The 70,140-nt window shown below is 38.7% G+C and overlaps 6 protein-coding genes and 1 long non-coding RNA gene across 20 annotated transcripts in view; 4 read left to right on the top strand and 3 right to left on the bottom strand.

Annotated features, from left to right (window-relative positions):
• The window catches only part of LOC112186452, a 5,680-nt gene extending 3,960 nt beyond the window's left edge, over window positions 1-1,720 (top strand). For both annotated transcript variants that reach the window (XM_024324880.2, XM_024324884.2), the window contains exon 3: window positions 1-1,720. This exon is cut by the window's left edge and continues 394 nt beyond it. In XM_024324880.2, the coding sequence (XP_024180648.1) occupies window positions 1-1,691 (1,691 nt within the window). In that variant the 3' untranslated portion in view covers window positions 1,692-1,720.
• An 18,015-nt stretch (window positions 1,721-19,735) lies between these two features.
• LOC112184889 lies at window positions 19,736-24,743 on the top strand. Of its 6 annotated transcripts, none has more exons than XM_040515167.1 (11): window positions 19,736-20,016; window positions 20,513-20,607; window positions 20,981-21,097; window positions 21,192-21,308; window positions 21,450-21,992; window positions 22,076-22,404; window positions 22,489-22,588; window positions 22,994-23,053; window positions 23,215-23,298; window positions 23,423-23,539; window positions 24,244-24,743. In XM_040515167.1, exons 2-11 carry the CDS (start codon window positions 20,548-20,550, stop codon window positions 24,544-24,546), a joined length of 1,830 nt encoding a protein of 609 aa, XP_040371101.1. In that variant the 5' UTR covers window positions 19,736-20,016; window positions 20,513-20,547; the 3' UTR covers window positions 24,547-24,743. The 6 variants fall into 6 exon arrangements, with proteins under 6 accessions (XP_040371101.1, XP_040371099.1, XP_040371100.1 ...); XM_040515165.1 differs by having other exon boundaries at window positions 19,739-20,016; window positions 20,978-21,097; XM_040515166.1 differs by lacking the exon at window positions 19,736-20,016 and adding an exon at window positions 20,023-20,424.
• Window positions 24,744-31,315: 6,572 nt separating this feature from the next.
• LOC112185508 lies at window positions 31,316-43,769 on the bottom strand. 2 transcript variants are annotated; one of them, XM_024323764.2, is made up of 25 exons: window positions 43,642-43,769; window positions 43,380-43,519; window positions 42,794-42,903; window positions 41,546-41,711; window positions 41,344-41,444; window positions 41,130-41,202; window positions 40,906-41,041; window positions 39,938-40,098; window positions 39,477-39,601; window positions 39,293-39,392; window positions 38,050-38,146; window positions 37,530-37,581; window positions 37,142-37,243; window positions 36,913-37,059; window positions 36,630-36,792; window positions 36,259-36,489; window positions 36,010-36,164; window positions 35,733-35,861; window positions 35,502-35,619; window positions 35,224-35,419; window positions 34,936-35,047; window positions 34,703-34,857; window positions 32,639-34,064; window positions 32,350-32,544; window positions 31,316-32,130 (listed from the first exon to the last, which is right to left on the bottom strand). In XM_024323764.2, exons 2-25 carry the CDS (start codon window positions 43,510-43,512, stop codon window positions 31,654-31,656), a joined length of 4,860 nt encoding a protein of 1,619 aa, XP_024179532.1. In that variant the 5' UTR covers window positions 43,513-43,519; window positions 43,642-43,769; the 3' UTR covers window positions 31,316-31,653. The 2 variants fall into 2 exon arrangements, with proteins under 2 accessions (XP_024179532.1, XP_040369840.1); XM_040513906.1 differs by having other exon boundaries at window positions 43,380-43,562; window positions 43,642-43,689.
• A 6,774-nt stretch (window positions 43,770-50,543) lies between these two features.
• On the top strand, window positions 50,544-52,417 carry LOC112187558 (3-ketodihydrosphingosine reductase). The gene is made up of 3 exons (XM_024326405.2): window positions 50,544-51,216; window positions 51,344-51,437; window positions 51,528-52,417. Exons 1-3 carry the CDS (start codon window positions 50,818-50,820, stop codon window positions 51,806-51,808), a joined length of 774 nt encoding a protein of 257 aa, XP_024182173.1. The 5' UTR covers window positions 50,544-50,817; the 3' UTR covers window positions 51,809-52,417.
• A 2,273-nt stretch (window positions 52,418-54,690) lies between these two features.
• On the bottom strand, window positions 54,691-57,861 carry LOC112190179 (zinc finger CCCH domain-containing protein 62). 6 transcript variants are annotated; one of them, XR_002932292.2, is made up of 10 exons: window positions 57,627-57,860; window positions 57,382-57,502; window positions 57,230-57,291; window positions 57,088-57,139; window positions 56,873-56,978; window positions 56,616-56,714; window positions 56,404-56,518; window positions 55,755-56,253; window positions 55,560-55,669; window positions 54,691-55,076 (listed from the first exon to the last, which is right to left on the bottom strand). XR_002932292.2 is itself a non-coding variant. In XM_024329602.2 (9 exons), exons 1-9 carry the CDS (start codon window positions 57,808-57,810, stop codon window positions 55,654-55,656), a joined length of 1,254 nt encoding a protein of 417 aa, XP_024185370.1. In that variant the 5' UTR covers window positions 57,811-57,860; the 3' UTR covers window positions 54,691-55,653. The 6 variants fall into 6 exon arrangements, 4 of the variants coding, with proteins under 4 accessions (XP_024185370.1, XP_024185371.1, XP_024185367.1 ...); XR_002932291.2 differs by having other exon boundaries at window positions 54,691-55,070; XM_024329602.2 differs by having other exon boundaries at window positions 54,691-55,669.
• A 3,471-nt stretch (window positions 57,862-61,332) lies between these two features.
• LOC121051529 lies at window positions 61,333-62,730 on the bottom strand. 2 transcript variants are annotated; one of them, XR_005805991.1, is made up of 2 exons: window positions 62,559-62,730; window positions 61,333-61,715 (listed from the first exon to the last, which is right to left on the bottom strand). It is a non-coding gene; the product is annotated as an uncharacterized LOC121051529 (long non-coding RNA). The 2 variants fall into 2 exon arrangements; XR_005805992.1 differs by having other exon boundaries at window positions 61,333-61,711.
• A 6,297-nt stretch (window positions 62,731-69,027) lies between these two features.
• LOC112183793 (beta-glucuronosyltransferase GlcAT14C-like) lies at window positions 69,028-69,395 on the top strand. The gene is made up of 2 exons (XM_024322128.1): window positions 69,028-69,148; window positions 69,202-69,395. Exons 1-2 carry the CDS (start codon window positions 69,028-69,030, stop codon window positions 69,393-69,395), a joined length of 315 nt encoding a protein of 104 aa, XP_024177896.1.
• Window positions 69,396-70,140: the final 745 nt, after the last annotated feature.

The raw sequence follows: 70,140 nt of genomic DNA, 5'->3' as shown, positions 1-70,140 counted from the left end.
GTGAGTGGAGGAGTTCAGCCTTGATAAGAAACAATCTATCTGGTGTGGAGTGGTTACCTCTGAGGGGCATTGGAGGGTCACTTTCTTTGCTGCTGCTTGAAGAATCTCAGCCTATTCAGAGTGTAGAGTTCAACCTCAGCTTGCCAATTCCTCTCAACATTTCTTCCCCAGACATGTTACTTCATGTGGAAGATACCACTCGTTCTTGTTTACAGCCATTGTCAAAAGAACTCTATGCTAAGAATACTGGGGACTTGCCACTGGAAGTTACAAGAATCAAAGTGTCCGGAAAAGAGTGCAGGATGGATGGGTTTATGGTGCAGCCTTGCAAAGGTTTTTCTCTCCAACCTGGAGAATCAGCAAAGCTTCTAATATCATACCAGACTGATTTTTCTGCACCATTGGTACAAAGAGATCTTGAGCTGGCCTTGGCAACTGGTATTCTTGTGATACCCATGAAGGCAAACCTCCCGTTGTATATGCTCAATACATGCAGGAAATCAGTGTTCTGGACGCGCATTAAAAAATACTCTGCGGCGGTTTTTTGTATCGGCTCCTTGATGTTTCTTGTACTGTGGTATATATTCTCCCAGGTGTTCGTCCTTTCCTCCCATGATTGTTTGTGCGCGAGCAGAAAAAGTTCCTTGGATACTTCTACAAGTGCGGCAGGAAAATGTGACGTGCATAGCTATAGAAACAGTAAATTTTCTGTGTCCAGTGAAACAAATAGCTTGTTAAGATCATTTCGGGAAGATAGAACCTTGATGCAGGCATCTGTAGGTGGATATCCTCATAAGCAGGCAGAGACCTTAGACCAGGAAAAGTCTGATCATCATGCTAAACAAAGACTACAAGTTCCTAAACAAACACATGATTTGTCAGATACACCAAAGAATAAAGGGATGGCCATCTCACTGACATCTGAATCTGCATTACTTGAGAATTCTGATGAACTAGAAGCTTCTGAACTGGGTAACCTTACTGTTAAAACTGGAAAGGAAAAGGGAAGAAGGCGTAGGAAGAGAAAGAGCACTGGTTCCAAATTAGCAGGACTTCTTGAACTTTCAAGTAGTCAGAGTGGAAATTCTACTCCTTCATCACCATTGTCTCCAGTCACATCTGTAATACCAAAGCAGACGTGGCAGCTATCTCCTGATGCGGGCCAAGTGGTTGAGGCTAGGAATCCTTTTACTCATGCAGCTCACCAACGCTGTCAGAAGAGTCATGTTTTTAAATCTGCTTCGAAGGCAAACTTATCAGAGCCTGGGGTTTCTTTGAAGTATTGCAATAGCCACCCAACTTTTCCTTCTCAAGAGCAGCCTTCAGCCCCAAGAGAAACTCTGGCAAGACCTGTTTTGTTGCCTTCTGCCACCTTTCCTTGTGCCGGCAGGCCTACACCTATTATGGGAAGCTCAGCTATTTCTCCACATGCTAGAGCCCCTGGGTCCAAACTCAATGACCGGAAAAATGTCAGAGCAGAAGAAAAAACTCGGCTTGGGGATGAATATACATATGATATCTGGGGTGATCACTTTCCTAGGCTTAATTTGTTGGGTAAGTCAAAGGATACCAATTCTCTGAGCTCCAGCAATACAGAGAGTGACCCTGATAGCTTCTTTGTAAAGGGCCCACAAACCCTCATGACAAACTCTCCACCAAGATCTGTAAGTTATTTCCATCAAGAGGGTTAATGATAAAAAGTTTTAAATATTCTATCTTCTTTCTCTGCTGCCAGATATCTATTTAGGTAGAATGTCCACAGTTTTCTCGGTGCAATTCCATGAAGGCTTAGCCTCATTATCATCTCTGATGATAGCAAACTAAATAAAGTGACGTAGGCTTTAAACCTTGAATAGCTTACATGGCCTTAAATAATAACGCAAAGTTACCTTTATCCTTACAAATATGGGGGTGGGAGGAGTAAAAGGGAAATAGATGTTGTACACTATAGATATTAAAAGGTAACTAACAATTTTAAGATTTGTGCAGTGTGGATAGAGTACTTGCAAAATTCTTAATTTCTGGAAAGAAAATTTGAATCTGGTTGTCTGTTCTCCAACAAAGTTTAGTTTGACTACATATTGTTCTAGTGATTTGGGTGGTGCACAGTAAAGGCTCTTGTTTTTCTGTAAATGGAGGCATTGCAAAGTATAGATTTGGAACTTGAAAATTATTTAGTTAACCAATTTAAGCCTTAATGCATGCATGCATAGAGAAAGGAAAAACAAATTCAGAATTTTTGACCTGTCCAAACTTCTGTTTGTGGCACTCCTATTTTAAGAGCCGAGGTTGAATTTATCTGTTCTTTAAACTTTCTTAAGCCTATGCAAATGTAGAGATTCCATGTAACTAGTAAATGACAGCTATAAGGTCCCTAAGGAGTCCTAGTAGGTATGTGATGCTTATGAACTGAGTATTTGTTAAAGTTCGTCAAATGACTACTCTATCAGTCTGGATTTTATCTGAACTTGGTTGTGGTATTTGAAAAGGTAATGGATTGAGGAAATGTGAAGATGTGACTTTCTGGAATCAGTTGGTATTTGCCATAAGACTTTATCATGTTTCTCTTTTATTACATGGTTCATCCGTGATGAATATTCGAACAAAAATATAAAAGAAATGGACCTGAACCTAGTGCTGAATACTTCAAAGGTGGCCTGTGAAACTTTGCAAATAAATTGTATGGGCACTTGGGCAGAGCAGCATTTTAAGGTGCTTGTTTGAGCTGGAAGGGAAGAGAGTGGGAGAGGTTTAGGGAGGGTGGGCCGGTGGGGGGCTTGAATTTTGAATATGGGCACATTCAACCTTGTGGAAAACTATGCTATCAAAATACATTCTGATTCTTAGAAATGGTTGTCCGCATGTAGTATGATATCAGTCATAGGCTTCTTTCAGTCCTGTTCTGGAATTTCACCATTTTTATGCTTGCATTATTCTGAGATGTACTTTCATATGCTTCATTTCATTGTAATCGTGTACTTCATATTACATAAGCCTTGCAATTGAAGTGGATGTGGCTTAAATTTCCCACTCATCACTCTTTCGGTACGAACAGTATAGCTGAGATGACACTACAGAAATTGCTGTCATGTGTCAGGCCTTGGAGCCGTTTGCAAATTAAAAGCCTAGCCCAGAGTAGATTTTTCTTCCTATTGTCATCCAATTGCATGCAAATTTGTACAGGAATGACGGTAGAAATGAAACTAGACCATGCTATTCATTTTGCATATTGAATAACAAGATATACAGCAGTACATCTTCGGCCAGCAATTCCTCGTTGTCCTGTCCTCCTCATACCAGTCTTGTGAAATAGGCTAACAGCTTATGCCCCTGCCCCAGTTCTCATGTGTTCTATGTGGGGGACACTCTTGTTACGGTGATTGCAACTTTACCTTGCCATCACTGTAGCACAACACCGCATGCAATTACTTCTGTAACTTTCAGAGTAATGGCTGCTTCATGAGGACCGCAGCGAGACAATGAGAAATAGGGGCGACGGTAATGGTGGAGAATGATAGCTTGTGCGCGCTTCCTCAGAAAAATGGAAAATGCCAGCAATCGAGGAAGATAAAAGCCATTAAGGTGATGGAATCATGGATAAGAAGGACTGAGAGTCTCAGGGACCATTTCTGGTCGTAGTGCTGGCACAACCCATATGGAGTGGTAAGAGCTGGCATATCAACAGATTACATGCAGCTGAACAGTGACATTATCCGGTTGCCATCACAACCATAAGATTTGTTGTCAAAACACTGGGACGACCGGTAGACGAGAGCTGTAAACTAAAACGTCTTTTCATGAGGGCAAAACCAACCGCGCTCGTTCGGTTGATACGTGTGTCTTGACTGTCTTCTAGATGTTAAACTTCTCTACGTTTAAGCTAACCGATAAAAAGAAAGGGAACAGATTCTTTACCATCGGTTTCAGTCTATTAGTAGGTTCTGGCCCGGATCAAGAAGGTAGCTAGTGTATGAAGGTGGTCCATTGCTTGGCTAGGGTTTACTGGACCACGTACATGTCCAGCATGGACGACTATGACTCAGCCTCTCCTTTGTGTTTCCACCTCTGAAAGCTCGTAACGAAAACGGGATTGAGATGGCTACGTTTTGTACCTAATTACATTAAATAATTGTACGTATAATATCATACGCATGCAGTTTATAACACAATTATTAGTCTCAAAGTTTCAATATCAAAGTGCGAACATACTTGTAATATGAGTATCTCAAGTCGATGTTTCAGCTGGTTGAAAATGTTCTTGTAGGTAAAATTGAGCGGAGCCTTGATGACTGATATCAAACATTATGGAACGACTGGTTCAAAAACCAATCTTACAAATTCGACTAAATTATATGTCGTTAAGGACTTAAGCCAACAGTGACATGCGGATATATCACATTAAATTTCTCAGATGCACATGCCATATGATCTGACCCAGCCATTGATAAAAGAGGACCACTCCTATTTTAGGAAAAGCTTGATGTCATTTCTTTTACTTCTTTTTGGTTTCACAAGATTATTCAATAGCTTTCTTAGTCTCTAGATTTCTCTGGATCTTTGTTTGATCTGTCTTATATGATCTTAAACAGCGGTTAGCTTGATTAATATGAACCTTGTTGATTTATACCTTCAACTATGTTTTCAATCTAAAAACTCATAAAACAATGAATTCTACGTTTGTATCAGTCTACTTTCATACATTCATGCTTTAACTTGAGAAACATGTATTAACCTCATTTATAACAGTTTAAACTTTTTACGCACAATTGTCATCTTGAATTGCTTAAACTTTCTATTCCCTAATTTTGTGTCTATATCAGTCTACTTTAACCACATGCATATTGGTCGAGGCGTCAGACGAAGAAAAGTGTCAGCTCCTAACACAATTATTAGCCTATTCTCTATATCACTACGTTTAAGCCTTTTCGACGAAATTGCTATATATCCAACTCTCTTTTCCAAACTCTATCTACGGTCAAGTAATCTAGTAGTGATTCTCATTTCTCACCATCGAGTGGAGGACAATGGATTAGAAAAAGTCGCTCACTTTCTTTCTCTATGCATGTGCTGCTGCTTTTGCCCTTTTCCGACGGCCAGCATCTATCAAATCTTCATCCGTATCAGCAATATTGTTCCACTTTCCTTTTCGCTTGCACCCTCACCCCACTCTCACAGTTTCAGTCGCTACAAACTGAGCCCTAACTTTTATGGTGTGCCAAGAGCCAACAACCTATGCCCTAATTTGGGGACCAAAGGGCCACCTTCTCTGGGGACCATCTCGTGAATTTTCTCAGCGTACGCGATTTTACGGTTCCTAAGCAATTCTGCAACTATACTCTTTACTCCTGTAGCTTTATAGATGCCCCAGTTCTTAGGTCCTTTTTAATGGCGACTTATTTTCAAGCTTAATATGATAGGCATCGATCGCACCATGACAATCAACATTCTATTATCATTTCTACTGTGCTTCACATGTTGTGCCACCCTAAATGACAATGCCATTGGCTCTTAGCTAGATGTTTAATTTAGCAATAATAGATAGATGTTTAAAGGTTGGGTAACATTCTATTATCATTTCTTTCTACTGTGCTTCACATGTTGTACCACCCTGAATAACAATGCCATTGGCTCTTAGTTAGGTGTTTAATTTAGCAATAATAGTTGTTTAAGAGGTTGGATAAACTAAAAGCAAATACCTGCAATCTATCCTCTTTGCATATAATGGCTTAATTATGTGACAAGGTAGTCATTGGTCCACAACAAAATCAGATCAATACAAATAGCAATCAAATTAATCTAGGTTGTTCATGGTTTACAATTTTACATATCTTGGAGATAAGGTTGGTAAGGACAGAGGATTGAGAAAGGTACAATTATTAGTAGTGGCATGATGCATAACTTAGCATTCACCATGTCCCCTTACCACCACACAATTTCACAAAGTGTCACTTCAGTTTATGATTTGATATAGGACGAGAATGGATCCGGTTCAACCAGAAAACCATAAGGTCTCGTTTGGTTTATGGAAAGAAAAGTAATTCATTTGTCTTTTCCATGAGAAGGGAAATGAAATTTCCCAATAACTTTCCATTTTGATGTTTGGTAACGTAAGGAAAGTTATCAGGAAAGTTGTTAAAAAAGTTTGTGAATAATGTAATAAAATAATATGTAGTGAGTAATAAATGCAAGGAAAGAACAATGGAAAGTGATTCCTTTGAGATTTGGAATGAATCACTTTCCTCCCTATTTTCCCTTCCTTCAGGAAACGATTTCATTTCCTTTTGCATCCCAAACGCAGGAAAGAAACAAATTTCCTTTCCTTATGCTTCATTTCCGCAAACCAAACGTAACCTAAAAGTAAAGAAGAGGCATAGAATCAAGAAGAGTGATTGGAAAATAGGTAACTCACGTGTAATGAGGTTACTAGCCGCTGGAATATTCAAGAAGATTTGGTTTTGGACTTTTCGGGTTACTCGTGCAAAAAGACAGGTTTTGATTCACAATCAAATTTGATCAACTTTTGGCCAGAATGTCCTTTAGAGACGTATTATATCTTTCCAGAATGGGAACGACAAGATCTTCAAGATTCACTTTAGTGAGCCCTATCAGATTTAGGCCAAAATATATCATCTTAATTATCCAATTGGGGATTTAATATTTTTAGGCTAGTTTTATATCGTTTTAGGATTCTTTTATTTTAGATTCTAGTTTCCTTTTAAATTTGGATTCTTTAGGATTTCTTGTTAGATTATGATTTTAAGTCTTGGATGCCTATATAAGCACCATCATGCTTTGTATTAGAATCAATTTATCATATCAAATTTAATAAAATGAGAGATTTTTTCTCAAATTCTCTAGTGGACTCCAGATTTATCTTTTTAGGGTTTATTGCTAGTAATTGTTAGATTATGATTTTAGGTCTTGGATGCCTATATAAACATCATCATGCTTTGTATTAGAATCATTTTATCATATCAAATTTAATAAAATGAGAGATTTTTCTCAAATTCTCTGGTGGACTCCAGATTTATCTTTTTAGAGTTTATTGCTAGTAAACCTAGGTTACTTTCGACTGCGTTAGGTGGTATCAGAGCAGGTCTTTCCTGTCTCTCTTATTTACCTCTATTATCCATGGGTGACGAACGTACTACCCCAGTTACAAGAGCGGATTTGGATGCCCTTATCGCTTAAATGATTGCTCAGATGACCGCTGCCGTGAACGCTCAAATGGCAGCCGTGAATGCTCAAATGTCAGAATTTTCTGAGTTGTTGGGAGGAAGGAACAACAACACCAACTGTAACGGAGGCGGGGAAGGACAACGTGTTAGGGCTCCACATGGTGGTGGAGGTGATGTTGATCATGATTCCCAAGATCTCAGAACCAAGATTGATATTACTTACTTTTCTGGTCACATGAGTGTGGATGATTTTCTAGATTGGCAGGTTGAAGTGGATAGATTCTTTGAGATCATGGATGTTCCAAAACACAAGCAGGCTAAGATAGTTTAGCGGAAGCTGAAGAAAGATGCTGCTTATTGGTGGGATCAGTTCCAGAGCTCTCGTCAGAGGAAAGGGAAAAAGCGTGTTCGGACATGGTGCAAGATGAAAGGTCTTCTTAGCGAAAAATTTATGCCTAGAAATTTTTCGATCATGAATTACCCACTTAAGGTTTTTGAGCAGAAGTTAAAGTCCAAAGAGTTTTCTTTGCCCATTGAGATTAATAGTTTATATGAAGAAAAGCCAGAAAATTTTCTAATGGAAGAAGCTCCACAAGAAATCATCCATGATGATCAAGAAGATGTTAAAGATGAAATTGCTCCCGAATACATGGTTATTTGTAATGATAAAGTCTTGGATCGTGAAATAAACCATTCAGAACCAGATGTCATTCAAGAATGCAACTTTAAGAGCCAAGAAGAATCTACTAAGGTTGCCTATGACAGCCAAAGTGCATATGACAGACTCATCTATGGTGTTGGCTTCATGATTGTGCCATCAGAATTTGTAAAAGATCAGGCCATTGACTCACAGGTTCACGTATCTAATTTTTTATCGGGTTTCTTGTCTACCAATTCTTGTCTTTTATTCAAGAGAAACTCGAGGGCGAGTTCTTTCATAGTGGAGGAGAATGATATAGGACGAGAATGAGCCCGGTTCAACCAGAAAACCATAAAAGTAAAGAAGCGGCATAGAATCAAGAAGAGTGATTGGAAAATAGGTAACTCACGTGTAATGAGGTTACTAGCTGCTGGAATATTCAAGAAGATTTGGTTTTGGACTTTTCGGGTTACTCGTGCAAAAAGACAGGTTTTGATTCACAATCATATTTGATCAACTTTTGGCCAGAATGTCCGTTTGAGACGCATGATACTTTTCCAGAATGGGAACGACGAGATCTTCAAGTGAGTCATATCAGATTTAGGCCAAAATATTTCATCTTAATTATCCGATTGGGGATTTAATATTTTTAGGCCAGATTTATATCGTTTTAGGATTTTTTTATTTTAGATTCTAGTTTCCTTTTAAATTTGGATTCTTTAGGATTTCTTGTTAGATTATGATTTTAGGTCTTGGATGCCTCTATAAGCACCATGATGCTTTGTATTAGAATCAGTTTATCATATCAAATTTATTAAAATCTAGAGATAACTGGTAGACTCCAGAACTATGTCTTTTAGGGTTTATCGCTTGTAAACTCAAGTTACTTCTGACTGCCTTATGATTCTAAAAACTTTAACTTTCAACACCGAAGCTTCCATCACCTATAGTACTTCATGTGAATATTGTGAGTATCACATTTATCTTCACAATATTTCTGTATCATTCTGATTTTATCGTACATCTCAAAATAAACAATATATAACAAATTAAAGAAAATAGAAAATTATCCCGAGTTGAACAAAGGGCCACAACAATGTTACCGTATAACAACATTGCAAATTGCATAAACAATTGATCTCCATATATTTTGTTTGGCTTCGCCACAATAAAAGGGTGCCTTAAGAATACAAACCTCGTTTATTTCTAGTCTTTTTGTCGCACACCTTAGCTCATATGCTTGATCCATATTCAAAAGTTAGAAAATGTGTTAACATGAAAAGTAAAACATATTTAATGTTGAGATCGATGCTTTGATTAAGAAAATGATTTGTTAAGCTATAGCTATAGCTACATATGAGAATATGAGACATTACTCAAGAGAGAACTTTATTTTTCGCCCGACATAAAAGGTATGTAGAATGATGTTGGATGAGTTGGTAGAAGAAGTATGTAGCAAATTGCTAGCTCATGAGAGTGAGAGATAGGCATGCTTTGCTTCAACCATGTAAGCACATATATAAAATGCAAATGACGTTGCACGCTCACGTGCTTCTACTAATACAAAATGCAGTGCATCATTGAGCTCAGACCGTGCATTTACCTAATATTGTTGTTTTGATCATGTCCTATTAAGGCCTTAGATTATTATATCCCATGTTCTTATAATAATCGAGTGTAACAGTGCATCGGGAATGTCTAGTTCTCAAGGTCTTACTTTCTACTTTCTAAGGGTGGACTCCGTTCTATCGGTTTGGTTTTTCGTTACTAATTGAAACCACACCGCAAATTTAGTTGAGATTAACCTATATATCAGTTCGGTTTAATTTTAACATTGTTGATTTAATCTTTATTTATAATAAAAGTTCATATTTTTTCAATTGTAATCATACATATAGTAATTATCCAAACATCATCCAAAAATTTAATGTTAATCGAAAATATACATAAAAAAACCAACAAGACAATATATATGAATATACTATAAGTTATTCTATAATTTGAAGCTAGAAGAAATATAAAAATAAATAAGCAAGAGCGCCGCTTTGAGAAAACCAGAGCCTCTAGGGTTCCTGAGCAAAGCGTGGTGGCGGCGTGGTAGTCTTCACCGGCCAATCTTTGTCGCAGACCGCGAGTGTGTGGGGCGTGACAGATTGCTTAGGATCTTGGCGCCGGTTTGTTCGGGGAAGATTAGCAGGGGAGGAGAGCGACTAGGTGCTTCGCCGCGTCGAGCTACTAGGTGCTTCGCCGAGTCGAGCTGCTTCCTGCTTGACTGGGATTTGTGAGGCGGTTGATTGCTTTCGATCTCGGTTTGGTGCTGGGCTGTTTTAGCGAAGGTGATCGATCCCGGGGTGTGCTGGGAGACGTCGCTTCGTTTTGTGGCTTGAGGTCGCCATGGTCAGGCTTTGTCACGGTCGGCCACCGGAGGGATGGACGGCGGTAGCGGCGGCTTGGTTACTGGGAGCTACAGCTGCTGTCCTAGTTACTCGGGTTTGGGCTTACACTGTTGGGCCTGGGCTCAAACTTGGGTTGCTGGGCTATAAACCTAGGCTCACATTATGGGCTTAAGGTTTTTTAAATGCCAGTCGTAATTCAGATCATGTTTCTTCGGAATTGGTAACTATCTTGAGTTAGGACTGGAGGAAGCGGCTTATGGATAAGGAATTGACTTCTATTTGTTTGTTGGGAAGTGGCTTTCTGTTGGTATCGCAATTGCGCGCCTAGCTAATGGGGATGCTAGTCAATGATTTTGCCCTAGAAGACATGGAGTTGTTCTTTGTTTATAAGTTCGCTTCCAAAGCGGGTTAAAAATTGACTTGTAATGAGTGTACATTGCTTAGATAGGAGTGTGGTTGCTACCCCGACGTCTTTCTGTCTTTGAGTGTATGTTTAGACTTTGGCTTTTTGGCTGGTCATCTAATGCAATGAACTTTTGTTTAAAAAAAATAAAAAAAAAATAAAAAAAAATAAGCAAATGAAATTAACTTCAATTAAATTTATGTTACAACTCAAAAAAAATTAAAAATAGCAATAGAAAATTAATCACATATAGGAATTAAAGTATAATTACAATAAAAAATATAATTTCCTATAATATACATTTTACCTAATAATTTTATCGGTTCGGTTCGGTTTTTTGTAAGCACAAATCAAAAACCGCACAAGTATTGGTTCGGTTCAGTTTCAGTTAATATTTATCGGTTCGGTACGTTTGTCACCCCGATAGTACTTTCTTTTTTATGGCTATTTTGTTGGGTACGTTTTCATTTTCTACTTTTTATAATTTTCGTTTTGCTACGGAAAGAAAATAATAGTGTCATTTTTGCAGTTAGCTAATAATCTATTGATCGTACGTATTTCTATTTTCTTGTCTTCAATCACATTTATGTTGATTTTGAGTATGCTCAAGTGTTAGTTATTTGTCGCCATTGTTGGCCTTATCGGGTTCAATTCAAGTCTTGTTTGTCATTGTAATGGCTCAATTCTATTGGAATTACCCTTGCAATTCTCAAAAAGTCTATTGATCGAGATATCTTGGACAAAAAACCTAAGAAGAAAAATGGGCATGTGATTGGACATGCATGTGTAGATGAATGGTATTTTTTGTTCTTCTTGATGCATCTCTATACTAGCCCCACATTGTGATTGGTACGTCATTTTCTTCTATGATCAAAACCGCAACCATACATTTTGCTGGTTAGCTAGCTAAGGTGTATCCAATTTGCATCCTCAGTCCTCACAATAAATTATTGAAGAAAATATCGACTACTTATTATAGTCTGTGTTCTTGTGCCAGCATTGAATAGTTTATTACTTCAATTGGAAGCAAACGGAACTTAAATTTCAGAGAAAATATTTTTTAAGTTCGCATGCATTATTAGTTGTAAATCGTCCAAAGTTTTCTACAATTAGTCTTTGCCGGGTAAATCACGCATTTCTGTTTGATGTTATCAATTAATAAATTCATATAATTTGAGTAGTTTGTGGAGTACGTTAATGTTTATCTTTGATCCCTTGTCTTCATGTTCCTGATGCCTCTAACAAGCACTACTTGGATTTAAGTTATTCAACCACATATATAATTCGATGCCACTAATAGAATTATACATTCCATTAAGTTACAGCAAGAAAATTACGGTTTTTAGGACAAATCAATATGATAGCCAATACACTAGGGTAGAAACATATTATTCCACGACATCTATATATATATATATATATTTTTTTTTTTTAAAAGTGAAAAAAAACAAATGAAATACGATGACAAAAGTTAAAGTTAAAGATTTTAGATTCATGATTTATGTTTCAAATAGTTTAATTATTAGACTCTCAAAAATATCTTCCCGTCCACTAAATTTTCCCCGAGCTACCTCAACGGCTCAACTTGATCTTTTTTCTTTTCTTTTTATAGAGAACGATCTAATGACAATACTTGAAAGAGAATTCTTTATCAAACCTCCGCAAAGACATTCATGGCTGGAGGCTAACAAAGAGAAAGTTGTCAACATATGTGTACTAATTAATTAGTTAATTAGTGATGACAAATAAAGTACTTAACGTCTGCCTTCTGCAAGTGTAAGTACCAAGCCACCAACAATTGGGGACCATATATCAATTTCTTACAATTATAAAGTATTTATGATTAGAAGCTGCAGACCATTAATACAGTTATAGATTGATGCATGTCCATGTTAATATATATCATCTCCCAGGCACAGAAAGATACACTGCTCTCATATAATAATATTAAATGAGCTTTAACTATATGCCTTTGTAGGCAAGCAATAGCTAGCCCAACATATAACTTTAATGATGGAGAAAAGCCAGTTGTTAACTTGATATGGAAATAGTGAAACGAGAGTATGCCTTTCACTAAACTTGCTTTCATTAGAATCACATGAACAATTTCATGAAAATCAAAATTTTCTCGACTGTAATTGGTGAATTGAAGCTGATTCTTTCCTACCATTGCTGAAGTGTTATTCTAACCTCAGCATTATTGGAATCAATTCTCTGTTGAACCCTACCCAATAGTAAGGAAGCATCTTTCATGTCTTTCTGTTTTTGCTGGCTAGCATCTTTTGTTTTACAGATATTTGCTACCATATTCTAGTAATTCTACCTTCAAAATTGGAAATTTCCAGTGTCGATCTCTTAAAAATCAAAATTATTCAATGATTGAGGGCTGGCGGCATTTCAATTTATGTTTTTCGAGTGTATTCTTAAAATGAAAATATAACGTTTTTAATAAAATATATTCATTTTAAAACACATTCATAAGTTAACATAATGCTGAAGACATATTGACATAAAATATGTTTAAATCAATGTTATATTGACTCTTGTTCAAGGAAAACCTAATTTGTGTTTAGCCCAAACTCTAGGTTACTTGACCTAGTGGTAATAGGATTTAATTAGAAGGATCTAGAATCCTAATCAATGTAGAATTACTTTCCTTGTATGATTGAGATTCTATGCATTGTAATCCTCTATATAAAGAGGCCCCTATTATCAATGAGAATACACAGCAAATTCCTCTCAAATTCAGTTTCTCTAAAACACGTTATCAGCACGAGCCCTAACCCTGAAATCCTAAATTCGTAGCCTTCAAATCCCAGAAACCACCGCCGCCCTCCTTGAAGATCTCAACTCCAGGAGTCCAGAACCGGCGGCCCCGCCCCAAGAACCGGCCGGAAAATATCCGAACCGGCCACCGGAAATATCTTTATCCTTCTTGCCCGGTTCGAAGCTTTCCTCCTTGCCTACTGCTACCAAACTTCACCGGAACCTGCAACCAGATTCCAGATCACCGGAGCCGAAAAATATCCACCGGAACCGGCCTAGAACTGTCCGAACCGGCCACTAGAAAGGACTACTACCGAACCAGCAGAAAGAAAAAAAAAAAAGAAGGGGAAGGCAGCAGATAAGCCCAGCCCTGCGTCCGGCCCAATACCTCACAGCCCAAGCCCGCCAGCAGGCCCCAACCCAAGCTGCCAAGCCGCCAAACCAAGCCGCCAAGCCACCTAGCCGCCAAGCCGCCAAGCCTTCTGCCACGTCAGCACTGAACCTGCCACGTCAGCACCCAGTCAACGACCGGTCAACCCTCCGGTCAACGACCGGTCAACGCCGGTCAACACTTTCCGGCGACTTTTCCGGCCGACTTCCGGTCAGCTACAGTAACTCCGTCCGCTACAGTAACTTTCCGGCGACGATTTTTCCGACCATCTTTTAAGGTAAACTTTTCTAAAGGTTCCCGTTTTTGAAGTTTTTTTATTTATTTCTTCTTCTTTTCTCGGGGACTTCCAACATCCCTTCTTCTACCCCCCTTTCTCTACATAGGGGAGACCAAAAGCCGAACTGTGGGGGTTCGCGCTCACTCCAAGCTTGGAGCTTGTAGAGTCCTCCAAACTTAGAGTTTGTTGAGAAGAAAACGATTGACCACATATATCGTTGTTTCGATCTAATCCAAAATCCCTCTTGGAATCGGATTTTCTTAGAAGCGACTACGCTCAGAAAATCTCTAATTTCTTGGAAGCGACTACGCTCAGAAATTTAATAGTTTTTCGTGGTAGCCCTTTCGCTCCGAAACTAACCCTAATCTTGTGTTGTTTTTCAGGATGAGTAACCTGAACAAGTTGAACTTCGTTCCACTAGAAACAACTGGCGCAGGATACCATAGGTGGGTCCGAGATGTGCGCCAACATCTTAAGGCTGATGGACTTCTGGGAGCCATCCAAGAGCCTGGTCAGAACGTGCTCTCCATTGAGCAAGTTACTGCTTTCGAAGCAAAACAAGCTAAAGCCATAATTCTCATGACAAGGCACATGAATGACGCACTCCAAAATGAATACCTCAATGAGGAAGACCCAAGAAAGCTATGGGTAGAACTTGAGCAGCGATTTGGCAACGTTCGTGACTCCCTGCTTCCTGATTTAGAAGTGCGATGGCATAGCCTCCGCTTTTGTGATTTCAAGTCTGTGCTTGATTATAACTCGGAAGCTCTTCGTATCAAGTCTCTGATGGAGTTTTGTGGCCAAGCCATAACTGATACGATGTTGATCGAGAAGACTCTCTCTACCTTCCCCGTCTCTGCACTGATGATTTCAAAGAATTATCGGATTGATGTAAATGCAGGACGTATCACAAGGTTTCATGAGCTCATTGGCGCCATGAACGTAGTTGAAAAGCACGACAATATCCTTGTGAAGAACTATAATGCTAGACCCGTGGAAACTAAGCCTATTCCGGAGTCTAACTATAGTCGCGCCCCTAATGGAGGACGTAAGGAGCGAAACCCTAAGGATAGGGACAATTCTGGACATTCTGGTCCATATGTTCGCCCTAAAGAGGAAGGAAATCGCCAAGAGAGGCGTGCACGGAACCGTGGAGGTCAACGTGTGAAGAGAGAGAGAGGCGGAGCCTCCGACCATGGTGGTAACGCCACCAAGAGGATAGGTCGTCCAAATCGCGCCCCAATGGCGCCTCGATCAAGGGAGCCTGACCATAATGATGTTTGTTTTCGATGTGGATCAACTGAACATTGGGCCAAATCATGTACCGCACCCCAGAATGTTGCAAACGCATACAAGACGTATCGTGAAGCAAGGGAAGCGAATTACATGGCACAAGAAGATCAAGATGGCGATCTAGATCTAAGGGTGGAAGACTACAAGGATCAAGACCCAGAAACTGGCGATTTTGATTAAGTCTTTTTATTTTCCAAGAGATGTAGGCGATTGCCATATTACTTTTTATTGGATTAGATTTTCTTTGATCATAGAAACAATGATGTATTTCGTTGGCTTATGAATAAAATTTCGAGTTCTTTTCATTACGACTCAATTTTGATTCTGAGCATATGACTTTGTGACTACGACGGCTAAACCATCAGTATTAATTCAAGGACATGGAATAGCCCAAGTTCCACTTGCCAAATGGCACCTTGATTACTGTTGTCACAGAAACTCTCTACGCTCTTAGGGCAAATCGTACCCTATGAATAGCCAACGAATTCCATGCGAAAATGCATGTAGAGAACGGAAATGAGTTCCTTTGCATTACCTCTAATGATTGCGAACAAAGACGCATCTTAGAGAAGTTTATGTGTCTCTCTAGTGGATTCTATGTCACTATTCGAGCTATTAAATCCAATAAAGTTTTGAGAGAAGATCTCTTGGATTTAGACACATATTGGCTTTGTCACGACAGGATAGATCATCCTAGTCATGATATGATGATCCGTCTACAAAAGACTTCACATGGACATCATTTCTTTAGAGCAAAATGAAGCAAGATGACGCCATAAAAGGCGCCAACCATGGGCATAACGCCATGGTTGTTCCTCCTTGTGGCCATGACGCCATACATGCTAATTTCCATGGCTCCCACGCCATGATGGGAGATGTAGTCACATATTTTGCTTCTAATAGCGCTACAGACGCTTAGGCCTAACCAAACTCCTCATTGGTTGCTTCTAAGGCCTCTCGCTCGTTTTACAAAGCCCGTTCCTTAGGGAAATTAGGACTGAGACCGTCCTATGCAAAGGATATGACAATACTCATTCTGTTCTTACAAAGAATCCGTAGGGATTTTGTGGATTGATTCAACCAACTTGCGGACGTTTAAATATCTCATGATGTTGGTTGACACGCAAACACACTGGTCACGTGTTGTGCCATTGTCCACTTGTAATGCTGCTTATGCTACACTCCTAGCACATATCATACAACAACGGGCTCACTCCCCGAATCATCCTATTTAGTCAATTGGATTTGACTATGCTAGAGAGTTTACATCGAAAGACTTTCGATGGATATTGCAATGGGCTTGATGTTGGACATCACATTCCCATGAACACACCCAAATGGTCTCACGGAAATGACTACGATGGTAGTCTGAACATTGGTAATGCGCACCAATCTTCTTACATTCGCTTGGGGTGATGCAATATCGCATGCAGCTATGCTAATTCATCTACGACTTAATGCCACTCAATGTACCTCTGCGTTACAGCTAGTGACTGGGTACACGTCTTTTGTACTTACGCACATTTGAGTGAGCCATTTTTGTGCCAATTGCGCCGCCACAGCGCTCTATGATGGGTCTTTACAGACGAATGGACAACTACGTTGGATTTGAGACTTCCAACAATCGTCCGCCACTTAAATGCCCTTACTAGGCGATCTCCTTACCGCTAGATTTGCGGATGTCACTTTGATGAGACAGTCTTCCCGTCGTTAGGGGGAGATAAGAACACGAATGTTCAACAGGAACGACAGGAATTGTCGTAGTCTGTCCCCACTATGTCTCATCTTGATCCCTATTAAAGTGACAAGATCACACAAATATGCTGCAAACATGCCTGCAAGGAAGGACGTCCCTACGAGAGGACGTAGCGCCACCCCACACGGAGGTAGGCAAGGCGCCAACGCCAAAGAGAGTGGCACTCTGGCGTTACAGGCCATGGCCCCAGCTAGGATGCGTGGGAGGCACGTGGGTTCGAAGGATACTTTGGCACATTCCAATCCTTTGATCATCAAGACTCAAAATCTGTCTCATGAGTATCTTCCGGGTTATGGTTATCGTTGGGGGACGCCTCAACGTTAGAACCTATTCCTGAGAATATAGAGCTCTATGAAACTTACACTAGTGTACATGAGACGTGGGATATAAACTCCATCAGAATTGATGATGTAGTTGCGTATTTTGTTGCGCATGAGTTTTTGAGTTAGATGATGTCGAACCACGCTCCGTTGATGAATGAATACCAACGTAGAGAGTTTTTGGCCTAAATGGAAAGATGCGATCCAGGTTAAGATGGATTCTCTAACGAAGAGGAAGGTTTTCGAGCTAGAGATGCCAACACCTCCTAATATAAAAACCTGTTGACTAATGGGTCTTCGTTAGAAAGCGTGATGAGAAAAAGAGATGGTAATCTCGCCTTATGGCGCAAGGCTTCTCACAAAACGCCCTGGAATCGACTACGATGAGACATATTCTCTCGTAATGGATGTCACTGCACTCCACTACCTTGTCAGTTTGGTAGTTTCCGAATAACTGAACATGCAGCTTACAAATATGGTCACTACGTATCTCTATAGGGATCTAGATACGGAATATACATGAAGGTTCATGGTGAACTTCATTTACCCAAGTCAAGTGACTCTAGACCATGGAGCGCGTTTACAAATAGGTTGAAACGCTCACTAAAGTGACTACTTGATTAGGAAGGGATATGCCCACGCGTTTCTATAACAAGTTTCGGATTCCATCGCGGTTCATGTTGGACATGATCTTCATTAGAAGCCCTTAAAGAGTTAAGGGAAACCGCTGAACACTTGAAATCTGAGTTTGAGATGAAGGATTTTGGGAGAACACGATTATGTCTCGGTTTGGAACTTGAGCATCGTGTCGATAGATGCTTAGGCATTTTTGACAAGATCAAGCCTTCAAGCACCCCCATGATCGTCTGTAGTCTTGATCCTGAAAAGGATCCTCTTCGTCGAAAGGATGATGACGAAGATGTGCTAGAGGCAAAAGTGCCTTACTTAGTACAATAGGCGCATTATTGTACTTATCTCAATGCACAAGACCGGACATCTCATATGTTATGAACTTGTTAGCTAGATATAGCTCTGCGCCAAAGCGACGCCATTGGATTGGTGTAATAGATATCTTTCGATACTTGAGATGTATGAATGATATGGGCTTGTTCTATCCCTACAAAGAGATGATGGATTCGGACCCATCACACACCAGAAACGCCGCCAACGCTGGCCTGCGTTCTCTATCCCCATCCCAAAACGACATGTGTTTTGGAAGGTTTTGCTGATGTTGGGTATCTCTCTGACCCACACAATGGTCATTCCCAAACTGGTTAAGTGTTCACCATGGGAAAAGACCGTGATATCTTGGAGGTCTACAGAACAGACCGTAGTCGCTATATCTTCGAACAATGCAGAGATCATTGCTCTTCACGAAGTGGTTCGTGAATGCATATGGATTGGATCCATAATTACGCATGTTTGAACAATTGTGGTTTGAAGTCTACCACAGATGAGCCTACGAGCATTTAGGATAATGCTACTTGTTTTGAACAAATGAGGCAAGGCTACATCAATAGCGATAACACCAAGCATAATCAGCAACAACAGACACTCCTCGAGATCAAAGTGAACTAGGTTCGATCTGAGGACAGTGAGGCAGACTTGTTTACTAAGTCATTGCCCAATACCACGTTCGAGAAACATGTGGCAAGAATTGGCTTGCGGAAATTATCTGAACTCCCATGATCGTAGTCATCAGGGGAGGTGCAGACATCAGGGGAGATGTCTACATGTTCGTCTCGAATCGTGAAGGGTGTGTTGTGCTCTTTTTCCCCTTCGACCGAGGTTATTTTTGTCCCACTGGGTTTTTGTTACTCGGCAAGGTTTTTAACGAGGCAACGAGAGAAGCACCGCGTTTGGGCAACACAAGGGGGAGTGTTCAAGGAAAACCTAATTTGTGTTTAGCCCAAACTCTAGGTTACTTGACCTAGTGGTAATAGGATTTAATTAGAAGGATCTAGAATCCTAATCAATGTAGAATTACTTTCCTTGTATGATTGAGATTCTATGCATTGTAATCCTCTATATAAAGAGGCCCCTATTATCAATGAGAATACACAGCAAATTCCTCTCAAATTCAGTTTCTCTAAAACAACTCTAATATTATGATAAATTTATGGTTTTACAACTAATATTTAGCTCCAAGTGTCAATAATTATTAATGATATTCTCAAAGGAAATACCATTCTTAAAGATCCTAGTAGGAGACAATATCCCTGAGGCATTAAAAGACAACAAGTATACCATGGGAAACTCATTCAATTATTTCTAATCAATTAATCTAATAAAACTGTGCAGCTGGTTTAAGAGTTGAGAACACAAGGGAATCCAAAGTGAATTCCCAAAAAAGAAGATAAAATAAAAAAGCATAAAGAAGATTGGTTGGGGTCATGAATTATGATAAGTAGTAGTAGGAATCAAAAGAGGAGTGTGCAAGTGAGTGAGTGCATTTTGATTCATGATTATGAGAGCAGGTTGTCACACAAGCACAAAGGCCTAAAGTCCCAACTTGCTCCACCACCAGTGACAGGTCACTATCCTCTTTCACTCTCCTCAAAGAAGAAGAAGATGAAGCACTAAAATTTTGAAGCAGGTGAGTGTTAGAGAGTGAGAGAGTGTTTGGGTGTTTCTGCTTGTCTCCAATATCTCTCTCTTCAACTTTCAACTTCATTTACAGAAACAAACGCCATAATAGTTCTGAAAATTGATTAAAAATCTTGGGTTGGCCCTGACTGCAATATAATATTGCTAATACAGATTGTGAGTTGTTTTTTGTCCATCTGTTACGCTTTTCTTGGAAGACTCACTCCAGCCTCGAAATCTCGTCGTTTTCTGCTTCTTCTCAACTTCTGTGGGCGTTTCCTAATTTCTTTTCTCTCACTCTGTTTCACATATAAAGTATAAACAAAACAAAACACTCACTTCAGCCATTTCTGTTTCTGGGTCTCTCTCTTCCTCATTTCAACTTTTCCCGCTCATTCAACATTATGAATATCAAAATGTATGCCCTTTTACTATTTGGCTTTCATGTTTTGCTTTCTTTATAGAACCATCGAATTTAGCCAGTGACCCTGTTCATCTTTTTTCAGGGTGTATTGAATTTCTCTCATTTTCTTGAAAAAAGATGAATACCAGAGTCCGCGCCAATCTTCAGACCATGAAAGCTGCTTCAAATAATGATAAAGTAAGCTTCTTTCCTTTTTCTTTTTATTCTTAGTTCTTGTTTTTGCTAAAGCCGATGACTGGTCCAATTCATGCAACACATTTCGAGATGAGTCTTCTAAAGCTTTCTGAATCCGAAATGGGTTTTCAAGTTTACTTGAAAAAGGAAAGGTTTAATCCCATAACAGTTGCGTGTCAATTTAATTCCAAAAGTAATGAGTCATTATTCCTTTCCAACTCTGCTTAATCTTTGAGCTGCAAAAAGTGGAGCACTTTTGATCCAAATCCAAATTGGGTTCTTTTGCTTTCCTCAAGAAACGAATAGTTTCTTTCTTTTCTTTTTTTTGTGTCTTTATTTAACATTGTTTTGATGTTATGTTGAATTTACAAAGAAGGAGAAGATGGAGACTCAGAGGAAGAACAGAGTGATGGGTTCTGAGAGAACTGGAATCAATCGACGTAAATCAAATAGAGAAAGAAAAGTGGCCTTACTGCAAGATGTACACATTTCAGTTAGTTTGGTTTGGTTTTTTCTGTGAAAGATGCTGTTTTTGGGTACTTTGCAATCTATTGGTTTGACTTATTGGTGTACTTTGAAATTTACAGGTTGATAAGCTGAAGAAGAAGCTCAGGCATGAAGAAAATGTTCATAGAGCTTTGGAGAGAGCTTTCACAAGACCATTAGGAGCTTTGCCTCGTCTTCCTCCTTATCTTCCTCCATATGTTAGTACAATTTTTGCACTTTCTGTTCAATCTGAGAAAAACCCAGATGAAAACTAGTCCAAAATTGATAATTGTTGATGAATTCAGTTTATTTTGGTTCTGTTATGTAGTGATGTGAAGTGTTTGATTGTTTTGTTTCAGACATTAGAACTTCTGGCTGAAGTAGCTGTTTTAGAAGAGGAGGTTGTTAGGCTTGAAGAACAAGTTGTGAATTTTAGACAAGGTCTATACCAGCAAGCTGTGTATCTATCTTCAAAGAGGAATGTGGAAAATTTGAGTGAGTCTCCAATTGAGCAGACCACCCCAATTAGAAGTTCTAAGCATCAGAGATCAAAATCTATGTCACATAATGAGTTCACATCAGCAATATCAGCCACCAGGCTTAGTCAACCTTCTCTTGGTAGAAGTGCTTCTAGTCGAAAGCTACTGTCCACTGATATCGTCTCCGGGAATTGCTCAAGTAGGCAAGTCATTAATGGAAAACAAATCACCAGGAAGCCCATTTCATCCTGCACACCTATTTTAGAAGATGTGATAGGGAAAGAGAATCAGTTGTGTACTAATGTGGTGAGGGATAAGCAATCACCTGACAAGAAAGTTGCCAAAACTGCATCCACACCAGTGAAGAAAACTCCCACTAAACATGAATCCATGCCGAAGTGTTTGGATCCTTCGAAGTTAGAGGTACATTATACTAATTGTTTCTTATAGAGTCAAATTTTAACATATTGGGGTTATTCATTTGTGCTATGTCTTTGATTGTACAGCTAGAGTGCAGATTAGTAGACCAGGAAAAGGCACACGAGAGTTCATCCGCTTCTTCAGATGATAGGACAATGGAGACAGATAACACTCCGAATAAAGTATCTGAGGAGATTGTGAAGTGCTTGTCTAGCATTTTTGTGAGGATGAGCACTTTAAAGGATAAAGTAGAGGAATTGGAGAATGGAGAGACGGGGTTTCGAGATCCTTATGAGATTGGTTTAGAATCGAGAAAAATAGATGTTAGTCCCTATCAACATCTGTGTTCAATTGGTATTGGTTCAATTGATCTCAACAGAACAGCAAGTGCATTGATGCTGATACACAGACTAAAGTGAGTTATTATTAGCCTGTTTAATTTATTCATGTATTACCACTGATTGAGATTGTCTTTAACTTTTCTTTCAACAATATCCAGGTTTCTACTTGGAAAGCTTGCTTCTGTGAACCTAGAGGGTCTTACCCATCAAGAGAAGCTTGCATTTTGGATCAACACTTACAATTCCTGCATGATGAAGGTAAGATCTCTCTCTGTCTCTTTCTATGCTAAGGACCTCCTTAGATTTTAAAATCTAAGGATTTCTTTGAATAGACTCACTTTTCGATCGCATATCTACATCTTAACCGTTCAGTTTTTAGGTATATATGAGTAGATCATCTCTGTAAATTTTCAGCCAAAATTGATAATCATTAAGGCATTCAAAACTGCGATTTACAATTATGAACATGAACGGTTCAGGTTGAACAGATTCGGTTATATATATATATATATATATATATATATAGAAACACTGTCCCAACTACAATTTTGGACCCTTATTGTCCAAGACTTTGGGACATTCTTTTTAAACTCTGCTGTTCCTTTACCTGGTGTAGCTAAACAACTATTAATATACTGAAAACAGTTCTTAAAAATGCTGTAGGCTTTTCTAGAGCATGGGATACCTGAGACTCCTGAAATGGTTGTAGCACTAATGCAAAAGGTAAGGTTAATTCACATTTGATGTGTAATGATATATAATCATTGAACTTTAACTTTATATTAGCCATATATCAAATTCTATTCTTCAGTGTATTGCTTCTGTTAGTACTGTAAACTGTCAGTTAACTTTTGTAAACTGACTTTGGCTATGTTTGTATTAAGGCAACAATAGCTGTTGGGGGACATTCTCTGAATCCAATTACAATTGAGCATTTCATTTTGAGATTGCCTTATCACTTAAAATTTGTAAGTATATTAACACCAAACTCCATTATTCTGTTCTTTGAATTGACTGATTTTTCTTGAGTCTAGTGTTTTCTGATGCTTACATGCCAATTAAGTTTCACAATTGTTTCTCCTATTAAAACAGACATGTCCAAAAGCTGCGAAAAATGATGAGATGAAAGCTCGCAGCATATTTGGATTAGAGTGGTCTGAACCCTTGGTTACATTTGCACTTTCTTGTGGAAGCTGGTCCTCTCCTGCTGTAAGTTTGTTTCAAATATTATTAGATATTCCAAAGTAGGCTAACTCTTGAAAATTATTGTCTATCTGTGTCATTATTCGATTAAATGATGAATATATATATATAGAGGCCCGATCATAGGCGGACGTCCGCAACTGATGCAAAAGTGCGGATGCCGCTCACGGAGGCTAGGAGACGAGGGACACCCCGGACGTGATCGCCATTAAGTTGAGGGCCAACGTGATCGAAGTAGAAGGTCTGCGAAGTTCAACAGAAACTCCGAACAAACCAATTTAGACTTCGAACTCGTCACTGAGGAGTCCACCGGCAAATCAATTTCAACTTCGATCACGTCGGGGGTGTCACTGGTCTCCGAGGACAGAACCAGACCCACCATCGGCGCCGCCCCGAGCCTCAGTGAGCGGCGTCCGCACTTTTGCATCAGTTGCGGACGTCCGCTTCTGATCCTCTCTCTCTCTCTATATATATATACACACACACACACACACACACACATGACATGCACATCACTAATTGAAGAACATTTGAGAAATCATAAAAATGCTGCTAGACTTGAACTTTTGCTATTGATTGTCATACTTAATCATGATGCATCTGATAAATTTGCTAATTAACTTCCTTGAGATTTGATCTATAAGACTATTAGTTTACTTTGTTTTATAAACATGCTGGTACTGATATGTTCAAAATCTTGTGAAACAAAGGTGAGGGTGTACTCTGCAACTCATGTCGAAGATGAGTTAGAAGCAGCGAAAAGGGACTATTTACAGGCAGCGGTTGGAATTTCAAGTGCAAACAAGTTGATAATCCCCAAGCTATTGGATTGGTATCTACTTGACTTTGCAAAGGATTTGGAATCATTGGTTGATTGGATTTGCATGCAGCTACCAAATGAATTGAGAAATGAGGCAGTTAAAAGCCTTGAAAGAAGGGGAAGAGAGCCTTTTTCACAGTTGGTGCAAATAATGCCATACAATTTCAGCTTCAGGCTGCTCTTACAGCGATGAGACATTTTATCTCTTTTTTTTGTTTCCTTTGATTCTTTAGTTTGCATAGTAAACATTGGATATGGTGGGTTTGTATATCGATATAGTAAACAATGTGCAGGTACATATATGCAAGAACTTGTGGGAAGATTGGTTTTCTCCCACATTGGTTTTGACTCTTGTTCACTAAAACTGGGGGGAAGAATTTGAAGATGGTAGATCTTAGTCACTAAATCTGTCTTTCTTTTTGTTAATTTTTTCAAGCTCGGTGAACCATAATTGTTGAGTGGTTTAAGAATGTGGGTGCCATTCTTTGTGGGCACCAATTTTTACTTGATTAGAAAAATGTATCAACAAACAAGAAGTCATTTGTAAATTTAAAAGGAAAAAAAAAAAGTGAACTACTGATGCAGACGAAACGGTGTTAGCAATACTCAAAAGTAATATTATATTTTGGACATAATTCAATTATGATTCTCAATTGTACATAAAAGCTTTTTAATTGGAACACATTTATCTATATGCTATGCAAATTCTAGCATTCAACTCCTAAACGCATCAAACAAACTCTCAGTATTCTTGCTGAACTAGCGGTACCAGCTTCATAGACAAACCTACTATTGTCGACCTAGCCGCGCTAGGGTTACTCTCTAGGTTTCTAGAGAGCGAGTTCTAATTTACCATGGATATGGAAATTCTTAGTTGGAATTGCAGAGGAATCTGTAATGGTACGACTACAAGGGCGCTGAAGGATCTCATCGCTCAGAATCGCCCCCAAATTATCTTTCTTTGTGAGACAAAGATAAGTAATATTCAAGACTTTCAATCTCTGAGTCGTGCCCTAGGGTTTTCTCATTCAAAGGAATTTCTGAGTGAGGGCCAATCTGGGGGTCTCAGATTATTTTGGACTGATGAGGTTGATCTTCATGTTCATACATCGTCAGCACATCATATTGATGCCAATATCCAGGAGAACCAAGTTGGCGTTTAACTGGTTTTTATGGCTATTCATGAACTAATAATCGGGATCATTCATGGCAACTATTGAGAGAGTTGAGTGATCTTGATTCGCTGCCATGGGTCATTATATGGGATTTCAACGAGATTCTCACCAGTGGAGAAAAGATCAATGGGCCGTCTAGAGCTGAGCGCCAAATGAGGGAATTCCGGGATGCATTAAGGTATGGGGATCTTCTGGACCTAGGGTTTCAAGGTACGAAGTCCACATGGCCGGTGGAACTCAGATACTCAGTTGTGCCTGGACAGAGCGGTATGCACACCAACATGGTTTGACATCTATGGTTATGCGAAGGTAACTCACCTCCCTCCGAGTGATTCTGACCATATACTAATTTTGCTACACGCTAGCACCATTCCTATTGCCAAACGTCCTAAATATCATAGGTTCAAGTTTGAAGCTTATTGGTAACAACATACTGATTGTGATCCCTTGGTTCATGAGGTGTGGCAAACTGATGTATTTGGTGCTCCTATGTACAAGGTTGCTAAGAAAATCTCTCTTACGAGAGTTGCTCTAGATAAATGGAAGAAACGCACATTTAGAGTGCGAAAACAACAGATGCTAGGTATCCGGGCAAGGCTGGAAGAATTGTTGGACTTCGGTAATGCTGACTTGATACAGAATGAGAAGAAAAGATTGATGGATTGTTTGCAATCCCTTCTATCTTAGGAGGAAACATTTTGGAAGCAGAGATCCAAAGTCACATGGTTGAAGGAGGGAGACAGGAATACTGGCTTTTTCCATCGTAAAGCCTCAAACCGAAAGAGGAAAAATGCAATCCAGGGTTTATATGATGTGGAGGGTGTTTGGTGTGAAGATGATTTGGGTATGGAACAAGTTGTCTCTTTCAATCCATGTTCATAGCTTCTGAGCTTGACTTAGAAGCCATGGAGACTACAGGAAATTCAACCATGTGTTACACGGGAGATGAATGAGCACCTATGTGAACAGTATTCATCGGAGGAAGTCAGTTGTGCTCTATTCCAAATGTATCCCACCAAGTCCCCAAGACCTGACGGAATGTCACCTTTATTTTTTCAACACTATTGGTATTGGGATACGATAGGAGCTGATATCACAGAGGCGGTACACAGTTTTTTGCATACTGGTCACATGCTTAAGCAGATCAATTTTACTCATATCTGCCTAATTCCCAAAGTGTCTAATCCAGAACATATGTCAGATTTGATACCAAGATATGCAATGTGATTTACAAGATATGCTCCAAAGTCATTGCTAATAGGTTGAAGGTAATTCTGCCTTCAATTATATCCCCATTCCAAAGTGCATTTGTTCCGGGTCGACTGATTACTGATAATATCCTTGTGGCAAATGAAGTTGCACATTTTGTTCATAACAAAAGAGATGGTAACGAGGGTGTTATGGCTTTGAAGCTTGATTTAAGCAAGGCGTACAACAGAATGGAGTGGACCTTTCTAAGGAAGGTTTTAGACAGATTTGGCTTTGCTCAGGTGTGGTGTGACATGGTGATGCAATGTATTACGACAGTGAGGTATTCTTTTTTAGTAAGAGGGAAACCTCGAGGTTTTCTGGTCCCAAGTAGGGGGTTGAGACAAGGGGATCCTTTATCCCCATATCTGTTCCTGTTGGGTGTTGAAGGCTTTTCTACATTGCTACAAAGGAAACAAGAAGCAGGACTTTTATCAAGCGTTGAGGTATGTTAGGATGCTCCTTTAGTAAATCATTTGTTATTTGTGGAGGATAGTATGTTGTATGCTCAAGCTTCTTTAGAAGAGTGCTATCAGATCCAGGACGTGATTGAAACTTATGGCAGAGCCTTAGGGCAGTTGGTAAATTTTAATAAAAGCTCAGTTGTGTTTAGTAAGAATGTATCCTATTATATGCCAGAGGAAATTTCGAGTTTCTTTGGTGTGGAAGTGGTAGCCTCCCACGAAATATATTAGGGACTTCCTACCTATGTCGGCCGTAAGAAAACAGAAACTTTCCAGTATATCAAGGATAATTTAGCGAAGAAGCTAAAGACTTGGCAAGGCAAACTTTTAAGTGGAGTTGGGAAAGATATCTTGATCAGAGTTGTTGCCCAAGCACTTCCAACTTATGCTATGAGTGTGTTCCAACTCACAAAAAAATTTTGTGAGGATTTGGAGCAGATGTGTGCTAGATTTTGGTGGGGAAGTATGTTGGATAAACCCAAAATTCATTGGAAGTCATGGGATTTCTTATGTAATTCAAAGGAGGATGGTGGTTTAGGGTTCTGGAGTCTATCAGAGTTTAATAATGCTATGCTTGCAAAGCAAGCTTGGAGAGTAGTGAACAAGCCAGATTCCCTAATTGCTCGTTTATATAAAGTTAGGTATTTTCCAGACGGTACCTTCCGGTCAGCTATGCCGCATAGCTCTCCATCCTTTTCTTGGCAGAGTATCTTTTCCACGAGGGATTTAATTAGTCAAGGCTCGTATTGGCAGATTGGTGATGGGAATTCTGTGTCCGTGTGGAGTGATCCTTGGATTCCTGGGGTTCCTGCTTTTAAACCTAGTTCAGGTAATGTGATGGTGGATGATAACTTGAAGGTTAATCATTTTATCTCAGCTCCTGGAGTTTGAAATGAAACCGAGGTGCGGAACTATTTTGATAATAGTGAAGCTGATGCAATTCTGGCTATACCTCTAAGTACTCGTCATTTGTCTAATATGCTGGCTTGGAGACTAGAAGGTAATGGTATGTTCATAGCAAAAACTGCTTACCGGTTTGCTTATAGCAGTTCTCCTTCCAGTGTTCCAATTACAAGTACTTTGGGACCGGTGTTCTAGAAAAACCTTTGGAAGGCTTTGATTCCAAGTTCTGCTAAGTTACATATTTGGAAGATCTATCGTAATATAGTACCATCTCTGGAACGTTTGACCTCCAAGAGAGTGGAACTGGACTCTTTGATGTGTGTTCTTTGTGCTGAAGAGTTGGAGACCACTGTGCACCGCTGTCTGGATTGCTCTTTTACTCGACAAGTATTGCCAAAGTTCAATCAGGTATGCTATTCACAAGCTGCTCTTTCACTTGATATTGGCAGCTGGTTGAGGTTCTGCATGGAAAATTTAGTCACTTCAAGGTTGGAAGAATTGTTTTACTTGCTTTGGGGTGTGTGGAAAGAAAGAAACAATCTAATTTGGGAAAGCAAGAGAAGTCAGGCAGGGGATGTGATAATCAATTCTATGGCTAGATTATCTGAGTATCGGTTTCACAATGCTAAGGTTGGTAGTAGTCATAGTGCTAGGGCTCAGAAATGGGAGTGTCTTAAAATCAATTTTGATGGCTCTTTTAAAATCAATTTTGATGGCTCTTTTAATCTAAGCTCTAGGAAGGGTGGAATTGGATTTGTTGTTCGTGATTCTGAAGGGAGGATGTTGGCAGGAGGTGGTCGTTCGGTTGCCAATCTGATTTCTCCAGAACATGCTGAAATCCTAGCATATTGTAAGTTGGCTCTTAACTACATCGAGGAAAATTCTTGTTTTCCTGCCATTGTTGAAATTGATGCACTGATGGTTCAACGTCAACTTACTGCTGATGTAGAACCAAATTTATCTGCTCTTGGCATATTGTATGATGATTTGGTTGAGTTTATTGAAGGCCAGGCTCTGAAGTTTGTCCATGTCAAGAGATGTGCTAACATTGTTGCGCATTTGATAGCAAATCATGCTGCACATTCTAGTCAGGAATTTTTGTTTTTTTCTGCTCTTTTTTTATCTGCTACTGTTGCAGTTGAATTGAGTATTGTGTAATTTCTCCTATTATAATAAAGTTTATGACCTCTTTATTATAAAAAAAATAAATCTATATGCTATGTAATATTTTTTTAAGTTCATTTAATAATCTTTTGGATTAAATTCAGTTTACTCCCCTGAACTTTAGGCCTAAAATCAGATTGGTCCCTCTTTTTGAAAATCGATTACGATGGTCCCTATACTCTCAAATGACATCACCCGAGTCCAAAATTTGAATTTGGCTCGAAACATGACGTCAGCTGCCGAGTTTGAGCCGACATGGGGGCCCACAATGAGGGCAAAATGGACATTTCAAGTTTTTCTATTTTTTTCTCTCTTTTTTAAATTTTTTTCTCTCTCTCCTCGATCTGCTCTATCTCTCCCCGATCTATACTCTCTCAATCTCTGTATCTCTCTCCCTCCCTCCCTCCCTCCCTCCAATGTCGAGTTCCACCCACAGTGCCTCACAAACCCACCTACAGACTTATGCTCCAGCATCAAAATCTGAGGAGCCCATCCCCTTATCACAACCCCTCTGACTCTCCCTCATTCTCTTCTCAAAATCCACAAGCCAATATTTCTCATCTTCATGATCCTCATTCTCAGATGCAAACACTTTCCCAATAATCGAGACAAAAGCCTGCTTAGAATTCTCAAGCCCATGAGCGATTTCAATCAGTTGTTTATAAGACAATCGAGCCAAGCTTCCAAAACATGGCGCAACTAATTCCAGTCCTATTACCAATAACAGATTCATCATCTCATCCAAATTTTCTCCCATCTTCAATTAACCACCAAGGCTACGACAATCTGATGAAATCAATAACCAGGGAGAATTCAATTTCAACCAAATCGAACCGAACTCAGTTGCTTTGCTTCCAATTATCACCATAAGAGTAAAACTTTGATTCAAAGGTTGGGAATATACCTTCGAGAACTGACTGCAACCAACTCAGTTTCCTAGAATTCCTTGTCGAGACTGGGTTGATGATGAACTGGTGATGCGAAGCCCACAACCAACATGCTTTTGACTGGGTTGATGTGTCTCAGAAAACCAGAACCTCGCCGGAGAATTTGAGCCGTCTAATTCGAGAGAGCAGAGATTGAAAAATCTGAACAGTGAACAATGGTACCGGCGCTGACGACGATGACCTCGATCTCTGAACCCCAACGCAAGTAATGGAACTCACCGATTCAAGTATCGACGAACTCTGGGACTCCGGAACTGAGCCGACGATGCGCTTGGACTCGGCATTGATCTCAATGAGAGGATCTTTGGCCCGGTTCGCCGGGTGGAGATTCTGATTTTGATTGACAAGGAGTCGGAGGGTTCAAACATAGGTGGAGGGAGGAGTGGGTGGAACTCGACATTGGAGGGAGGGAGGGAGAGAGATACAGAGAGATAGAGAGTGAGAGAGCAGATCGGGGAGAGAGAGAGAGAGAGAAAAAAAAAATTTAAAAAGAGAGAAAAAAATTAAAAAAACTTGAAATGTCCATTTTGCCCTCATTGTGGGCCTCCATGTCGGCTCCAACTCAGCAGTTGACGTCATGTTTCGAGCCAAATTCAAATTTTGGACTCGGGTGATGTCATTTGAGAGTATAGGGACCATCGTAATCGATTTTCAGAAAGAATGACCAATCTGATTTTAGGCCTAAAGTTTAGGGAAGTAAACTAAATTTAATCCTAATCTTTTATATTGGTATGTTGGACAAAATAATTCAAACTTAAACCCCCTAATTATTAAATGTATATTTGATCTCAAACATCCTGAATGAGCCCCCGAATTCTCACATGTCATGGGAAGAGTGTGATATTTGACTGCGCCAGACGGCTCTCCTTCCCCCTTGGTGTAATGAACATGAAAGAGTCTGCTTACCCCAAAAAAAACATGAAAGAGCCTGCACCCGATATGGGTATTTTAGTCATTTTAACCGTGTTCGGTGATGTATAATATTTAAAAATGAGCTTTACATTTTTTTTTTTTTTTTGAGAATTAAAAAATGAGCTTACTGCAAGTAGTTACACCAAAAAGAACAAAGAATAAATTTGTCATTTACTCATATCCAGGTCGGTACAAATTAGTATTACAAAACTGGGAATATCAATGATTTTGCTATGACAATATAAGGGTGGATTATGAGAAATTGACAATAAAATGGGAATAACTACATGGAACATAAAATAATCACAAAGGCATGACATCGAACTCAAATACACATCAGACCAAAATAAAAAAAAAACCTCAAATACACAGGTATATGATACATTATCTAATGGGCAGTGGTATTATCTCAGTCTGTCCACAGGTCCTCTACAATGTCTGGAACCCAAGCCAGACGGTAAAGAACCCTATTGATGAGATTTAAACCTCAACCGAACGGCGAAGGAACAGGCCCCGGCCCTGTAAGTGCATCTGATCTTTTGATGCTTCCCATACCGCATATAATGCAACCAGGCGTTGCGAGAGCCGAAAATTTAGCCCCACAAAGGTCACAAACATCGTATCCAATGGTTGACAGACGGCTAAGTGTGGCCGCACAGAACTGGGAAGGGTCTTCAAGAGGATCAATGGACTTGTTGGACAGACCCCTTTGAACACACATGTCAACCAAGCTCCTTAGCTCATCCTGCTTACTTGGAGGTGCTTTGGACAGCAGGAGTTCAAGCATCTGTTTTGAATAAGCATAATTTTGCACTTCCATATTCCTCTTAATGGCAGTTCGAATACAATTTATCCTGTGCTTTGCCAGAAGAGGCAAAGAACCCAGGTGGCGTGCTAGTCTTGCCATCTCATCTTTTGCACTAATTGCACTAGGGCCATGGACTCTCTGAAGCCGGCCAATTTCCTGCAATGAAATCCAAAATTAAGAGATGAATTATCTAGTGCTGATTCAAAAAAAAGTTCTTAGTGCCTTTGCCAACCAGTAGCACTTGATCAAATACCTAATCCAAACCCACATATGGTGTCTTTGTACAAGAAAAGGTCTGTAAAGTGATCCCCAGAGTTCAGCCTCATAGAACTCATTCCATCTGTTTTATTGAGAGCTTGAAGATAATTATTATACCTGGAGAAGAGTGACTGCTATCTTATATTGAGCACAGATGGTCGCTTGTGCTTTGATATCAGCTCCGCGAGAGTGGTCCTTCGCTAGTGCAAGAAAAGCTTCATCGAAGCAGGATAATGCGTCCGAAAGTTGATTCTGCTCAAGGTGGGATACGCCAGTCTTAAAGCATATAGGAGCGGCTGCTCCACGGGGAACCTGTTGCGAGGAAAGCCATGAAATAAAAGAGAATTAGCAAGGTGGGGAATTGAAGGGTTATGCATGCATGTGTAAATGCACATTTGTTTATTACCTGTCCAGGACGCACAGCAGACGGTGGTGAAGGAGGCTGCCCAGTAGGTTTTCCATTATCGGCAGAATTCGGAATGCCAAGGGCACTTAGATCAAGAGGCTGAGTGGATATTGGAGGTTGAGCTAACTGAACCTGAGTCTGTTGAACAGTAGCCTGGCTTGGGGCTTGTGGTGGAACCCCACCATCAGGAAGTCCAAAGGACCCCAGTGGAACACCCTGTTGAGTAGCTTGAGGGGGAACACCACCATCAGGAAGATCTATATGGGCTTTGGGTGCATTGACCTGGTTAAGTGTTTCCGTATTTCTTTCAGCCCCCTGAGAGGCTTGATCCATCTTTGAAAGATAGGTTCCAGGAGGGGGCAGTGAGGCTGCAACCTGGAAGGACGGTATGGTATTTTGGAAAAAGTCCTCTGGAATTGGTCCAGCTGTCATTCCCACACCTGGTACAGGAGCTTGCTGTGATACAGTTGCAGGTTGTGTTGGTGCATCCATACCAAACAGATCACCAGGGGCAGAACCTACACGAGCATTTGGAAAACCACTACTGGCTGGAGGCGGTTGGGATAACATCTGGCTTAAGTCCTGGGATCCAGTCAATGACTTGGTTCTGCTGGGGCGAGCCAACCCCTCACCAAGTTTGAATTGCTTCGTGGCTTCTTTGATCTTATCAACATCTACTGTGGTAGACGCAATTGGCTTGTCTCTTATCCGAATCTGTAACCTTTTAGTTTTTGAAGTTCCCTCCTCATCACTGCTGCTACCATCAGCTGCACCATACATAGATTTCTTAAATTCTTCTTCAGCTTTAGCCTGTTCATCTGCCGCGGTGGAACTGGCTACTTGTTTGGTGAGTGTTTCAAGACCCATCAATGAACCACCACCAGGCACTCCCTTGGACATATTAGATGTAGATGTCACTGAAGAGTCTTGAAGACCATTTGGCTTATTATCACCACCTGCGGGTTTGAAAGCTTTGACCAAGCTATCTTCCCTTACTTCTACAATGTTGCCTCGTCCTCTGATGGAACCCAAGTAAACACCAATATGATCAGCAATAATGGATGGAATGGCACCGTCATCAGTCCTCATGTATGGCATCACCTCGGCAGCCAGTTCCCATTGAGGTATTGCCTTCATATTAGTTGGGGTTTTGATTTCCCAGTTCCCACCACCCCATTCAGGACCCTTCGGAACCATACTCTCAGCAGCAAAGTTAGCAAAAATGCCTTGAGTCCATCCAGTAGAGCGCACTCTTAAGATCCTCTCACAGTATCTCCTCAGTTCTGAATCAGTGCCATCTTCTTCCAATTTTTGAGCAAGACGCCGCATGGCACTGGGGTTAAGGTGGCATATAAACAGATCGAGCATACTTTCATAATCTGCTATGACTTCAAAGGTCTCTTTTGCACTATCAAACTGACCAAACCTGCAATTTTATCTAAAGTTAAAGTTGGAAAAAAAAGAGAGTAGCTTTAATAAAATCTAGTAACATGATGTGCAGTAGTTCTTCAGCCATGAGTTGGAACCCTGGATATTAAAGAGTCTTTTATATTACTGTTATAAAATTCTTTAAGAGTATGCAGACCATTGTTTCCAACAATTTCATCCATCTTATAATTGCATAATTGATGAAAAGGCATGCCAACTTCCAAATACTTTACATTTATTCCATCCAACATATTCTACTTGATGTTCTGATGAGATGCCAGTCAACTAACAGACGTAAAATTGTGTTATTTTATTTTGCTACCTCTGTGTGTGTGTGTGTGTGTGTTTCTTTTTTCTTTTTCTTTTTTTCTCAGCGAGACCTTGTTAAACGTTTTGTAGAACCATCAAGAAAAGCCAATAGATATATGCAAGAAACCAGTAGAATCCTTACAGCACATATGCAAATATCTGATAATCCAAAAGCATGTGTCACCAACCATTTGTTAGGTCAGAGTACAATACACAAAATTTAAAAGGCAGAGAAAATCATAAAAGAAAAAATACACCATATTTTTTAAGCATAAAAAGCATTTGCACAATACAAAATTTAAAATGGACATTGTCATAGTTGCATACTTGATACATGCATAGCCCAACTGCCGGAACTGGTGGAACAGATGAGAGGTTGGAGGACACCTTGGATAATCTCTAGAGCGCAGAAATTCATCTTTTAAAACAGATAAAGCAGTAGAAAAGCGGAGAGCTTTGATAGCATAGACACCACGCAATACCTATGTTATTCCACAAGTTTAGTAAAGAAAACACACTGACAACAAAATTTGATAAGCAAAACATTGTTTTCTACTCACCTGTGTGAACTGTGGTCCTGCTTGAGATAATGAGACAGAAAGATCTCCACAAACAGGAGAGCCTCTGGCCAGAATATCAAGAGACCTTGGAGTGATACGCAGGCTGTCAAACCTTCATTCAGAAAGTAACACCACATTCAAGTGCCCATGTTCATTAAGGTGCAAGAGAAGAAACATGACGTGACAACACATTATGTTACAGAGCTACAGGATATTAGGATGTTAAAGTTTTTAAAGCAATTTCCAAAAGATGGCAGCATGTGTATAAATTATGAAGATGAGAAAAACCTTGATGTTATTTGATACAATATCTCTGGCAGGTCAAGCTTCTGCTCAAATCTTTCTTGCATTGTGGCAAATCCAATAAGAAGAGGTTCAAGGAGCCCAACAAGACAACTCTTAATCTCAACTCCCTTCTTTTGTCTGGGATTTATTTCTGTTGGGGTAGCAAGCAACAACCGGTCATTCAGCGCACCAACCAAAACTGCACAGAAACACATCATAATGAGTCAGAATTCAGAGGATAACAATGCACCCACATTGCCAGCGGCAAAAAAAATGCATACCTGCATAAGGCATACTGAGAGAGAGTATAGTCCTCACTTTCCCATCCCAACCAAGCACACTAACTGCAGTGGTAGTAGAAAAGAGAAGTGCAGGCCCAACCCATAAAAGTGATCTAAAGTGATTAGAAGTCAAGGGAACTCAAACAGAATATGTAATCCCAAAAAATTCACCAAATCAAATATTACATATGGAAAGTATAAACTTAACACCAAGATGTTGAATAAGGATATTGAAGGAAGTCCTTTATCAAATTTTGCAGAACTTCCTGCCAGTATATCTAGATCTGCTGAAACTATAAGAACTCTTTGTGTAGTTAATATTCCTGCAACATAGCCCCTAAGAGTTTCTTGCCAGTGAACCTGTCACATTTTAACAGCAGTATTTGTTAATAGAGAACCAAAGTAGGCTTCTGAATTGTAGCAGGCTAGAAAGAGTTTTCGTACCAGATGTCCTGATTACTTTCCATTGTTCAACAATAGTAATAAGATTGAAGAGTTATATAAGCACCTGAAGTACAATTTCATCAAGTTTCAATTTGATTGACTTTCTCCCCTCATTTGTTGTTGCTATATAATGACCACCAGCATTAGAAAGGCGGTATCCTTGAACCAGCTTTGCCAAGCCAATCTGATCCCCATGAGAAGCAAACATCAGAGTTGACTCTGCAATCATAAAATAGTATGAGTTAGCATATAACTGTTGATAAGATATTTTTTTCCGTCCTTTTTTCAAATTTTACATAATATCCTTAAGTACCTATTGGAGTGGAAAAGATTCGATCCACTTCACTTTCAAACATAAATTGCATTGGACCTCGGGGGGCAGCAGTATCAGTATTCATAGATTGGTTTTCATCAGCAAGTAGATTTTTTTCATTAGCTTCTGGAGTAGCCTTTCCAGGCAGTATATGTAAAGCCAGTCCAGTCTTATCATCATCAAGAATTGCAAACTGATTCTCATCGGGACCAATAAATGCTGCATCTCGACCTACAAACTCAAAGATGCAATTTGTGATTGATTACCAGATCTCCTACATGCATGTACAGATATTTTAAGGAAATAAGGATGCTATTTTAAGGAAATAAGGATGCTATTTAAGGAAATAAGGATGCAATTCAGTAACAAACCTTTTACTGTGCTGCATTTACTGTTTGCTGCCTGAGAATCAGTATTTTCAAAATAAAGCACAACTTCATTTGTAGCACCACTAAATTCATAGACAACAAGAAATATGCGCCGTCTTTTACTGTAGAACAGGTACTTTGGATGGTATTCCACATTTGCAGGAACCTATAACAGAGTGGGAAAAAGAATAGTTTAATATCACCAAAGGGGAATCCCTCCTAAAAGATGAAGGGTAAAGAAGACATCAAAGTATTTCCCATAATAATATATCCTGTTCTACATTACCGATGTATGAAGTCTCTTGTAGATACTATCGGCTCCAGAAGACAGATTATATGCCATAAGGTTTGACCCATCTATACAAAAGGCTCTGACAGGATAATGAAGAACCCGATTCTCTTTACTGAAGAAATTTAGCTCCAGGTGAAATGGCTGCAAGTGAACTAAACTTGTCATACCCATTTTAAGCAAAAGTAACAGAGGATGAAATCAATCTATATCAGAAACATATTACCTGACATACAGGAGCATCCTTCAGATGATGCTTAGAATCTACAATAGTAATTAGAGGCAGCCGAGATATTGGGGCACTTTTGGCATGACCTTCCATGAAATGCTACAACGACAATGCAAATTGATGAGTCAACAAGGAATTTTATCTAACAGGCAACCTAAGAGATAACTTGCTTAATCAGATCATACATGAAGTTCTCATAAAGCATTTAACATGAAAGAAGAGATGAGACAAAATAAGCTACATTTTGGTTTCTAATAAGTTGCAAGCCAGCACATTACAGCCTGGTCAATTTAAAATTTATCCATGATCCCTCCTCAAAACATAAAGGTATATATCCGATATAAAAATTTCTGCTATAGATATTTATAATAAGAAAGTGACATACACTGTGGAGAAAAGCCTTCCGAGCAATGTCTGATATTGTAAGATGACTGTGCCTGCCAGATATGAAAGTTAATATAATCTGGAAAAAAAAATCAAAAATAGTGTAAAGCAGGAAAAAAAATCTAAGAATTCAACTTGAAAAAGCCTCTAATCCTAATGGATAATTCAAGATGTCAAGTCTGAGAAGGGAACCAAGCAAAGCAGTAAAATCATGTACCAACAAGTAAAAATCCAAAATCCTAGAGGTCAGAAATCCAGCCTGTGCCATTATCAAAACTCAAAGAAGAAAAAGGTTAAAGAAAAACTAATTCCATCAATAATGTCCAACAGTACAACAACAAAACCTACTCTGTATCTCAACCTTAACATTTGCTATGTTTTTTAATGACTAAATAACCTGATATCTGACTAGAAGTCTCTATGCATCCATAATTGACAAAGGCCCCTGAATACAACCAAATTAACTAATCACAAGAAATGGTCGTGATAACAAATCTGCTTCACAAAAATGTTAATCTCACCCTTTCATATGATGTTCTTGTAGTTGAGCTTGAAGTTGATGTTCAGCTAATATTCCAGACGACCCCAAAGATGAAAGCTTTTCTTTCAAAACAGACGCTGCACAATAACTCTGTCATTAGCATCTCTGCCAATAGCAGGCAGCAGTAGAAACAACATATATGAAGGCTATTCAAATATTAAAAGTTCCTAAAAAAAAAAACCCATCTTTCAAAAATTGTTGGGTCTACGGTGAACTGCAACAGTTGGGTTACATATACTGTAATAGGACATGTATTATGCTTATTCAATGGTGAATAAATCTTGCACCCTAAGAGATCTACAGAGTGACCACAGATATATTCTGCCCTCAACAGTTATAGGAAATAAATGTTGCCAAAGAACTCCAAGAAGTATATAAACAAATATGAAAACCTAAGGCTTCTTCCTTCTTCCCTTCACTCCTAGCTGGAATAGTCAATACCACTAGAGAAGAGAAAGACAAGAAAGAAGGACTGCACCAAGAAAAGTAATGTGCAACTAATGAATAATGAGAACATTGGTCTTTGATGTGCATATCTGCTTCTGACCAACCACTAACCAGCAGACCTTCCATTGTCATAATTTAGATGGACCCAGATCCTCTGCTCCTCTCATTTTTACTTGACTCATTTTTTTATGACAAGTCTTGGAGTTTTTACTTTGAGTTTTATCCTTAAACCCTAGACCCTTAAAGAAGAACCTTCCAATATGGTGGAATACTGTAAGGAATAAAAGTCAAGCAATTTAGATTTCCATAACTAAAGTTAGTAGTAGAACAATACAAGAAACCGTGAAACAGTCGGATCATCATAACAATCCATGGTAATGGAAGACCACCTAATATACATATGATCAAAATATTATGAGCCTCAAAACATAACATGCATTATCTATCTACTACCTGTAACCTTGACAAATCTCTTTGTTCTTGGCAAGTACTGAAGACATTCTAATAAATTTTGAAAAAGTTTGCATATAAACCTCTTGATATAAGTTGTCACCACACCAATTTACTAGATGATTCATAAAACCATAGCCATTAAAAAGTAGCATTTTCCTCAATTCTGTGGACCTAAACCAGGAAGATATGACATAAATGACACGAAGAACAAATGTCCACTTGAGGAACATAATGAACTCTTTGCATTTGTTGACAATTAAAATTACAAGTCTAAAAAAACAGGTCAAAATAAACACACAAATAATGTTAACTCTTTAATTCACCTGAGGATCCTCTTGCCCCTTGCAAAACTGCAAACAGTTGTTTCCTTCCTTCCCTAGTGTATGCGGCCCTATTTTTCACATTGTCTCCACCTGTCATATTCTATAAGAGAGAAATAATTGTCAAAATATGCACTTTTTGACATTTGCAGCAAATGAGAGTGTTATGTACGTGGGCGCACTTAACTATGAACAGAAGCGCTGCCAAATTCAGTTTGGAGTGAACTTCTAATGTTTTGATACGCGGTAAAGGGTAAGCTGCTTCTCCACCCTGTTGAGAAAGTATGCGAGGGATGTCAAGTGATTCAATTGCTGCAGAATAAGATGAAGAAGATAGAAGTCAGTGTAGCCCGTAAGATGAACATATCTATATGCATGCAAAAGTCTGATTGTTTAACTAAGATGGCCCTATTGGTGCCTAAGCATGCATGTCATATTCAAATTTCAATGCATATAAATGGTACTAGTTATGTTGAGGTGGTTCACAGAAACAGTCAACAGCAACAGCAGAAGCATTGGTAAAGATGAATTTGGGGGGTTTAGAGGAGAGATACATTAAAGATAAAATATAATTACAAATTCACTATCAAAAGAATGAGTATAATCATATCCTTTTCATGATATAGGGCAAGAATAATAGCCACTAACCAGCTGGTTCAAAGAAATTCGCTTGCATTGGAGGTCTATTTGGATTAATTATAACACGTGTCTTCCACACTTGAAGAGTTCCATCCCTGGTTACAGTTACAAGTAACCGCAACATTGGTAGCCAAGAAACTGAAGAAATTGGTTGGGAACCCACTTGTGTACTGCATTCCAACAAAAGGTCAAGCGTTAAATATCAATTAACACTGGAGAGATTGACAGAAGCAAAATTTCAAACAGGATTATATACAGTATTACATACTGTATTCATATATGGATAGGAAAAACCATCCACTTAAAGAAATTTTGACCATTTAAGGCACTCACAGAGTCACAGGTCCCATCTTATCAGACAGTAACGAAAAAGATTACTGAAAGCATTAACAATTTATTAACTCAATAAGAATGCTAATAAATCATAAATCACACTCTTGACCATAAGAGGCTACTTGGACAGCGGGGAAACCTAATTAAAAAAAAAAAAAAAAAATCTTAATCCCTCATCATTTGTCTAACACACTATGTCAGTGACAACTGACAACACATCCTCTTAGCTTAATAGAGGAGCTTGCAGATGTGTGTGGCCAATTAATGTTAAATGGCATTCAGAAGCTTACAGGTATATTATGCAATTCTTTTAACTGCAGATTGGCTCTGACATGATTGTCAGGTAGGCAGTCTTTATAAAATTTGCCAAAACTTCACCCCAATTCTTAAAGAAAAAGAAATAAATTAGTGAAACCTAAAACTTAACAACAGAGTATGTTAATCAATGGATTCCAAAACAAGGAATTAAGGCAGTACTTCGCTAGGTTCCACAAGGCAGTCTAATCCCAGTCAGTTGATGTGAATTAACCATTTGTTCCCCTAATTTTCGGTTTTTGTGTTTCTTTTCCCCTTTTTGGGCCTTTATGGAACTTGATTTGAACCGCAAATGAATCATTCTACTCCTACTATTATGTATGACTTACATTCCAATCATACTAGGTCTCTCAGTAGAAACATCCCATGCAAGAAGTGTACCCCGTCTATCACCAACAAAAATCCACTCCAATGTTGGGTGAAAACCAAACGCTCCAGCACCGATAAGCTTTATGGTGTTGTCGACTGCAGAAAAAGAACAAAATGTTGAAGCAGATAAACCACTTGATGCTAATTTGTAACATTATTAACAAGAAATAATCACTCAGTTTACTCTGTAAGGTGTAATGAACTGCATAGGTGTGAATGTTGTATGCTCGAATCAAACCATCTGCATAAGCAACGTACTGAAAAGGAAAAAAAGAGAAGTATTTTTTAAATATCCCTTAACAATAGTATCCAGTATAATAGATGTATTATCCAACCGCCACACAATGCAACACATTACAAGCACAATAGGAAGAAATTCAACCAAACAACTATATTACCAGGACGGGATGGCGAGGGTGGCATGCAAGATTCACAATAGGTTTTTTCAAATCTGTCTTTATTTTTGTTGGTGCCCTTCCTCCTTCAACAGTCCCAACAACTTCATGCATATTGAAGCAGTAGGAAAAATTAGATATAGCCGTCATGTGACTTCATATGTGTATTTTGGAGATGAAAGTGGAAAACAAAATATAAGAATACCTGTAACACTCATCCTTTTATGGAACCCGAAAAACACTACAGGTTGGAGAGGTGTCAAAGCAAGATGGACTTCTGTATCAGGAGTAATTTGATCCAACTTCTTCTCAGGTGAATGCAACACGCAAGTTTGTTCAGCATCAAAATCACAGGATCGAATAGTACCATCCTACAGAATGGGGTATAAACAAATCCACGTTTAAGCAAACAAAACACGAAACGTTCATTTACATACGAAACAGGCTGCTCTGGAAGAATGCTGAACAAATAAAGTATGCAGCTTGAGAATCCATATATCGACTCTTAACACCAAAGAAGGCAACAAAAGAATATGAAGATGAAGCACCAAAAAGCTCCACAAATGAACATTAACCTAATAAAGAAACTACAAAATGTATTCCATTATATATACACTGAGAATTGCCCAATTTCTTCAAGAACCAACCATGAAAATTAAATAAATAATATAATAGTTGCTAATAAAGCTTGCATCTTGGAACTAATTCTCATAAAGATGTTTGTAAAAAGTAACTAAGTTGCATGACTCAATCGTGGGTCACCTATCTTTCATTGACCTCCCAATCAATTAGCAATATCTAGTATTGTGGACAACAAGTATAAACAATTAAAAGTTAAAAAAATACAAAAGTCACAGAATGGCTAAAGTGTATAACTTGAGTAAACCCAATGTTGAATTTCAAAGTTAAATTCCACCGTACTCCACTAGAACACTTAACAGAAACATTGGTGTAAATAATAAAAGCCTCTATTTGCAGTTACAATGTTTGTAAAACTTTGGATATGAACCAATATAACATGAATTAGAATGTTGTTGCTACAGATAAACATCTGCAGTTATTAAATTTATTAATTTCCAGAAGTTCCCAATAACTTAAGCTGGTAGGGCATGGGGCAACAAACATGTGATAAACTAGAATGTCCTAAGAGTGAAAATCGCATATTAACATTTAAAAGATGTGCAAGACGCAATCTTTCAAAAAGATATGAAAAAAAAAAATACTCTTATCTCTAAAACATGCTAACCAGAGAAGGGCATATAGGGCACCCACCACATGGATCACTATCAGAGAATGCTTTCTTGTGGAACTCTATGACACGAGGATGACAGGTATACCAATATCAATAGATGAAATCATGCTTCTAGTTAGTGCATATTAACATTAAAGATGCAACAAGCAACACGCCAAATCTTAAAAAAAAGCTAAACAAACAGGCATCCAGAGCACCAACCTCATGGATCGCTATGACAGAATGGCCACTCGTGGGACTATATGCCATGCGGATAACAGGTATACCGATATCAATAGATGCAATCTTGCTTCCCGTCAACGCATCCATTTCTGTGTGCACAAAAAAAAAAAAAAAAAAAAAATCAATTAAAAACAAACAAAGTGAACCTGAAGAAAATCTACATATACACTAATACATAAGGATAGACGATTCCACAACTATATATCAAACACATAAGAACTATCAACCGATTAAACATTCATGCCTTATTCAAATTGCATAGAAACACCAAGTACATTCATTCATGTGACTATTCTCTAACAACCACAGGAACCTGGAGGCTTTCTTCTTTCACTCACCACACCAACCGAAAATCTCACATCTTTATACTAGCTAATCACACAAAGCACTTCAATATTCCATTAAAACTAGCTCAGGAGTAAACTCTAAACTCAAATTCAAACACAATGCGACTTAGCTAGAATGATACATACATCATCCATGCTTCAAATTCGAAGCAGAAAATTACTAAAATTTCACAGTATGTAACTAACTAATCAAAAACGGAAAGCGAGGGTGCTCTCACCGACGATGTAGTTGCCGATGGCGACGGCGACGAGGGCCTGATGCGGATGAAAGGCGGCGGCATGAGGCTGGAGGGGTTTGGTGCCCCGCGCGACGTGTCGTAGATCGAGATGCTGCACCGTCGTCCACTCCATCGGAGACCTGCAAATCCAGCAGCCGAGATCTTAATCGTGAATTGTTGACTCTGGAGAATCGAATCGAATTGGATCGGAGAAATGAATTAGATCTTGATTGAATTTTGAAGAGAAGAGAATTGGAGTTACCTGGAAATGGAGAGTTGGGATTATTATGTGAAAGAGAAGCTCATTTGAAAAACAAGGAAGAAGATCGACGACTGTAGTAAATGAAGAAAATTACAGACAAAAAGGAGGGAGAAGAAGTAGGGAGGTGGGTTTTGGGCCCAAGATTGGACCGGGACCCGATCTATTTGAGCCCAATTTTTGTTTTTTTGTTTTTTTGGGGTTTTTATCTCTCTCGAGTGTTGAAATTGGAGCCCAATTTTGCTGGGGCCAATAAAGACTTCAGGGGCTTCGATGTTTAGTTGTTACTATAGCTTTTAGTATCCCAACCACACATTATACCGATTGTTACGCGTATAATAGTACAGTATGGTAGACCATAGTAGATTGTTGTCCCAACTAATACTGCCATTTTATTCATACCCATTGTTATCCATGTCTCAATTTTAATCTTCCAACTTCGAATCCAATTAATGGTTTTGTCACCATATGTCTAGAAACTTTTAAAAGTGGTCCTATTGGTCGATGCCCCAAATAGAGTTGACGCAGAAAGCATAACAGTGAAGCTCTGTAAAGAAGAGGAAGAAATCGCAAGGAGAGAGTGTAGAAGTGTGCAAAGTTTTAAAGCTGAATCCAATGAATTAATGACAAAGGATTTGATGGGGTTCCATGGATCATGTAGCCCCAAAATCTTAAACGAAAGGCATGAATTGCTTAATCCGAATAGGAATATGACACAATCACACAAATGCCCTCTTCTTTCCTCCCCCCCCCCCCCAAATGAAATGAAAAGCTTCATCTTTTTGGTCCATTGGAAGATCCCTTGTTATCCAAACAACAAAATACATATATATTTAATTGGAAATTTTAACAAGATTTCTAGTTTTCAGCAAACTAAATTTCTTTCATTGGTAAAGTAGAAAATTGTGCGTTAGACTCTATTTAGTAATTTCTTATTCCGTCGCTGCATATTTCAAGCAGTGTGATCCTTTTGAAATGATAAGTTTGAGACTTTTGGGAAAACAAAACAAAAACCTATTTGAAATTTGATAATTGGTGCAAATTGCAAGAGGCAACTCACTCGGTACTAGTCAATAGTGAAAAAGTGCCTCCAAAAATTTGGTTGCTCATCCACCCAACAAACTAAAGATTAGCATATATTCCAGCATAAAGAACGGGGAAATGATTATTTACCCAATTTTAGCTTTAAAATTGTCCACTTACCCAAACACTCTAAGAGGTTATTTCCCTAATACCCAATTAAGTTTTTTTTAATTCTTTTTTATTTATTTTTGGGACAATTTTGCCCTCTCCTTCTTTGTCACTTAATGAGAGAAGTCATCGGAGACCTTGCTGGACTCCGGTGACCAGTGGCAGCCGGGGACTCTGGTGACCGTCTCTGGCGACCGGTGACCGGAAACCCGAATCCAGCTACTGGACTAGTGACTAGATTCTAGCGTCTGAATTTATTGCCCCCCAATAATACTCAGTAATCATATTATTGCCCCCCAATAAACATATTATTGTTCCTCAATTACAAGTTTATTGGGGATCAATAATTAGTGAAAAATGAAGATGTTTTGAATTTTGAAAGCTTTCGGAGGTTTACCAAATAAATAATTTTATTATTGCTCCCCAATAATCTTATTATTGCCCTAATAAACACTTTATTGCCCACCAGTAATCTTTTTATTGCCCCCCAGTAATTTTTTTTATTTGTTTTGTTTCGGGTTTTCACGGAGGCGGTGACAACAGACCGACTCCAGTAATCTCATTATTGGGTCCCAATAATCTTATTATTGCTAATCATCCTTCCCTAGAGGACTTTCAAACCCGACTGACATACAAAGCAAATCAATCACCTCTAACCCTACTTTCTCTAAAGCACGACTAAACTTGCTTAGAGAAGCCATGGACAACCCAGCAGACTCGGTATAACATGACTCGTTTAGACAAAACGACTCGCCGAGTCCGTCCACGTCATCGTCATCAACTTCATCTCCTTCCTCAAACCCAACAGGCCAGTTCCTCAGGAAACTCGCTTGTTTCTTTTCCCTGGGTAGGTCAAAGAGCGACAACGCTTTCGACTCGGCCGAGTCAATGAGTTAGGAGGGATGGAGTTGTCGGTGAGCTGGAAGAACCCGAGTTTCGAGAATACGGGTTGGATCGAGCTTGGGACAAAGAGATCACCGGAATCGGAGGACACGTGGCTGACTGTGCACGATGAGTGGGAGGGAAAGAATGGGTGGAAGACGGTGGAGCATGCTCGAGAGGGCGTCACCGCAGCTGATGTGGACATGGTTTTGTCCGACTGTTGGGCCGACGGCATCGGTGGGGAAGCTAACGTGGAGAGAGAGAGAGAGAGAGAGAGAGAGAGAGAGAGAGAGAGAGAGAGAGAGAGAGAGAGAGAGAGAGAGAGAGAGAGAGAGAGAGAGAGAGAGAGAGAGAGAGAGAGAGAGAGAGAGAGGGAGGGAGAGAGAGACTGGAGGTGGAGATCGGGGAGATTGGGGAGAGAGAGGGAGCTAAGGGAGAGATGAAGGAGAGAGAGGGTGCCAGCGGCGTGGAGAGAGAGGAAATAGTGGCATCTATATAGTTTCTTAACCACACGAATGGCAAAACTGTCAATAGATGTTAGATTTGGTAAATGGGGTTAAAAAATTCTTAGTGGAGTATATGAGCATTTTTTAAGCTGAAATTGAGTAAGTGGTCACGGCCTCAAAGAACAATATTATATGCATTGATAGTCATCCTCCAACCATTTGTATATCACAAGGTCTTATTGCACCAAAAACAAAAATATCAAAAGGCCTAATATTATTACTAAACAGTTTAAATTGCACAATTTCTCGTGATCTGAGAGAGTGGATGATAATCTTGTAATAAGTCAAGCATCTATGGCTCATTACTAACCTACATGATGATCAATTTATTTGCAACCATTGTTTCTGTTCAGAGTATGGTTCTATGTTACTCTTCTTTAGCTTAATGTCATGGTTGGACTAAATTAATTCACCACAAACATGAAACTTAGGCCTCGTTTGGTTGCCGAAAATGTAATTAGATCCTTGGTCTTTCCTAAGAGCATGGGAAAGTAAATTTCCCACTAGTTTCCCTACCAGTGTTTGGAAACACTAAGAATCGGAAAATGCATTTTACTTTCCTTTCTGATATTTGGTTTGTACAGGAATAGGAAAGTAGGTAACATCAATTTTCAATAATATCCTTCTTATCAAAACATAAACAATTCAATATTCAAAAGTTTATTGGATAATTTAGTAATAACAACCATTAAAATAATCTTTAGAGTAGACAATTAATGTACAATTAATGCGGGAAAAGTATGAGGAAAAATAAATTCCATAAGGTGTGGGAGGATCCATTTCCCCCCCATTTTCCCTTCATGTAGGAAAATTGTTTCTTTCCTTGGGTGTGCCAAATACAGGAAATGATAAAAGGGTGCATCTATTGCCACCCTACCATTTTCTTAGTTCACCCTACAAACATTTGAATTATTGAAAGACTATATTACCCAAGTGTAAAATGACTACTAAGTACATTAATTTTCTAAAATCCAAATTTGTAAGGAAAAATAAATAAATAACCAATGAATTAAATAGAAAGATTACTTAATTTCTCATTGGATAACATTAATTTTCATCTTCTCCACCCAAATTTGCATTTATTACTATTTTTTTGTCTTTTTTTTTTACCTATTCATCATGAATTCGTTATTAAATTCACAAAATCATTAGCGTTAACTACATCAAAATCTTTGCAATACCTTTTGTGAATACTGAACGTAAAAATTTAAAACACGAAAGAAAAATCTCAATATCTTCTTCATTGCTCATAGTTGTTAACTAACTAATCTTTTGACATAGATTGAAATAGATGAAACATTGAAGCAGAAAGGAAAAAAAAAGTAAATTAGATTATGATTTTGATAGGAAACTTTAATATATTATAGTTTTTTTATTGGTATAAATTAAATGCGAGATTTTCATTAAGAAAAAATATCTTTTAATTGGATATGTCATATAAAGATATTCTTGGAAATAGAAATGGGTTACATAAGTAAATTTAATAATTAAAATTAAAATGTAGGGTGTAATGAGCAAGTAGGGTGAACAAAGAAAATAGTAGGGTGGCAATAGCCGCACCCATGATAAAATTTCCCTTCTCAACATTTCCATTCTGCGAACCAAACGATACCTTAATGATAGATAATCAAGGCAATATATATCGGCTAGTTTTGGTTTTTTCTTTGGTTGTTTTCTATCATCATCTCCACCATCATTGCCGCCAATACATGGGTTTCTTCTTTGGTTGTTTTCTAGTTCCACACATGTGAACTTATGTAATAGTAGTACGCATCTAGCCCCCTTCTTGCATCCAAAGCCAGATCCAAATTACTCGCAGAGCAAGTATGGTGGAATTGGAGCTATGTATATTTGAACTATCTTTGTCTTAATCAATGCACGCCTCCATTACTTACAGAATTTCCTGCATAAACACGATACTAGCTATGGAATGTGACAAAAGGAGAGGAGAATATTAATATTGATAGAATATGAGGAAAATGACAATACAATGGTATTTTGTGTATAATTACTTCTCTAGTATGAAAATGACACAATCTTAATCATTTGTTTCAATAGAAAGCTTCACAAATAAATCTTATAAGGTGGTCAAACAATTACATTAGTTCGATCTGCCAATAAAAACATGACATGTATCCTCATTAAGAATATATATTCTCGATCAGAAGTTTGAGTTCAAACATGGGGTATTTGAGGTAGAATGCTTTTGATGGTGGCCGACCGCTTTTGATTCAAAGGCTCAAAGCATAGATTGGTGCGAGTGTGCGACAACCGAAGCGGGCGAAGCTTCAATACCATTCGACTACATTGCTACTTTACCCAGGTAAGACTGGCCCCTAACTAGTTCAGCTAATCAAAAAGGCAGAACAAACTCGATCAAATTAGAGAGAAACTCCCAGAATCCATATGGATATATTACACGTTGTGGCTAGAATTTGGGGAATGCGGGCCTTCAGTCATTCAAAAGCACTGAAGCTACTTAACAGATTCTAAAAGTTTTCTTGGAGGGTTTTGCCTTACTGTACGGTCCCCCCGTAAATGATTGAACTATAGAATATCTTCTTCATCTTGGATTTCCTTCTTCCTTCCTTCTCAGTAAAGGTATTTATAATAAAAATGAGAGTTGCTGGAGCCCTTATCTGGTCTTCCAGATTTGATATTTTTTGTTTTCCTGTGGATAAAATGATCACAAAGGAAAGGATTTCTATATACTGTGTTTGAATGCGCGCATCAGGCCTGCAACTATACCCAGAAACAAATGGTTGGTTCGGAACCATTACTGTCCCACTTGAATTGAAAAACTAGAAGCAACAGATGGAACCACGATGAAGATTGCTGCTGACAGGTGACGTAGCAAACCCAAGTAAATAGTTCAAACAAACTTAGCCTGCTAGCGTTAACTAAAAAAAAAAAAACTTAGCCTGCTAGCCATTAAACAACCTTGGAGAAGGACAATAGAACAGATACAAAACCATGTGCAGGAGGGAAATAATGAGGAAAATGAGTTATTGTGTATAGACATGTAAAATTGACCGGATTTTGAGTTCATCGATTTAAATTCAAATCTGTTTAGTAATAAAAAATTTCAATCCGACCCACTCCATTAGCCTGGCAGATCGTTGATAGCTCAATCCAAATCCGTATCCGCTTGATTAATGGATACCGTCCAATCCGTTTATAATTACGAATATTTTTAATTTTAAAGAGTAATATGAAATTTTTATCATGATACATCATAAAACATTATTAAAATATTAAAACAACATGAATAATATCGCCAAAAGTTAAATTACATTATCAAAATATTCCCATGAACGATAAACTAAGATAACTAAAATACTAAATTTCCAAAATATTCTTAATATTTTATATTTTACATTTTTGAAAAATAATAATATATTAATAAAATAAAATAATTTTTTTATTATGAAAACAGACTGAATTATTAAGGGATCAGATCAACCTAAATTCGTGTTTGATCCGTTAAATAAAAAGATTAACGGATTGAGATCATTAACGGATTAACAGATCAAATTTTTAATCCAAACCCGTCCAATAATCATGGATCTGGAACGGGTCCGGATGAAAATCTGCTCCATTTACAGGTCACAAATCTCAATAGATTCATAATTGCTTCCTACAAGCACTAGAATGGAAAACTTACGAGAATAATCTCTCAAATTCAAATAAGAATTATTTACTTTCCACGAATGACTCATTTTAAATTGCTGTACAAAGTGAGACAAGTTACAATACTTAATTCTGGTACAATTGTTGTACATTTCAAATACATGTCTATGACACACACAAATGATGTACGTGTGCATATCATAAGTATCATTTCTACTGTTCATTGCAGCAACTCACACACCATCAGATCATGTGTGTATGTCATACACGCATATATAGTAGAAATTTAGTGTAAATTTCTACGTAAACCCGTGTCGTTTTTATTTTTTCAAAAGCTACATCAACTATAAGTGTCGCATCAGTAAGTACTTTCAAATGCTTGTGCCAAACATGAAATGCAAAGGTACGAGATGAAAATATACAATGGTTTTGCTACCTAAAGAGCAAAGGTAATTTTAGTAATTTTTTAGAAGTATTTTTATGAAGTGCTTCATCAATAAGTACGTTCAACTGCTTGCGCCAAACTGAAATGCACAAACGTCTTGAGCAGATAAATGTAACAAGTTTTCCTTCATAAAAAATAAAAGAAAAGGAAAGTCCTTCATAGTAAAGATTATCACGAACACCTTTCATTGCCATAATTAGAGGGAACCAAGAGGATATATAAGAGAGGAGGCAAGGAAAACCCCGAGAGGCAGAGAAGCCCTTGAGAGCAAGAATATATATATATATATATAAAGAAAGGAGGCAATAACTCATATCCACCGTCTCTTCCTGCTTCCTCAACTCACATGCTCTCTCATCTCTTGAGTACGTCAACACTCAAACTCATGGAGTTCACACACTTGCCTAACCTAATAACCTAACCTAAGCCCTTAGCTAGTACTATTTCTATTGTTGCCTGTAGTCCAGTTCATACTTGAAGCACTTTGGAGCTACCTACCGAGCGAGTAGCTAAGCTGATCGAGCTATGATGCGCAACCTGGCAAGCTCTGGTTCCAGTCGGGGCATCGCGGCCATTGTGGGCGTTGGACCGAATCTAGGCCGGTCCATCGCTCGGAAGTTCGCCCATGAAGGCTACACGGTGGCCATCCTTGCCCGTGATCTTGACAGACTGTCGAAATTTGCCGATGAGATTGCAAGGGAGGAGAAATCTCAAGTGTTTGCCATAAGAATCGACTGCTCCGAGTCTCGGAGCGTGAGGGAGGCCTTTGAGGGTGTTCTTTCCCTTGGTTTTGTGGAGGTACTGGTCTACAATGCTTACCAGCCGGTTTCTTGGAAACCCACAAAGTTCACCGACATTCGGATTGACTCCTTGGAGAAGTCCCTCGCCGTCTCTTCTGTCGGAGCCTTTCACTGTGCTCAACAGGTAAATACAGTTTTAGTTTTAAATTAACGATCTGACAATATAATATGTAAGACATTGCGCACTTTGTCAACATAACATTTCTATTTTATTATTGAAATTAATATGTATATTTATATGGGAATTGAAGGTTCTTCCTGGTATGGTTGAAAGGGGAAGGGGTACGATTTTGTTCACCGGATGCTCAGCTTCACTTAAAGGCATTGCTGGCTACTCTGAACTATGTAAGAACTATATTTTTTGACCTTGAGTTCTAATTTCACTTGATCAAGTATGTTTGTTAATTAGTTAGACTTTGGGTCGTAATGAGGCAGGCTGTGGGAAATTTGCACTGAGAGCTCTATCACAATGTTTGTCCATGGAGTTCCAACCTTACGGTGTACACATTGCGCATGTTATTGTTGACGGGGTCATGGGACCGCCTAGGGGTGGCTCATCATCGAGTTCACAGAGAATTGCCGGAGTAGGAGTCAGCGATGGATCAATGGACCCAGACGCGGTGGCTCAAACCTATTGGCACTTGCACATTCAAGACCGGAGTGCTTGGACCCAAGAAATCGACCTCCGTCCTTCAATCCCTTCCAGATTTTGCTAGTCCTTCAATCATTCAAAGTCTCCTTGAATCCATAAAAGGTCCCCGAATGCTTAAGATTGCGTAATTCACATAATCATTGGTTCATTATTATCCCTTCCCCAAGTGCTTTCATTGTATCATTGTTAAAGACAACTATGGCCTATAGCGTCATTCCAGTGCTCGCCTCCAATCCTCATCAATGCCACCCATCTTGTCCCCATTAGCTCATAAATGTATGAAATTTCTTGCATACATACAAATAGTGTTAATGTATACAACGTTCCTTATCACTGATCACGTCATCGACGAGTCAGTGAAGAGGAGCAATAAGGAAAAATGCACTTGGTTTTACACGTCACCTGTCAAGAGTTTAAGACTACCACGACTTTATCCAGAGAGGACCCTCCAAGTAATCAGTAGTTCAGTACAGTATGAAGTTTGCTGGCTCCGGTCACAATCAACCTCCTCAAGTGGTCAAGGCGTGGGGCTAGAATTTCACGCATCTTGTTTATTTTACTGACTCTTATGGAGGTGGTGGTGGTTGCACCATGTACAAAAGTGTGATTTGTTGTAATGGTTATGTTTAAGACAGTACGATTCAAAATACTTCATAGTATACATTGTTATTAATGTGTGTATAATTGATTAATTGATGCAACATTTTCCGTTTTGTGGGAAAGATCTAGTTGAAAAGACACGAAAGCTAGGACGTGGCCCAGGTAGGGGGAGTAGGCAAGGGACAGGGTCTCATGGATGATATTAGGACATCGTGTTCCAATTTAGGACACACAGCAAAGCTTTTGCCTGAGGGAATGCCGGGGGGAAAGAAAGAAAAAAAAATCAAACCCTAAACGAGAAAGTGTTGAAATTTAGTTTTAGTTATTTTTTTGAGAAATTATACGAAACATTCTCTTAATTAAAAATATTCATCATTTTGATATATTAATTTCAAATACTATCTTGTTGGTTCCCCAATATTAAAATTCTAACAACTTTTTAGCACATGCCGACTATGATGGCATCAAAACTCTATTTATTTATTTTTTGATATTTTCGTCTCTCCATGTCTTAACTCAAATTTTTTTTTTCCACTAAACAACTATCATTTTTCTCAACCGTCCACCACTAGCCCCCTCATCAAAGCCGCCGCCGCCACCACCCCGTACCCCAATTCTCTTCTCCACAATTCCATCAAATTTAATCCCAAAACGCCTAAATTATCTATCTTCATCAATTCAATCCAAAACCTAAATTCTCAATCTAACCCCAAAACCCAAATCCTCTCCCACCCAATTTCCAATTCCCCATCCCATGCAACCCTATAACTAAAATCGATCATTCACTCCATTGATGGGTAAATTCAAGGAGAAATCAAATCCCACATGTAGAGAGACGAAAAAAAAGACAGAGAGATAGCATTTTGGACTGGCGGTCTTTTGGAGCAGGCAACTGCTCTCTCTCCTTCTCCCTCCCACCCTTCCTCACTACTTTATAGCCCATGCCAAAATCTAAGTTGCAGAGTTGTATTTGTATCATCTTCTTCCTCTTGAATGCAAAAGTGGAGTTGGGAATTGACTCCGTTATAAACGGAGGGTATGAAAATTTTGTCGGATTTAAATGTTGAGATACTAATGTAATAATTTTTAAATGTGATGTACCAAAATGATGAATGGACTTTATTTGAAGTATTATTTGTAAAATTTTCTTTAATTTTGGCCATCACACGGTGTCCTCAAAGGCTTTCTAGGCCCAGAGACTAGTGTTTGAGGAATCTTGTTAGAACGCTTCCTCCCCCCTGGCCACCAAAAATATATTAGTATTTAACTCCAATAATCGTCGGCAAGATTCGAACCCAGATGTGAGAACTCCCACACCTGGAAGTTCTTATCAACTCGACCACCTGTGGTGGTTTTTTTAGAATAGATTTTATTTTACCTTCTAATGTCAAAACCCTAAATCACTTCATTAAATGTTTATAAATCTAGCCTAACATATTTGTCTGCCTAAATCTAGCATAACATATTTGTTTGCCTCAACTCTGAGCATAGTGTACATCCAAATAACACATTTACTATACGTCTATACTCAATCCGCCTTAACTTCGAGCTGATCGAGTGCACAAAACAACAACTCAATCTAAAATTGTAATGGCCATATTTGGCTGGACGAATTTTTACTAATTTTCCATGAATCGTAAAAATCAAGTTCAAACATAGATTGGTAGGGTAAAAAAGAAAGCCTATGCGGTGCAGTCGTTGCTGACTCACTCATCGAGTCAACAAAAATATATATGTCCAGTGTCAACTGTACGGTGGCGATAATTCTAAGAGAAAAGCCATCCCTGACCGGCTGGGATTCCACAGGCAAACAAGTTACCTGTAGGGACTAGGTCACCAGGGACCTCTAAAATGATGGATCATTATTAGTAGGGCACCTATACAACTGTACAAATGTCCCATCTCAAAAGTTCAATACAGCAACCACCCTATGTGGACATTTCTGACGCTTTAGATTCCAGCTCCAACCAGCCATTCATTCTGAGGATCTTGATTTCATCATCACAAGGAAAGAAAAATCCCCTCTAAAATTTTCCTTCTTCACTGTGCTTTTCTATAGTTCCATAGTTGTGACCACATACCATGCATAACATCTATTTAAGCCTATTATCTTCTGTCAATTCTACAAGTTGAATAGCGTTCCTCTAAGCATAAGAAAAGAGCATTTCAAAAGTGAAACCAATAATTTGTGTTTCTTTTGTTTTATATGCGACTCAAATCTATTACGGTGTCTTGAATAAGAGAAAGTCTTGAGTGAGACTGTCATCTAGCACAACCGCCCACATATACGGTCTTCAAGTATAAATGATATGCGATAATGTATTAGTGGGGATTGCACCATACACGTACTAAATTTCCCACCGGAAACTTTCTCCATCGATTATGGTGGGTAGGTATTGACAAAAATTAAGAAAACAGCTGAAACCAAGGAGATTGTTACATTCACATACAATCGCTTTGGAAACGGGGCAAAAGAAACCTAACTAGTCGAAAAGCTTGAAAAGCATTTATGTTGGAGTTAGGTACCTGCAATGTGAGGCTAAAACATAAGAATGCTACAATTCTCAAACCCAACTAATACCTAAACCATTAAGCAAGTCTGCGGCACATCAAACTCTAGCTGGTGTTTAGTTTCAATGATCACCCTTCATGACCCATGGGACCAGCACATCAGCAATATTAACATGTTTCTCTCCATAGTCAAAGAACCCTCTCACTGTTGTCACCTGTTTCTTCATATTCAGCAAATCATGATTGCAGTGTATTAATATATTCATGCAACTATCTCCAGAGAAATGCCAAATAACTAAAGCAACCGCAATATTAGCTAATCCTCACAACTGTACCAGTTTAGTTAACCCACTAGGAAAACAAGAAAAACAGAAAAGAAAAAAAAAAAAAAATCAACTTATATGTCCAATGTGAGTATGACCCAAAAGTCAAAGGTGTTGATTTCATCCTTATCATGTCATATACAAGAAGCATAGCATAGATCAACTGTCTCATCTTTTGATGGTTTTCAAACAACAAACTTTAGTTCTTCATTTATAAGTCACCTTCAGAATGTTGGAGTTCAAGAACCCACAACATGAAATGAAGCAGAAGACACAGGGATGAATGACTTAAGCGTATTAAACAGCAGATGTCATTGCCAACAAGACATGATTTTCAAAGAATGGAAGAAAGGGGAAACACCAGAGTGATCTTTTTTTTACCTGAAAAATTTTAGTGAAGGAGAGGCTTTCCGTGTCAAAGGAAAATGGAATCGAAACTTAATACATCAAATTGAAAATGCAACGGGTGCATAAGTCATCTTTGCCCTCTCCTGAATAATATCAATTATTGAAAATAAGTCAGAATGCAGAGCTCTAGTTGTGCAATCCTAAATTAGAAAAGAAAGATCTCTATACCCCCTATGTCCATAGTTCCCAGCTGCTGACATATAGAGATGAAATGGCCTGCCAGCATCCGATCCTGATAATTGATTCCGGTTGTTCAACTCCCGATTATAGACAGGATCTATGTAGCCATAGTGGCTATAATTTCTGTCAGTGAAGCTGGTAGTAGCATCAGTTGTTGTAGGATATCTCAACACGGTTGAAGTGGAGCCTATGGGATGACTAGCATATGGGAAAGGAGCATTCCTGTGTTGAGATTCTATTTGAGATGGATGACAAATTCGAGGATTAGACTGTGACCGGAGAGTTGGAACTCTATCTATATTAGGGTGATCTGCTTTATGGCGCTTACTAGAACGTTGAGAGGTTTTACTCCTTGCATTTTGTTGGAAACTCATCTGTTCTGAAGGTGCTGCTCTTGCAGATCTTGCGTGCTTCCCCCTTTCTGATTCTGTAGTCTTTCGCTTGTTGTTTGGTTTAGAAAATTGGGATTGGTTGTGACACTTCATACCTGATCATGTAACAGATAATCAGCATATAGAAAACTCCATCTAGGAGAAAAAAATACACAAAATAATATCTCTTGCATCTGAAACAAGAGTAAGATAGATGCTGTAAAAGAAGTAACATGCAGTAAAACTGCTTCCTTCCCTCCCAATACCTCCATTGGCAGTCGATTTCTTTGATTTTTTCATCGCTCTCACAAGTCTTGCTGCTCCACCTCGTCTGTGCTTCTCAGCTAGCACTGTGGATCTTTCAGCTTCATTACTCCAACGCTGCAAGGTGGATGAGAACACATGCAAGAAAATCAATAATCTTAACAGTACATACCAGTAAAAAGAAAAAAAAGGAAGGCATCTCATTAACCACTACCTGTCTAAAAGTTTTCATTTTGTAGAGATTGCGACCCTTCACAAGCAGAGGAAATAGTGGACACAGCTCCTGTATTCCCCTACTCCATAACACTTCAACCTTGAATGAGAAAATACACAAGTTAAACGAAACACTAGATTCTCTTCTTATACACTGAAGTCTGCAGAAACAAGTTCTATAAAAGCAAACTATCATTTATCATTGACTGTCACTCATGTAACTTTCCTATATAAACCTAGGATTTGCCTCAGTCTTACCGTAAAAGTATGCTGTTGTTTAGCCGCACCATAGCTTTCTTTAACAACCCTACCGGCAACAACTCTCTTCCCAAGAACCTTTCCATGCCTTGTCATCTTATCAAACCTGTACAAAACCAAATGTTCAATTCACAGCATCGGAATAGTTGAGAAGGCGGTACAGAACATCACATAAGAAGAATACGCAAGAAAAAGAAATGTGATTAAGGCAATACTTCTGATGAACTTTCTGAGTGAAGAGGACGACATCTCCCTTACAGACGTCACCTGCATTAATAAGCTGTAAACTTGAAGGAAAAACCGGTCGAAAGTTGGTGAACAATTGCCCATGAATTTAGAGCAAAACAAAAAACTAACCTGTACAGTTAATTACAAAAGATGATCTGGGATACAATGCTTCACCATTTCCATCTTTTAATCTAGAATTAGAAGAAGCAAATTAATCAAGTAACAATGAGTACAATCAAGAATGACAGAAATGAAGACTTAGAAGGCTTAATAGTTAATACCTATGGTGCTCTTGAATTCTTTGTATGCAAATCAATTTGGTTCCTGAAATTCTAAGACCGTGCTTTCGCAAATAGGCTTTGCATTCTTTGAGATTCAAAGAATCTAAATCACTCCCTTCTGCTAAACACAATGAACAATTTAGGGTTTAAGATCCTTAATCCAACAAAATTCCGATGATCAATTTATGTAAATTCGAATTGTTGAAAGTAGAAATGGAAAATTTCAGAAAATCAAAAAGAGAAACCTTTGAGGAAACGTATGACTTTGTTGGAGAGAGACTCGTCATCGACCTCTTCCTCCATTTGATCATCGTCGTCGTCCTCGTGATTCTCGTCGTAATCATAGTCGTCGCTCTCTGGTCCGTCGTCGTCTTCTTCTTCAGACGAAGAGATAGAAATAAAGGCGGGCTTACCTTCCCTCGCGGCCATGCTTAAGCATTTCTGGCATCGGTTTCCAAACTAGATATGCCCTTGGATTCAAAATACTTTTAGTTTTTATTTATTTATTTATTTTAATTTGCAAATAATACTATATCAGAAATAATACTTTAGTTTTTTCTTTTTCTTTTTTTTGAGAACAATTAATACTTATAGTTAAGTTTTTGTTTTAGGTTTTTGTCTATTTACCCCAATTTCATAGATTTTTTTCCTACTTAACCCAATAAGTTTTTTTAATTCTCCCTTACTCAAAACACTCTAAGGAGATATTTCCCAATATTCAATTATGTTTTTTTTTTTTTTTATAAACTTTTTTACCCTTACCCATTTGTTACATAGAGAGAGAGAGAGAGAGAGAGAATGGAAGAGAGAGAAACTATAGGAGACTTCGTCGGAGTTCGGTCACTGGCCGCCGGATTCCGGCCAACGTCGGGGCCGGATTCTGATCAGCGGCCACCACCACGGGACTTCTCTAAAAACCTTGCCAGATATTCCCAATGAAGTCGTCGGAGATCTCATAGGTCGTCGGAAAGATTTATTACTCCCCAATAGAGGGGCAATAAACCTCTATTGTCCCCCAATAAACATCTATTGCCCCCAATAAAACTTTCAGTCACCGGAATGAGAACTAATCTCCCTAAATTTAGACAAATAAAACTTTAATTAAAGAAAAAAAAATGAGAAGATTACATCAATTCAAAACTTCTATTGCCCCTAATAAATCTTTAATAGAGTTCTATTACCCCAATATAACTTCTTTTTTTTTTCATTTTTTCTTTCATTTTGGGCCTTCTATCCCTATTTTACCAAAAAATAAATAAATAAACAAAACGAAAGAGAGAAATTGATTTGGGCACCCAGAGAAAAGCTCCGGGCACCCAATCATCTTTCTCCTCTGCCACATGAATTGAATGGGGTTGAGAGGAATATAGAAGAGAAGTTGAAGAAATCTTGTGAGGAACTGAATCAGACTCAGAGGGCGATTAAGAAGCAGGGTGTAGAATTTGATTTGAAAGAAATTAAAGAGGAGAAATTGAATCGGATTTAGAAGAGTATCGAACAGAAGTTGAAATTGGCAATTGAGGAGGAGAAGAAAGCATTTGATTGACATTGAACAAATATCTTCATTTTCACCGCAAAAGAAAGCATAGGAGGATACACAACCCAATCTCCTCGGTGAGGCCAAGGAGATGATAGAGGCCATCGGTGACGCATCGTCATCATGAAACTCGCTCTGAATTGTGACCTTTGATCCACCAACATCGGCGACGATCGATGGTGCCGGATCTGCGCCTTCACCGAGTATCACCTCTGTTGACGTCATCGTCGTCCTCGTCTCGCCGCCGACCATCTAGACCAGAGAACAGAGCTGAAGGTCGTGCACTGGTTGAGAGAGAGAGAGAGAGAGAGAGAGAGAGAGAGAGAGAGAGAGAGAGAGAGAGAGAGAGAGAGAGAGAGAGAGAGGCATGGCAGTGGTTGTAATCGTGTTGAATTTAGGTGCCTTCTTTTTAGTATTTGAATCGCTAAATTCAAATCAAAGACTAAGAGTGGGAAGAGTGGGTAATTGATTGAGAAATTGCATTAGGGAGTTGTTTGACTATAGATTAAAGCTTTGATTTTGGGCAGGTGTTTTGTAATTAATGGTTTATGGGTCTGACTCCTCATTTGCTCTTTGTTGCTGATGGTGGTGAGTTGTTGGTCGTTGGCGTTAGTTCTTAGTTTTGGGTTCAGGGAGGTTTGAATTTTGTTATTGGTGAGCTTGGTGGTGGTGGTTATGGTGGTAATGGCGGTGGATGTTGGGTGCGAAGGAATAAAAAAAAGAGAATAAAAGAAATTGAAAAGAAAAAAGGAGAAAGAACAGGGTTATATTGGTCGTTTCACAATTATTGAGCTGAGTTGGCGTGAAAGAGATTGCCACGTCAATGACTTAACCGAGTATTTGGACGGAAAGTTAACATAATGGACATATTGGAGGGAAATTGTGAGGCAGAGAGTTTTTAGATTAAATTAGAATGTCAGGGACTCTGAAACAATGTTGGAGGCATAATATAGAGACTAAACAGAATTTTACCCTATCTAAAATAACCTTTCAAACAAACGCATCATCTCTATATCTTACAAGGGTAAATTACTAAATTAATCAAAGAATATACAATTAAAGAGTTGATAATGAGTTTTATTTTGGTAATAACTGAAAAAGAATATGGGAACTCCCCACTAACTTCTCAAGAGAACAAAAGCTATAGATGAGGATGAAAAAAGAATAACTATCCCTTAACTTGTATCTTATTTCAATATTTCATCTAGATTGCTCTGGTTATTGACACTTTAGTTGTATTTAAATGATACTTGTGGTTCATGTTTAAGAGTTCTTGCATAAATTGAATGGTAGAGGAGAGTTTATATGATTTTGTTATTGTTGAATTGTTTATCATAGATTTGGGTAGTCCACTTTTAAGGTAGTTTACGTCAAATTTTTGGTAGAATTTCCCTTCAAATAGGTCCTGCGGGGCCAATTCAGGTTTCAGGGTGAAATACAAGGTGGGTCATATCATCACATCCTATGCAAATAGTCCCACTGTCGCCACTTGCCACGAGTGTGCCACTGCCGCCCCACTTCAAGGAACACCACGACCACTGCGTTGCTACCACCTAGAGAACAAGCGACGAAACCCTAAGTCTTGGGTGCTTAAATTTCTCACTCCCATTCTCGATTTGTCCACATGATTTTCCGAGAGAATCGTCATGGCGGCAGCCCTCATCTCTACCATGGCGGTCCTGGTCATGATTAGGAATATCGGCGACATTGCGTCGCTGTCTGCTTCCAAACCCAGGCCCAAGCCTTGGATCTTGCGGCGTTGCGTTGCGCTGGACGAATTGGGCTGAGTTGATCGTTGGTTCGGAGCTCCGACTCGGACTTCCAAGTCAGTCATGCGAGTCATGGTGGTTATCGGAACGGCGTCGTTGCTCTTCGTCGGAGTGGCGGCGGTGTCATGCGTGGTGCTTGCTCTGGGTTTGGGTTGGATCCTACTGCAGAGGCATCGCAACCCCCTATAATTGAAGCCGCAAATCACAAAAGCAGAATGTTTTCTAGGTATCTTCTTTCACGCATTTATTACTAGCTAGCTTATTTGAAATAATTTTTTTTTCTTGTATTAACCTTTTTGTAACACATTAGACTTCTCCTTGCTGGGAGGAAGGAGAAAGAGGTCCTTGGAGACAGAAATTGCATGGTAAGTCCTCCATATCAAATCCACGGGTAGAAAAAAAAAAAATAGTCTTTGTGAAGATGCTAATGGCGTTCTCATGTCATATTTCAGTACAGGGCCTTGTCTGATCAGCTGTATGGTGAAGAACAGTTCTAAAACTTTCTGAGAGAGATTGTAGTATTCCAGCTTACTAATCATCCAATGCTGTACTTGGATTACGTTGGAGGAGATTATTGGCAATTTGTGCAGCACACCTCCATGGATAGAGTGTGGGGGGATTTCCTGATGTTCCGAGCCAAGGCTAATGCGGTAAGATTTAAATACCATTTTGTACGTTAATCCTTTCAGAAATAATGGGCTAATTATGTTTAAATCTGCAGTTTAAGAGGAAGATTGTAGTAATTGAAGATGAGCCTGAAAAAATTGGGATGATGCTAGCTCCAAGAAACACTTCTGTGATATGGGAAACACTATGTATCACTTACCACCCATATCACTACAACTCGACAGAAATAATCAACAGAGCTACTTGTTAGCTGGCTATACAGCTGTGAGACAATAATGGTATGGCTCTTCTCCTCTTATGTTTATGATACACTCAAAGTGAGTGCCAATTTAAACCCTACATTGAATAGTAGTATAGAATAAGTAGGGTATCATTCTAAGCCAGGGATTGGGGTATACTTCCTGTCAAAAACGTTAAACAAATTAGTATTATTCACAAAATATGAAACAAAAATAAAACAAAGTATATATCTACAAAATTACAAGATAGGGGATTTCGAAAGTGTTTATATTACTAACTACATAATACAAATGATCGATTAACCATGAATCAAAGAAAAGATGGACGCATAAGATGTAGAGATGTAATTAACAATCATTAACACGAAAACTGGCAATCTAACCATAAACCATGGATCAAAATATGTGAATGAAGAAATCAATCAAGAACAGATCGAGATGAACGCATACAAAGTTCCTTTTACTTTCCTTAGTTAAATTAACTAGATGAACGCACTATAGTTAACCCTATTAAACATGCAATGCTAGTCATAGAACGCTACTCACTAACAAAACATATTTAACGCATTAAACACTTAGAAAGTTTGATTGATTTAAGCCAATAATACAAGTTGGAACGCCATACAAGCATGCAAGACTCTTCATTGATTTACCTAAGGAATTATAGGTTTTCCACTTAGCAATTAAGACCTAGAACGCTAGCAATCTTAATTTGGATTCAATTACATGGTCAATATTCTAAGTTTGCAACCAAAGAACACAAAACACATAAAAGGTGGGATTGAAGCACAAAATCAATGAATTTACATCATCACATATTGAAATCGCAATTTATGAATTCTTTCATGCTTCATGATTGTTGGAAACTAAATATCAATACATACTCTTTATTCTCACAAATAATCGAAACATCCATTTAAAACAAAAACCTAGAACGCTAGTATAATTGTTTTTAACGTTACAAATCAAAGAAACCAAAAACAAAAGATAGAATGATATGGTTACACTTTTGAAGAGATTCAAGGATGCAAGAAAAACTTCAAAAGGATGGAGGACGTTGATGATGACTACGGCAAGGATATGGAGATGCTTCATGGCTTCAATGCTTGAACAATGGAGAGGGATCGAAATTTAGAGAGTAAAGGGAGAGGATATGCGTTTTGATTCTGGGTTTGATGATGATTAAAATGTCCCAAGGATGCTTCTATATATAGGGGACGGCAAACTTAGTCTCCAAGCCTTCTAGATCCTTCTTTTAATTTCTAGGAATTATCTTATTGGTCCACATAGCTCCAACCAATCAAATAAATCCATGTAAGCTTTTCTGCGTCGTCCAACCAATGAGAAGCCTCCAAAATTAAGTGGATTTGTACCATGAGTCTTTAAAAGAGATAATATTGCTGAATTTATAAAGATTTTTCTGATTTAAACTCCTTAAATTCGGTCAAATAGGGGTGTGAGCAACAAGCAACGTATATGGACTTGTTTCCATCCTTTCTGCATGTTGTAATCCCTTAAAACTCTCCAAGGATGATGTCAAATCCTTCTGGAAGCCTCTAGGACGTCCCACATGTAATTCTATCTGAAATATGAAGCACAAATTCGACCATGGGCTTCCCAATGTGAGTTGGGCCTTATTGCCTTAAAATAGAAATTCCTGTCAAAAGTCCGATTCGCCCGCAGCTTCACCTCTCTGTACTAAATTGGCCATAATTTTTTCTAGAAAATTGATATTGAAGAACTGTAAAAGGATCTAGAAACTAGATATCCGTAGCTTTCCAACCATATAAAGACCGTAATTTTCTTCATTCTGAGCTGCTCACAGAACTCTATCGAAGTTGACTGATCTGCACAGGCAGATTTCCTTATTTGAATCAGATTTGTCTTTGATGGTATCTTGCAATATTTATGTAATCAGGACACTTTATTTGATAAATATTCTCTTTTATTTTTTATTTTCTTTTCTTGATTGCATACCAAGTAGATTCTCCTCAAAACTCTCCAAATTCGTCCAAAATCAATATGTATCCAATACGGACTCCAAATCTGATTTTTATCCATCTTTTCTTGCCAAAAATGACTCTCAATCCATATCACCTTTGTATATGATGTTTTGGACTTCTTCTAGATGCTTCTTGAATTCTCTTGGGCTCTCCTAGTGCACTCAGGTATCCTAGTATCATCAGGACTCTTTATGCCAACAGGTTTCCTAGTCCAATTAGGACTCTTGCATTTTCGCCATTTCTCATCATTTTTCCTAGCTTGACTCCTGGTTGACTCAGGATTCCTACTTCAACTAGGATTCCTTCTCCTAGTAGAACTGGGAAAACTTCATTTCTTCATTTCTGATCATTTCTGCGCCTCATTTCCTCGCCTTAATTTTCGACTCAAAAGTACCTAAAAACAAAAACTAAGTTAGAAATGATAATGTTAAGAGAATAACTAGGTAAAATGCAGAGAGAAATGCACTAAAAATAGAGAAAATATTAGTCCGATCAGGTTACAAACGGCATGAATTCTTAAGCTTGAGAAAGAGTAAATGAAACATCTTAGAAATTTTCAGCTTTGCTGTATGTGTTTTGTTTAATGGCTTTGCATTCATTCATGCAAAAGGGTGAGAGCTAATGGTCATCGCATTCATTCATCTTAGAAATTTTCACTTTTGCTGTATATGTTTAGTTTAATGGCTTTAAATTCACTCATGTAAAAGGGCTGAGCACTAGTGGTTATTGCTATCATTGCACTTTCTCAGCCTTGTTATTTTAAGTATGAGATTTGTGGGATTCTTTTATTGATATTATCATTATCTTTAAGAGGTTTCGGAGTTCTCAGAGGAGCTAAAGATATGGCAGCTGATGGGATGTCAGTACCTCTAGAATTAGAGACTAATGGGAGGCTTGTATATGCGAAAACTCAACGTATTCTAGACTAACAGGTTTAGTATGGCTTAGACATAAAAATAAACCACATTTAGCAAATATACCCCCAGTTCAAAGTTTCAACTTCTCAGCCACAAACAGGTTCCAAATGATTCAAAGGCTCACTAACATTAATAATCAAATTCTCAGCAATCTATATAATTTCCTAACTCTACAAAGCATTACCAGCTATTCAATCCAAAATGCATGAACATCACCTACAAATTCTTATTTTCATACTCTTAGATGCATTTCCAACTTCTACCATGAAGGAATAGCAGATTCCAATCAATTACCAAACAAACAACACGGCTACAATGCAAGTAACCATCAATATTTCCAAAGGTACGAGTATATAGTACCTATCTCAATCACAAAAGTTGCAAGCTCTTCTTTGTCTTTGGATCAATGGCATTGATACTGAAAATATAATAATTAAAAGTTTAAGGAAAAGAACCACAACTATAAAGATCTCAATATATAAACAAATTAAGGATCATGACCTACCCATGGATACGAATGATAAACGAAAGCTTAGACTCTGGCTTGACATAGAATCCTCCTTTCAGCCTTGCTTCACGCTTCAACCGGACCAACTCATTGTCCTATATGATGCACACAAGTAGTATGTTAACCTGAAGAATAAACATAAGGGGAAAATCAATTCAAAGCAGAGTGAAAATTAATATAATAAACCAAACAAGATGTACCTTCTCTGCGTACTCCTTTGCATCTTTGAACTACCTTTCTGAATTGTTAAGGCAATTAGTTGAAGCTCAGTTCAAATATCAGATATCTTGCATCTCAAAACTTTGAAAGCTGAAAAAGTAAACCAACATCACAACTAAGCAAGGGATGGACCTATATAACCGTATATGAGTCGGTGGATGTATACACAAAAGACAGTATTCCAACAAACCTAAAATTACACAACTTTTTAACTCGTTATACACAAAGAAATACAGTCATAGTGGAATCCCAGGAACACGACAAGAAAAAGACGCTTTTAAAGTGATAGCAAGGCCTTATGTAAATAGAGGGCGCATAGGTTCGGTTGTCGTCGGAGAACCTCGATCGCCAGAGAAACCGCAATCGGGGTTGGGGTGGAACCAATTCTGCCTCCTTCAATTGCAGGTTACAGTCGTCGGAGGAGGATGGGATCAGAGGCGGAGAAATTCATACACCGATCTGGAGAGAGAAGCTGAGATGAGAAGTTGTAATAGATGAGATGAAAAACTAATTGATCTCGGTCGGAGGCAGAGAAAAGTGGAGAGGGAGATCAGGTTTCTTTGACATCGGGGTCTAAGTTACTTCGACTCTCTCGGCGCTTCAGATTCCGCCGGAGAATGGAGGAGGAAGGATTGTGATGGTGAGGAGGCGGGGGAGGAGCTTGAGCTTGGGGAGGAGGAGCTCGAGTCTGGGTTCAGAATGGAGGTTGAGACTGAGGTTAGGGTTTATGTTTTGGGGTTGGGCGCTTTTTTTTTCTAAGTGTGAAAATTTTAAGTTTTACAACCCGCTTCCTTCACAAAAATTTGGTTCCCGCAAATTTTAAAACAAAAATTTTAACACCGATCATTTTAAGAACCGATGTTAATTATATTCATTTAAATCGGTATTTTTCGAAAGCAATGTTAGCTTACTTTTTTACATCAGTGGCAAGTCTGACCGATTTAAATTATGTGATGTCTATTAACATAATTCTAGTAGTGTCATTTCAATTCCACTATATCGTATTTCTTTTTCTGAGCTTTCTTCTAATTGATATTGCCCGGCCCCTTGTTTTAGTATCCTCCAATACCTTATGATGAAGTAAACCAACTAGCCTAAAACAAAAGTGAAACATCTACCCAAAAGAAATTACAATGAAGACGAAGTAAACCAATTAGCCCAAAAGTTAAACATCTACCCCAAATGAAATTACAATGAAAGTAAATGCTTTTATAAAGAAGTTAAACGCAGTAACTTTTACGGTGTTTGGTAGTATGTTTCATGATGCTTGACAGTAGCTTATAATCTTTAACAGCAACTAGGCTTACCAGCTTGCATGCTTAGCAAGAGCTTTCTAGTTCTGTCTCAATAGCTTTATGGTTATTTGACAGTAGCTTTACATATCTATTACAATAGCTTTTTGTTATTTGATAGTAACTTTCCTATTAATTGGATGTAGCTTTGAAATACTTGCTACTAGCTTTTGTTTTCTTTGGTGGTTGGTTTTGTATCTTGGCATGTTGAAGTAGCTTTTATAGTCTTCATTGTAGCTTTGTTGGTCTTTCAAAATAACTTTTTCAAGTTTTCGTGAGTATCATTTCTAGTCTTCAACAATAGCTTTCTATTACTTTTAACAGTAGCTTCCACGGTGGAGAAAGGGTTGATGGTGAAGATGATGGAGACGATGATGAAGACAGAAAAAAAACCCGTAGTGAGGACAAGAAAATAAAAGCATGTTGGATCATAATTCATATACATTTTTGTGCTCTAAAATATAGAAATTACTTGTTCTAAAGTCCAACTTAATGTTGACTAACCAATTCCATGTTTTATAGAAAATCTTGACAAGAGGATAAAAAAGCGAAATTCTGGCAAATTTTCCGTGCACCACCACTTTTGGGGGCACAAGAGGCGGCGCACCACCACTCACGGTGGTGTCATGTATTTTCTGGCCACATTCATGGAGAAGCAAAGAGGATGAGTACCATAGCATCTATTCCATTACATCCATTCACCATCATTCTATCTGAACCAAATTCCAAAACCTTTTGGTTCCAATTCAACCAAACACGCCCTATTATCCAAAAATCCATCATTATCAACACTTCAATATCTATCATGTTTTAGGCTTAATCACCATGCCTCACTTATCATTTCCTACTCCAACCTACACCATCACTCCCATGCAATTTTCCATTGATTTTGGGATCTATTACCATTTTTATACTCTACCTCCATGCTCCTTACAAGGCTTGAGCTACTCCCTTTTGCTTTTCAACACCATTTCACACCTCTCTCTCTCTCCATCTATTTAAGCACCCATTCTCTCAAGGAAGAAGGATCACCCACACTTAGCCATTACATCATTTTTTCTCTCTATTCTCTACACAATCCACCACGATCTTCTCCACAAAACCTCCATCTCCACCACTTCATTTTCCAACTATATCCCTACTCATAACATCTTGGACAAAATACTGTTTACTCCCTATACTTATAGGGTCTCGACATTTCAATTTCACCTAAAAAGTCTCTGAATTTTCCAATTTCACCTAAAAAGTCCTTGCCGTCAATTTTCCGTTAAAAAGTCTATTATCTTACTGACGTGGCACTATTTCAACAGTAAAATGACTATTTTACCCTTACTGACCAAAAAAAAAGAAGGGTTTTTTACTTCAACAGTGTCTGAACTCTTCGAGGACTTTTAAAATGATACCTGAACTTTCAAAGTTGTCAATGTGATACCTGGACTCAAGTTTTCTTATCAATGGCATACCTGCGTCCAAATTTCGTTACGGCTCCGTTAAATATGAGCACGTGATTAGGGCTGTCAATTCCGACACGACCCGATAACACGACTCGAAACCCGCACGAAATAAAGCGGGTTGAACCCGCACGATTAAAAAGCGGGTCAGCCATGGGTCAACCCGCCATGACCCATTTAATAAATGGGTCGGCCACGGGTCAACCCGCCAACACGAAGTGAACCCGTATAACCCGATTATGTTATACTTCTTATTGAAATTTTGGACGTTGGGAGTATTTGATCATAGGATTAGACAATTTGAAATATTTTGCTTTATAATTATTGGATTTAATTATTTATGAACATATATAATTATTTATATTATTCGTCTTGTGGAGTTTTTAGTGAATTTAATCAATTTATGCATTTTTTTTAGTTAAATGGGTTGCATTGTTAACTCTTAAATGTGTCATTTTGTCTAACACGACATGACCTATTTGTTAAATGGGTTAAGCGGGTTGGAAACGGGTAACCCGTTTAATAAATAGGTTGGGTTTGGGTTTAGATTTTTGACACGATTATTAAATGGGTTGGGTTTGGGTTTGTATCTTGCGACACGACAAATACCTTGACCCGACACGAACCCAACCCGACACGACCCATTGACAGCCCTACACGTGATGCTCATGTGACTAGAGTTTGAAGGATAAAATTGTCATTTGACTCTAACTTATTATTAAAAATAAAATAAAAAGAAAATTTGAAATTTTTCTCAGCCTCTCCTCCTCCAACAAAAAAATAAAAATAAAAAAATCTAAATGCAAACTCGCCTCCTCCTCGACTACACGAAGAAGATGACGACGAATCCTCAAGCTCTCAGCCCCACCTCCTCCATCACCGCCACCACCCAAACCCTAGATGACTACTCCTCCTCCAACTACACCACCATATCCCCGGAATCAACCTAAACCCGATGATTGGATATTATTTTCGGCGAGGCTGCTCATCCTTTTGGTATCGAACTCCTGAAACAACCGGCCACAATTAGCGTCAATGGCTCATCATTCTAACTGCAACCTCCGCCCTCCTCCTCCTCGCTCTCATGGCCCTAACCATAACCAACTCCAAGTACTCCTCCTCCGCCGGCCCCGACTTCCCCTACGACCACCGCCGATTCCCTAATCCCGACCAGTATTTCGTCAACAGCGACGACGAGAACTACGGTCTAGGGCTCCGGAGACTCCCGAGATTCGCTACTTGATTACCGATTCTAAAGGTGACGGCCCTCAGCTGACGCGGCTGCTTCAGGCGGCGTACCACTCGAGAAATTACTACTTGCTCCACCTCTATCTGGAAGCTTCCGACGCCGAGAGGCTCGAGCGCGCCAAGTACGTCAAGTCGGAGAGTGTGATGAACGCGTTTCGGAAGGCGATGGTGGTTGGAACCGCTGATTTGGTGACCGAATTCTGATTTCTGGAGAAGCTCAAAGCCGGAAGAGTCGTCCGGATTCAAAGATTGGGAATCGGAAATCGGGGATTTTGGGAACGAGTTTGATTTTGATTTCAAATTTGATCGAATCGGTAGAAACCGTCCAAGATGGATTCCGAGTTCTGGACCTCCCGCCTCGCCGTCGCGAAACTTCAGTACACGTTGCAGCACCATCACCAGAACCTGCATCTCCGATTAAATTAGTTAGGTTCCCTTAGATCAGCTGGAGATCAAACTTGGGCTTCTTGGGTTTGAGGCCAGGTTCTCACCAGAACCTGCAGGGTGAGGTCTTGATGATTCAGATTAGGAGGAAGAAGAAGTCGAAAATGAAGAAGAAGAAAGAAAGGCAAAAAAAATGTCATCAAAAAAAGAAAGGCAAAAAAAAAAAAAAAAAAGCTTTTGAGGGTAAATTAGTATTTTTATCCTCATTAAGTGACTCACGTGCGTCACACGTGCAAAATTTAACGGAGCCGTAACGAAATTTGGACGCAGGTATGCCTTTGATAAGAAAACTTGAGTCCAGGTATCACATTGACAACTTTGAAAGTTCAGGTATCATTTTAAAAGTCCTCGAAGAGTTCAGACACTGTTGAAGTAAAAAACCCAAAAAAAAAAACTACTCTTTTTCTCTATTTTTTAAATTTGTTCTTTTTTATTCCTACTTTTTTTTAACTCTTTTTTCTCTATTTTTTAAATTTGTTCTTTTTTATTCCTACTTTTTTTTTAA

This window comes from Rosa chinensis, chromosome 2 (assembly GCF_002994745.2).
Source record: "Rosa chinensis cultivar Old Blush chromosome 2, RchiOBHm-V2, whole genome shotgun sequence".
NCBI lineage: Eukaryota > Viridiplantae > Streptophyta > Magnoliopsida > Rosales > Rosaceae > Rosa > Rosa chinensis.
The sequence above is the reverse complement of the archived record's forward strand: the minus strand, read 5'-3'. Positions and strand labels throughout refer to the sequence as shown.

Bases quoted from the DNA above. Each gene is read 5' to 3' on its own strand.
- LOC112184889 (XM_040515165.1), top strand. From the start codon at position 20,548: ATGAATACCAGAGTCCGCGCCAATCTTCAGACCATGAAAGCTGCTTCA. The intron at 21,098-21,191 runs GTTAGTTTGGTT...TGAAATTTACAG, and splicing joins TGCAAGATGTACACATTTCA to GTTGATAAGCTGAAGAAGAA. The intron at 23,299-23,422 runs GTAAGTATATTA...CTATTAAAACAG, and splicing joins TGCCTTATCACTTAAAATTT to ACATGTCCAAAAGCTGCGAA.
- LOC112185508 (XM_024323764.2), bottom strand. From the start codon at position 43,512: ATGGAGTGGACGACGGTGCAGCATCTCGATCTACGACACGTCGCGCGG. The intron at 41,445-41,545 runs GTATTCTTATAT...ATATGCATGAAG, and splicing joins TAAAAGGATGAGTGTTACAG to TTGTTGGGACTGTTGAAGGA. The intron at 40,099-40,905 runs GTAAGTCATACA...GTTGGAATGCAG, and splicing joins AGACCTAGTATGATTGGAAT to TACACAAGTGGGTTCCCAAC.
- LOC112183793 (XM_024322128.1), top strand. From the start codon at position 69,028: ATGGCCCTAACCATAACCAACTCCAAGTACTCCTCCTCCGCCGGCCCC. The intron at 69,149-69,201 runs GTCTAGGGCTCC...CCGATTCTAAAG, and splicing joins CAGCGACGACGAGAACTACG to GTGACGGCCCTCAGCTGACG.
- LOC112187558 (XM_024326405.2), top strand. From the start codon at position 50,818: ATGATGCGCAACCTGGCAAGCTCTGGTTCCAGTCGGGGCATCGCGGCC. The intron at 51,217-51,343 runs GTAAATACAGTT...TGGGAATTGAAG, and splicing joins CCTTTCACTGTGCTCAACAG to GTTCTTCCTGGTATGGTTGA. The intron at 51,438-51,527 runs GTAAGAACTATA...GTAATGAGGCAG, and splicing joins TGCTGGCTACTCTGAACTAT to GCTGTGGGAAATTTGCACTG.
- LOC112190179 (XM_024329599.2), bottom strand. From the start codon at position 57,810: ATGGCCGCGAGGGAAGGTAAGCCCGCCTTTATTTCTATCTCTTCGTCT. The intron at 56,715-56,872 runs GTAAGACTGAGG...TTCTCATTCAAG, and splicing joins AACAACAGCATACTTTTACG to GTTGAAGTGTTATGGAGTAG. The intron at 56,254-56,403 runs GTATTGGGAGGG...TTACATGATCAG, and splicing joins GAAATCGACTGCCAATGGAG to GTATGAAGTGTCACAACCAA.